The sequence below is a fragment of the Heterocephalus glaber genome, unplaced genomic scaffold (assembly GCF_053883595.1).
Source record: "Heterocephalus glaber isolate CG9 unplaced genomic scaffold, H.glaber_assembly_v1.0 deba00001556, whole genome shotgun sequence".
NCBI lineage: Eukaryota > Metazoa > Chordata > Mammalia > Rodentia > Bathyergidae > Heterocephalus > Heterocephalus glaber.
The window spans coordinates 3,877,694-3,949,782 of record NW_028258347.1 but is presented as its reverse complement, the minus strand read 5'-3'; the positions used below and the strand labels follow the sequence as shown (position 1 = coordinate 3,949,782).

The following is a 72,089-nucleotide window of genomic DNA, read 5'->3' as shown; positions in this document are numbered from 1 at the left end:
CACTAGCAACTCATCTTTTACTTAATCTTATGAAATAGTGGTTGAAAACTTAGGCCTGAGGTTAAACTGGTCAGAATTGGAGTCTGACTGTTGTAAACCCTCTGGAAGTAGCCTCCCCACTTAACTGCTGTCTAGCTAGAGTGAGTCAGACTTTTCTAAACCTTAGCTTATTCTTTCTTCTGTACAAAGGGGATAAAATTGTCCACTTCATAGGGTTTTGGGTGACCTTAAGGAAAATAGTCCATATTTAATACCTGGCATCTAATAGTTCAGATATCAAAACTCCCAAATAGCTATGGGAGATATTTGATTGTAGCTTAAGTTACAATCAAATACAGTAAATACTTGGTTCCAGCTTTTGCCAGTTTGTATGACTTAAGACTGCTTCAAATGAACTTAAGGAAAACACTTCATTAATCATAATTCAGAATATAGAAAGCCAGTTTTCCCAGCACCATTTATTAAAGAGGCTGTCCTTCCTCCAGTGAGGGTGTCTGGCTCCTTTGTCGAAGATGAGATGGCTGAGTGTGTCTGGCGTTGTTTCTGCATCTTCTAGTCTGTTCCACTGGTCCTCGGGTCTGTTTTTCTGCTAGTGCCATGCTGTTTTTATCACAGTGGCTCCGTAGAAGGACAGGATGGCACGGATCTCAGGGAGACTGGAAGAGGAGCTTCCGGAGCTACAGAATTCTGCCTTTTGTCCCTCTCTGCTCCCTGTCTCTTCTCTTTCTCTGGATCACATGGCAGCAGTGGTGGCCATTAACATCTCCCAGAGGTTATACAGTTCGCTTTCCTGTTTATGTGCCAAACCCAGCCCCCGGAGAGAGGCTTCACTGGTCCCCTGTGGGGCTCAAGAGCCACCGCTGCCTAGCACCTGAGACCAGTCATGCTGGTGGAAGGGGCCACAGAGGTTAGGAAGGAACAGCTCGGCTTCCTGGAAAGGGGTTTCCAGGTGGCCAGGAAAACCACCAGCCCTCCCTCCCCCCCGAGCCTCCTCCATCAGACCTGCGCACTCGGAATGGGGAGCCTCCCTCTCCTCCAGCAGTTCCTGCACATTCTGCATCATTGCCACCTCCATTCTTCTCCGGGCCCCTGGCCCTCGGCAGTTGTAGCCTCTGCACCTTCTCAGAGGTGCTCACCCAATCTCCATGCCTTTTCCTCTCCTCGTCCAGATGGATTATAAAATCTGAGCACTTCAAAGTGAGTTTAGAAAACAGGACACACACACTTCAAAGATGTGAAAATTAAAGTCCAGATAGGTGAAGTCCTCAGCTAGTATCACACAGCAGATTAACAACCCAGGACCCAAAGCCCAGTCTTAGTACCAGTGGACAAGTCCTCTTGGTTTTGAGGTAAGCTGGATATCACTCAGCTGGTCCCTCTCATAACCCGCCACATTCAGGTTGTTTGGGGTCTGGTGCGGCCTCCTCGACCCCTCTTAATGGCAAGTGTTGGTAGGGTCCTGCTTCAGGGAAGCCAAGTGCTTTGGTGCATACTGGTTTGTCTGTTTTTAAAATAATGAGGCAGCTGAAAGTCCTCAGATATGTGTTCAGTGAATGCAAAATGAGACACAAAGTGAAACATCATGCTGTTTTCTTCTTATAAGACACCATTTTTCTAAACTAGTGGGAAAATTCTCTTCCAAACATTTACCCTAAACATTTGTTGAGTGATATCTGATAATTTATAGTACATGGCATTACCAAGGCTTTCATAATGCAAAGTATGTTTAAACTAAAGCATCACATCAGCATAATGTAAATAATTAACATATGTAAACATTCATATTCTCGCTTTAAATACAGAGACTATAAGAATCTATCATTGGGAAGAAAAAGTAGGCATGGCACAGTATTTAATTTTTAGGAGTTATTAAAAAAGAAATATATATATATATATATATGGCTTGAATTAATACATATATGTTCACTAATTCTGATAGCATTTTATCACCAGAATATTGCACATGGGGCCATTTATACTTCAGGAAATAATTACACAACTTGTATTAATCAAATAATGCTAAAGGGGTTTTGATAGATGGCCCCTTCACTTCACAGAGGCAAATGAAAGGTAATTACTTAGTAAGCCTTTTATTACCAAAAGGAAAGAGCCAGGCACTTAGTAACAAACCAGGAATTTCACAGGAGCTTATCAGTGAGCGTCCAAGGTCACTTGCACAAGTGACAGCTGTAAATCCTGTATGAAGCGGCCCAGAATTCCACCAAGGCTGTGTTAAGAAGTACATTCACGCAATATTTATACTTCAAGCCACCTGCATCCAAACTTGTGTACCTACGTACCCAAAAGATTGACAAATAAAAGAAGCGAAAGCAAATCATCCTGCCTACGCTTCTCTTCATTTCTGAAGGTTTCTGGGGTGGGAGGGGAATTGGAGGGGACACAAGTATCCAGAGTGGAGTCAGAAGCTGCATACTGGACTTGGTGGCTTAGCAGCCCAGAAATCCTTAAGCCATAGCTGTAGGGCCCCTCGGGGGTTTGAGAGACAGGACCTGCTTTTGAGGTGGGAAGAGTAGGATTCCATCTGGCAAGCTGCTTCCCCTGCATGCCCTCGACCTGTCTAAACACCCCCCAGGGATCCATTTCATCCACAAAGCACTCCCAACAGCTCCTGCCATTGGAGGCCCTGCTATTTTTAGACAGCAGTCCTAAAATGAGGAACCCATATAAACCCCCATCTTTAGGACCAAAATGGTTGGTGTTGTATGGGTCATAGCTTTTCCTTGACCTGTAGCTTTCATTCAGGCTCTACAAATGATCCAAGTCTATTTCGATGCAGACCATATTATCATCTCATAGAAGAGCATTTTTCCCTTTAGCCTTCTAGAATGTATTTCATATGCTCCAGACTTCGACTTACTGCGTCTCATAAATTTCAGTATTTATTACTATCTTAAACGTCTGGAGAACATTTTGACTGAAGAATCCAACTAAACAATTATTTTTCATAAGCGTTAAGACTTCTATTTTTGCAAATGTGTGTGTGCATGTGTGTGGATTTCTAGTTCCCTAAAACGCATGAGCAGAACCCAAGCACTGTCAGCAGTTGTCTGAGGCACTGAAAGGTGTGCTTGTCTGCAAAACATAGAGAGGAGGGCCGCAGCCACTAATTTACAAGAAGCACACAATTTCCCTTATTTAGTGGCTCCCTGGCCTGGGTCGGATAACTTCCAGACACTCATCACCGACACAGATGGATCAGGAGTGGTGGCAGCAAGATTATTCAATTTCAGTGTTCCATAATTCTTCTCCTTTTTTTATCCAACTACCCAGAAGCAAAAAAAAAAAGAAAGAAAAGGAAAAAATATACTTCACTTTTGTGTCCTTCTCAGCCCTTGAAGTTGTGCTATATTAGAAATTGTATTGCATTTCCTTTTTATACTTCAACAGGAAATGCAACACAATTACTCAAAACATTCACATAATCAGAAACACTAAAATTTGAACATATCTGTGCTGGAGTTTTTCTTTTTTCTTTTTCTTTTTTTTTTTCTTTGGTACCAGGGATCGAACTCAGGTCCTTGCGCTTGCGAGGCAGGTGGCAGAATCACTGAGCTAAATCCCTGGCCATAGAGTTTTTCCATTTCCTCAGCTCTGTTCTCTCTTGTGCTGTTCTCCTAGGTTTGCCTTTGGGGTCCAAGCAGGCATGGCTGCAGGTTACTAGACCTAGACCCGCGGCGGCTCCGCTCCTTCAGCCTAAGCGACAGGTTCCCAGCTGAGCAGCTCTGTGAGCAGTGATAAAGATGTGGTGGGGTTTCCTGGGAATGTTGCGAGACTTTCCTCTCCTGCTGGCTTCTCACCAGGAGTGTGTGAGGAGATTCGGCCACTTTCCACAGCGGAGAGTCCTGGAGTCACTGGGTCACATGGTTGATCCTTTGCAGAATCTCAAATCAGGAACAAAAAGAGCCGATAGAGGGAGGGAAACTGAGCCCTGATAACATCTGAGTCAACAGTGCATACATGTGAGCTGGTCTTTGTTTTGAATTTTCTGATCTGATGAGAAATGTGTTTGTCCTATGAAGCCTCTTAGGTTGTCTGCCATTTACAATCCACGCTGACTGATACACTATGCTTAGCTACAGTTGGGTCCTACAGTACCGGCTAAAGTGTTTTCCAAATATACAACTTCCAGGAAATTCCTTATCAAAATAAATTTTCACATTCAAGAATATTTAGGGGGTGCTGAGTACCACACGGTCATACCTCGGTAGCCATCCTCAACTTGTTTAGAACTCAAGACTAAGGTCAAAACCAAAAGCACCAAATGCATTTTCCCCCATGAAAATGAAGTAATTAGACATAATTCATGAAAATTCCCAGAGCTCTCACATTTTGCTGGGCCAATATAAGCCATTTAGGCTCAGCAGCATCAACCTTAATCTCTTTGCAGCCCATGAATAGCACTGAAAAGCACAAAAGCACAAGGCAGCAGCTGAGAACACGCAGGTCCAGCCACCCTGAGATGCCCAGGTGCGGGCGCCAGAGCCCTCCTCATGGATGGCAGCGAACAGCAAATGGAGCGAATCAGATTGAGAAGCTTCCACTCAGCAAAGAAAATGACCCACAGAGTGAGGAATGGGGAAACATTTGCCAGCTATGTTTCAGACAGGGCTGACATCTAAAATATATAACGAACTCAAGATGATTAGACCTCCCCAAATAAAAGACCCAATAAAACATCAGCGACTCAAATGAAGACACCTTTCAGAAGAAGTGCAAATGGCCAATAAATACATTTTTTAAAAGTTCACTAAGATTTCATGTTATCCCTGAAAGAATGGCCATCATCAAGAAATCAAATAATAACAACTGCTGGTGAGGCTGCCAGTACATTGTTGGTGGGAATGTACATTAGTACAACCACTATGGAAATCAGTGTGGAGAGTACTCAAAAACTAAAATTAGAAATTCCTTCCTACCTAGGTATTTTCCTTCTAGGTATCTTTCTGAGTTAAAGTTATATTATAGTGATCCATGCACACCCATGTTTATAGCTGCACAATTCACACTAGCTAAGTCACGGAAATGGCCTATATGTCCATCAACAGATGAATAGATAAATGTGATATTTATTCACAATGGAGTACTACTCTGCCACAAAGAAGGATAAACTTGAGTAATTTGTAGGAAAAGAAATGCACCTTGAGACCATAATGTTGAATGAAATAAATCAGACCCACGAGCTTAAAGAGTCACGTTTTCTTTTCTATGAGAAGCCCAAAGTATAAATAATTTAAAGAGTAAAATCAAGACTGTAATAGGAAACAGGGAGGTGGATCTGTTGCAAATGGGAAGAGGACCTAGAAGTGGAGGGGCTGAGGACAGAGGGAAGGAAAATAAACGAAGGGAAGAGGTGTGAGGTCCGCGCACGAACTCCCTAGATGAAGGTCATCATGTGCTGCAAACATGGACGAAAACATAAAATAAAAACAATGTACTTTATGCTCCCTCCAAAGGGCAACAAGCAGTAGGTGCAAGGAGTCCTGAAGCTGAGAAGTGCCGAGGTAGGGCTGGACCCTAATGCTGATCTTCAGAAGAAAGTGGTGTTTAGGGTTGTGGTGATGTCTCGTGCAGACACTGCCCTCACAGCAGAGTCCTCCTTCCTTCGCAAGGCTCTGAGCGAGCGAGCACAGGCCCTCCTCACTGCTTCGCTTAGGGCCGGGGATTGAGCTCAGTGGCTCCGTCACCTGCCTCATGGCTTCACTTCCGCGTGGGCCGCCCTGGCTCTCCTCTTCCCAGCACCCGCGTGTTCTCAGCCTTGCGGCCTGGGACAACCCTTTCTCTGGGCTGACCCCTCTTCTCGCTCCACCTCGCCCTCGCTCTTCTGCATGCTCTCTGGAGCTGTGAGGCACCTTTGCTCATTACAGATTCTCAGTCAAGAACCCTGCTCACATTTGTTCAAGTCGAAATTTCCCGTTACCAAGTAAGTGTTGTGAGGATGACACCTGCTAACGCTCCCCTCACTGCCCCCAGTGGCCCACTCCCAGGGGCACCTCTGCTGCTGCAGGTCATCTGTAGTCTAGCATCTCTGCCCTAAAAGCCTGCACTCTGTCTTTGTGAGTGCTGGATGAAGCTCCTCCTCAGAGTTCAGATGAGACAAGGCAGCAGTGAAACTGAGGACACCATCCCGATCACTTCAGGGCAACATTGACAGGGCATGTTGTTACTGTCCTTACCGTGCTACTCAGGGAGGAGGTTAAAGTGTGTATCTTAAAGACCGGTGGGCAGATTTGCATACACTAGTTTCTAAAAAACTGGACAAAGAAAGTACTGAATCACTGTTCATTAAAGACTGTGGTTCTGACTTTTAATCTTTAAGCATCCCTTAAATTTGATAATGATAATCAAATACATAGTGATGGGAATTACATAGGACCCCGGGGCAGCTTCTAAAGTTCATATAAAATAAGCTAAAAGCCCAATAAATGGTGATGATTGCAGTCATGTCTCCATTTACATTTGAAATGTGTGTTTTACCCATACTGAAAATTCCACACAAATAAATGTCTTTTTCAAAGAGTCTCCAAAAACTTAAACCTGACCCTCGTGTACTTTTCCTCCAGGATTTTGAGCTTAACTTTCTAACCAAGCTCTGCCAACAGCAGATGAGGTGAATCCAGGAATATTTCAAAGGACCACACATCAACAATTACATTTCCAAGCGCAGGTTCTAACTCCAGGGCAGAAGGGAGTGCAAAAGCATCAAGCATGTCCCTACGCCGAGCAGGTGCAGAGGGGCTCTTATCTCCCAAGTAGCTGGAAGTCTGTCCCAAGTGCAGGATTATTCCAAAAGGCCCAAGCTCCTCCTCACTAACCACACATGAGAGTGACCTGCTCCGGAAAGTGCTGGGAAAATCTCACCAGCTGCACGTGACACTTCCCTTCTCTCTCCCGGTCCAGATCCACTTTCCAAACTTCAATTGAAACCTGTGCGTTTCAGATAAAACTCCCCAAGGAGTGGCACAGTTTCCCACTTGGCTTTGCCCAACACCACCCATGATGACTTCTGTGATGACCGTGAAAGACAGACCTCACACAGTCTTAGAGTACGGTAAGAGAGCGAGGGCCTGTCTGGTGCAATACTACTCAGGCATCCTGCAGAGGACAACCTGCCTTGCTGTGCCAAACCTGTCCAGCTAGCAGAGACTTGGCCCTGGTAACCTTCTCTAATTAACTTCAAAGTTTTCAAGCCCTTCTTGGACTTGAGGGCCCTCTAGTTTCATTTATCAGAAAGAGCCCCACAAAACCCCAGCCAAGGAGCAATAGAGTAGGATGAGGGGCCAGAGAGGTGTCGGTGTGGGAAAGAGCACCCAGAGGGCCAATGGGAAGGGTGGGGGGAGGGGAACCCCCAAGGAGCAGGCCTCTGGGACAGAGAAGAGGAGATCTTGAGTGAGTAGAAATTGGCTCCTAGGAATGGAAGGTGGGAGGTCTCCTGCGGAAAAGATGTTCTCCCATTCCATGGGGACTTGTGCAGTTGTTTAGCCTGAAGTAAGTACTTCCAGTGGTGGATTAGATGCCTCATCCTTCCAAAATTAAGATCAGATTAAGGAGATTTTCTAACAAGGTTAAAAATAAACATTGCATACTGTGTTGTGGCTTGTATCTAGATGCGCCCCCAAACCCTCATGCAGTAATAGGTGGAGCTTTTCAGAGGTGGCTGGATTTACTGTGTGTGAATGTGGATTAAGGGTGTGGCTAATGGAAGCCCCACTCTGGGGTAGGGGGCACCAGTCACTAGGCTTGTCACCTGGATGAAATATAAAGGGACAGAAAGAAGGCAGGCTTGCTGCTGCTGCTGCTTGCTGCCTCGCTGGCTCCTGCCTGCTTGCCATGGACTGTTTCTCCTCTGCGGTGCCCCTCTGCCATGCCACCCTGCCTCAGAGCCAGCTGACTGTAGACTGAAACCTCTACAGATTGTGAGCTAAATAAACCCCTCCTCCTTTAACTTGCGAATGTTGGGTATTTTGGCTCAGCAATGGAAAAACTAAGACATTGAGGTAGAAGAGAAGAAATAAAGATAGGTAGAAAGGAGACAAGGAGACTTTAATTTTAAAATTGTATCTTTAAGGAAATTGCAGCTTCAAGACCCAAAGTCACCCAAAGTAATAATGCCTTTTTCACCCCAAACCTATTTTTCCCTTTTAAGCTTCACACTATTAAATATTTAAGAGTCTTGAAGATATAATGTCTGTAAGTCAAGCCTGTGCTTTGCTTCTAGTATTGTACAGATTTACAAATTTCAAACTTTAAACCCAGGCCCCCAGACCATGGAGCCCTTCAGCCCTGAGCACCCACATGCCTTTCTAAGTGTGCATTTCTTTGATTCAGCATGATACATCCTGCCTTTCCTGGATGGGTTGGTTACAGGCCAGAACTTTCTCTCACCTATTCTGGTGATGTACAGTCCAGCAGATTCAGGAATAAAGGTTTTCTTCTGTTGATTGAATGAATGGTTATTTTAAAGGGTATAAAATGTAAATCACCTTCTATAATATGCAGTATGCAGATACCAAGTACGGTGGAGTGGTACCTCGGTTCACAGACACTTTTGTTTATGAAAAATTTGGCTCATAAAAGCATTTGGCAAAGTTTGTTTTTGTTTGCAAACTCTACATCAGGTGACAAACATGACTGCAGCTATCTTTCCTGCACAAACACAAATGTGGCCATCTTTTCCAGAACTGTGGAACAAATTAAGCTTGTGACCCCAGGTACCACTGTACAGATACAACTCCAGCTATAAAAAGCTTAGTGAATGGCAGATTTCTCTTAGAAGAGACCGAGATTCTGTACACAGGCGCACACTCTACTGCCAACGCTGACAGAGCCTCCACAGTAGTCTCCTATTGCCTCTTGGTCCAGAGAGAGTTGTGACCATTAAGACAGGGAGTGCTACTATTAATCTTTCATTGTAACATGGGAACAAAGAGCAAAATATTTGTACTTCTGCACATTCAAGCCTGGGTTCTGTGGTGTTAAAGACTTCACTGTCTTACCCGGGGTTGGGCCATGTCACCACCACTGCTTCTTAGCCCAAGTTGGTACCACTGAACCTGGCTCGCCTAGATGAGGATATGGATGAATTAACACTAACAGAGCTTCACATTAGGGTTAATTAAATGTAGAAATAAAAATGGGCCCAGTGTAAGACAGACCAAATTTCTTCAGTAAAATCTTTATTCAATTAAATTTTTAAATATATAAAAAGAGCTAGAAAGCAAAATCACCAAAGTCCTAACAATACTGGGGAAAGGATAAGAAATGCCAGTAAGCGCGCGCACACACACACACACACACACACACACATTAAATGAAGGCAACAAAGGACACAAATGCAAAAAAAAGCAGGCGTGGAGAAATTCAAATTTCAAGATCTGAAACCACAATCAGCTAGAAAATATACAAATGAAAACTAGGAAATTAAGAAAACAAGAATAATGGTTTGCTTCTTAAATATGAGAAGAAACCAATAATAAATAGAAGAACAACAAGCCTGATGTTATGTGAAGTAGAGGAGAGAGATTTAGGTCAGCTAAATAAATGGCTTATGGTTCAGTAGAGAAACCAGAAACAATACCAATCTTTGTATTTAAATGAAAAGCAAATTGCAGTTAAAAAAAATCAGTGTTACATTTCTAAAAGGAGTAAGTGCACTTATAAAACACCTAGTTTCTGCTGTCCCGGGTGCTCTTGTTTAAACCAGCAGCCAGGGCTGCAGCTGGACCCTGCAGCTGCTGTGATTGCTTTAGTGGGGACACCAGGAGCCCTCTCCAAGGGGAAACGGCAGGCACAGCAGGACCACAGCCGCAGGAAGAAGGGCAGCCTTAAAGGTGGGCAGTGACCCCATGCCAGCCACCTGCCTCTCCTCCCGGACATCTGCCACCCGACAAGTGCCCACAAACAGCCCTGGGCTGAGGCCGCCTGCCGCTGGCCTCCTGTCCCCACCCCTGCCTGTCCTCGCCCCTGCCCGTCCTCCCCATGCACGAGTCTTGGATGCAGGAAAAGGAACCCAGGCATATAAAAACAGTTAACAAAACAACAACTAAAGGAGTTTCATCCCCAAATCCTTCTAAGATCTCTTTGCTTTGCTACCAGCATAACAGAGAAGGGTAAATAAAATATCACCTCTCCCTCCAGGAAAGAAAATGTCACCTGCCTCAGGACAGGACCAGGGATGCCTTGGTGGTATGAAGGAGACACCCACACAGCCCCCGGGATGGCAGGACACGCTGAAAAAGCTGGGTTTCCAGTGAAGCTGGGGAGAAAGGATTTGTCACCAAATGGCTGCTCCACTTGGAGATTGAAAGGCCCGTGAATCAAAGCTGTGAACCGACATTGTGCAATGGTCAAAACCAGTCGTGTGGCTCCTAATTACACAGAGATTCTCCATGGCTCATAACAAACGCTCTGCCTGGAACCAGGTTTCCTCTTGAACGGAAACTCGATTAATTGAATGTCTGGATGGAATCTTCGTCCTACATTGGAGAATGGATTCAAGAGGTCTGCTCTAATTCCACACGGAGGGACCCTCATCCCTATGTTCCAGGCCCCGTCACTGCAGATTCTCCTCACCACCTGTCTCTGATGCAGCAGTCATCAGCCCACGAAGCAAGGCGCCTGTGCACACGTTACACGCCCAGCCGTGACGGGCTGACACACTCTACACCTGAGAGCTCTCATCTGTGCGGGACACGGGTGAGCTTGGGGCCTGGGCTCACAGCAGGAGGAATCTCCATAATGGCATTGTGGACAGAAGTTCACCTTGCAGTACACCGTTCTAGACCAGAGAGCACCATGGAAAGCACACATTCCCTCATTAACTCCCACAGGAACAGCCTACGACTTACCCAAACCCACTACCTGACCACAGGTACTCTGACAGAAGCTGAGAAGTTTCATCAGTCTGCTGGGTTGTTTTCTTACCCCTCACCCGGCAGCACACACTCACGGGGTGCCCACTTTGTGTCAGCGTTGGTCTCAGAGCTGCAGACATGGTGGTGAACAAAAGCAACCAACCCCTGCCTGGCCCTGACACCAGGAGGGCAGCAGCGGGTAGCCCTGCACTGTGAAAGGCAAGGGAGGTCCAGTGAGATGAGAAAGGCAGTACTAATTCACAGGAGTTTAAAGTCCAGGGCATCTCTGAGGAAGTGGCCCGGAGCGCACAGGATGGAAGGAGGCTCAGGTAGCACCGTTCCGGGACCAGGCGACGGCACACAGCCCTCTGAGCCGGGAAGCCAGTGTGTCCGGGCCAGCGAGACTGGAGACCTGGCACAGAGGGGAGAGGGAGGGGCTCAGGCACCGGGACGTAGGCAGGAGCCAGGGCAGGCCTTGGTAAGTACCATGAAAATACCCAGGTTAAAAGAAGACGAGGAAGATAGCCAGGTGAGAGGCTGGGATTTTTCATGTAATAAGAACTGCAGGGCTCAGGTGCCAACTCAGGACTGGTAGATAACTGTGGCAGTAAGAATGGGGATGCGGAAGGCTTGTACCCACCTGGCGACCCCAGGAAGAGCCAGCGATGCCATGAGCGAGGGAGCGGAAGCGCTGACAGACGTGGGGTCACCAGGCAGGCCTCGGGAGACACCTGGGCACCGCTGCTCCACCCTGCTCAGGGCTCCTCCAACCAATGGCTGCGTCTCTCAGCTCTTGGGAGACAGAAGGGGACAGTAAAGGAAACAGGAGCTTCCAAGCTGGCTCAGCGGAGAATTTGGAAACAGCCCACTGGGCTTGATACCGGACCTAACATGAGAAGGTGAAAATAATCAGTTCAGTCGAGACTTGCATTTCTGATAGTGAACACTAGGCATTCGCAGCCAGCACTCGTAGCGGAGCAAGCCTGGAGACACTGGCAGTGACGGGACCTTCCCCAAGGGTGACTTCCTCAGTGAATAAACTTTAAAAAATATGAAAACGACAGGAGAAAAGTCATACCTGCCTTCACTTCAGTTGTGGGTAAACGGAAAACAAATTGTTGTGAAAATAAAGATTTTCACTGGGGAAATCCCAGCCACAGTCGGGTTCTCACGCAGCTTGGTTTGGGAATTGACATCAACACGTGAGTGAGACAGCAAGCCCACAGCAGCGGTGTCTGGAGGAACGCGCTAAAGCCAGATCTCACAGGGTCTACAGACAGAATTGCACAGAACATACTAGTTCAAAACAAAATCACCAAACGCATGAAGAAAACAGGCCACAAATAGCACGGGCACGGCCTCGGGTCAGCGTGGGCAGGCCCTGAGGGCTCACCCAGTGTAACAGTTCTGCAGGTTAGAGCGGATACAGTGAGCTCCAGAGAGGACGGAGAATAAGGCACACTGGAGAGCACGTGGACTCAGCACTTACCAACACGCAGGGCTAGGAAGGCCAGTGTATCAGTCAGCTTTGTGTTGTTTACCGGAGTCCCTATGGTAGTTAACTTACACCAAATGAAGGTTTATTCAGGTCCTGGAGATGTTGCTCCAGGCCATTGATTGGGGTCCCTGAGGAGGGCATCCATGGTGACAGTGAGCCCCCATCACAGAAGGAGACCGAGACCTGAGGCCCCCGACCCCTTTCCAGGGTGAATCCCAAAGACCCTGCCTCTTACAGGTGCACAGCACCTCCCAACACACCCTGCTGTGAGCGGGTACTCAGCACCTGGACTGGGGGTCTTACCCAAAGTCACACCAGCTCTCATCTCATAGTGGTACAATGGCATGCACAGAGATGTAACAAAGCTGACAGAAAAGAACACTGAACAGTGTTAGATAACATGGAAAACAGCTAAAATAAAGTTCTAGATTTGAAAACTACAGAATTACCATAAAATACATAGAATTGTGAATAACCTTGCAACAATTTAAATATCCTTATCAGTGTTTTAATATTTTTCCAGATACTATGTCGTAGCCTTAATATTTTGGGTTTGTATCATTACCCAAAATATTGGATTTTTATAGACAGAGAAAGATCACATTTTATACAACAAAAGTTTAAAAATGGATAAAGATTAGAAAGAAGCAAATACTATTTTCAGGTTATTTTTAGGTTCAGTGATTATCTACCTTGAAAACACAAAATTCCAAATGGACAGATTATTTATTAATAGAATGAATGGAAATTTTAAGCAAGATTGACATATAATTATACAGAAGGCTTCACTGTATTTCTTTATATCAAAGACAAAGTGCTAGACAAGACATTTTCAAAACTATTTGCAAAAGCAATTGAAAGCTAAAAGCACCTAGAAATAAATATATCAAGTGAGTGCAACACTATTTAGGAGGAATTTATCAGATCTTTGAAAGAGATTTTACTGGAGGTCCAGATAATGGCAACCTATGCAGCATGGTCATAGGACGAGACATAATAGCTTAGAGATCAGCTGCAGGTCTGTTTAAATTAATCTATAAATTCGTGTAAAATCCAGTGAAAATGCCACAGGATTGTTTTTATCAATGTTCAGTTTATAAAGAAATTCAAATGGACCAAGATAAAGCAACCCTAGATGATTATCCAGAGGACACGAGAACTTAAAGCTACAATGAACAAGACAATGTGGTAGTGGAAGAGCTCTTATAGTTAAACCAAGTCAGGAAAAAAACAAAAAATCTATGGAAAAATTATTCAATGCAGAGATGCATTGTAGAAAAAGGGGGAATTGAATGGCTGTGATTCCAAACATAGTAAGAAAACTAGAGTCTCTTCATGGGGAAAAGTGGAAGTGGTTTTCTAACTCATGATACAAACAAAAACAATTCCAAATGGATTAAGGACTTGCATCTGAAAGATAAAAACTTAGCACTGTTTGAAAAATATATAGGAGAACAATTTTATAAGCCTTTGGTTAGAAAGAATTGTAGTAAGACCAAATATGTAAACTGAAAAATATTTGTACAAGTTTAAAAGAAAAAGACAACTCCAAAGAAAAATAAGCAAGGCTGGGGACAGTCATTTCCCTTGAAAGGAATTCAAGTGGCATATGTAAATATGAAAAAACAGTAAATTTTGCTAACAGTTAAATAATCACACTAACCTGATTTACAAAAATTTTAAATGTTACTCCAGGTGCTAATGAAGAATTCTCATTCACTACCGCCAGGGATATACAAGTCAAGTTCTTTGGAAATGATGGGCCTCACCTAGTAATGTTGAAATAAAATTGTATCAATTCTGTAACAAACTGCTTTTCTCCTAACGTAATTGCACAGAACAGGAATGCTCACAAAAGCATTGCTGATATTATTTAAAATTCTGCTCCCAAGCCAAAAGTCCACAGACAGGAGATCCGATGTTTAAAGAGATGATTATGCTCTGAAACATTGTAGCTCAGTACAACAAACGGAGGGGTGTACACATGAGTGTGCGTGGTTGAGTCTCGGAAGAATGACTACACCGTACGGAGTATAAAGTACGAGGAAACTAGGTAGAACTAAATGCCATATTCTTTTGGGATGTGCATGCATGCGGGAAAGTGATAAGCAAGGCAAGCGAAAGATCATCGCCAAATGTGGGATGAGGTTAGCAGCTCTGGTGGAGGAAGGCAGAGCTGGAGGAGAGGAGGGATCGGACGTCAGCTGGCTGGTGAGCTCACTGACACTGGTCTTATTGTTCTCATCCGTACACAAAGGTACCTCACATTCATTTTGGATGTACGACATATTATTTTTGATTGGGGTCCATGTATTCAATGCACTGCGTATTTTGTCAATTTTTAAATGTAAGGGCTGAAAATCCACCATACCCTCTCTCACCTGTGAAGCAGAGTAGCTCACATCTCAGGGTCCTTGCACAGCAGCAAGAGACGCATCCTTCTTTTTTGTCTTAGTGGCACTGTTGGAGAGCCCGATCGCAGGAGATTTAGAACAAACAAGGGGACAAGAATGTGTAACGCAAGGCTGAGAAGAAGAACCACTCAGCCCTCCTGCAGAAGGGGAAGCCACAACTCCCTGAGCACGTGGGAAATGTGTGAGATACTCAGGTCTCAGTGGTATCGAGGGAAAAGCACAACAGCACGCAGTCATTTTGTCTGTCTGCAGAGGCCTGAAGAAGTGTAAGGGGGAAATGTACAGTGAAATTCAGACTAAGCATAAATACCTGCACGTTGAGTAATGCTGACTATTCCAGGTTTTCTGGATCCCTGGGTCCGTCCTTTAAAATAAACTCCCCGAGGCAGCCTGCCCTGGAAAGCATGGAAGTCTGAGCAGGTCACTTGCAAGTCTGATGTTCTTGTGTGGACCTAAACTTAGCAGTGCAGGCCTTGCTTCTTAAGCATGTCTTGAAATCATTCACACATTCTAGGAGAAGCTAACCTTCTTCCAGGAAGCCTCTTAACCTCAGAAGGGAAAGCCTTTCTCTGGCTCCTACAACATCTACAAACGAGGCCAGTATTTTATGCCTTCCTTAAGAGATGTTAGTAAATGATTGCTGAGACATGTCAAAAAAATTGTATGGCGTTTCCGTCTAAAGGACAAGTAAGGTACTGCTGTGTTTGTTGTTTTTTCCCTTCTCATGAACTCTTCAACATTTCTTATGGGTATCATTCCAAAAATTATAACTGAGGAAGAAATATGTGTTGTCTCCCAAAGGGCAGTTGAACTTTGTTCAGAATGCTTAAGAAAACATCCGGTGGGATGCTTGCTGATGGAGCCATATCAGCTCATCTTCGAGATTTCCCTTCGAGAACAGTGTAACGGCTATGAATGCAAATGCCAGGAATATTTCTGCATCTCTCAGATCGCTTCTGCTGGTGGCCACAGAGCATTTCCAACCAGCTCCTGCTGCTGTTTATTCAAGAGCACGCCGGAAGCGAAAGGATAACATAAAATTCTAAGAGTCGGGGTTAGGCACAGGAACTAGAATTTTTCAGCAAATGAGAAATATATGTGTGTGTCCAATACTCCTCCATATAGAAACGTTTAAGTGTCAACAGCTAGCGAGTGGAAATGCAGAGGAAGGTTTTCATAGACAGGAGCCGAGCATGGAAGAGGTTGTTCTGCACCAGAGGAGATGAGGTCAGCCCCTCCCGCAGCGCTGTGCTTGTTCGCTCCCGGCCTCCTCAGCAGTAGCTGCAGCAAGAGGGGGAGGCCTCTTTCTCACAGAGGCAGGAGCAGGGACAGAGGTTGTCAGTGTGTGCCTACAAAGCGAAGAACTGAAAGGAGATGACTCAGTTCTGTTTTCGGATCTCTTAATCAAATTGTATGCCAGAAGTTTCATGCTTTCGGGCATTCTAAAACCAGCCTTGTTTTGTTTTTCTTCATTGAATTCATTTCAACAAATACTGCTTGAGAGCCCATTATGAGCAAGTCTTCAGTGGGCGATTAATCCAAACTTACAACAGAACCAGACCTAAATATGGATCTGAAAAATTACATATAAATCGGAAAAAATGAAATTATTCATTTATTCACAGGAACGTTACACACCCATCTCGTGGTTGGCGCTGGCCTGTGCACCTCTGATACCTGGGAACCCACGCAGAGCTCGCAGTCTAGGGAGAGTAACACTCACGTGGTCACTCACGTGGTCGCACAGACTATGAGCTGCACTGGCGAACTGCATGAGTACTCAGCCAGGCCTGCAGCAGAGTGTGCAGCAGGTGGGTGTGCACCTGGTCAGGTGTCAGAGCAGCGTCCAGGGAAGGAGGCTCCGGCCCAGGGTGAAGAGGTGTTAGCTCGGCAAGCAGCTGCAGGTAAGGGGAGTGTGAAGACAGTCCTGGGCACTGCCACTTTTTCCTATTTCGCAAGCAGGAAAGACTAAGCTTCCAGAGAGTTCTATACATATTGGCTGGAATGTGTCCGCGTGAGCTGAGGTGACTGGTGCAGACTGAGGAAGACTGAGGCGCAAACCTACTCCTCACCCAGGCTGGGGCAGCCACCAGGGAGGCGGAGGACAGGACTCTGTGTCCGGCCAGCCGCCCTCCAATCCCAGACGTCCGGACTCCTGCCCATTCTGTGGTCCTAAAGGTCAGACACGTCATCCGGCTCGCACAAATCCGTAACTGCTGGGCGCTTGCTGTCTAGGCCGCTCGGATGGATTCTGGGACCGTGCTGACCAGCCTCCCGCGGGGCCCAGCCTACCGCTTGCTGCTCCCCGCCCTCAGCCTCTCCAGCCCCGCATCATCGCATCATCCGAGCCAAGCCTAGCGCCGCTGCCTGCGCACTCCGGACCTCACGCTCTGCCCCGCCCCTCAAGAGCTCCTCCTCCCCCTTGTTCCAGTTGCTCCTTGCAGCTGCTCTTAGGCTCTCATCAGTTTCTCAGTCCTTCGTCCCGCTCCTGTGCTGTGGCTTCCTAGTGTCTGGCATGTCTGGAGCAATGAAGAACCGACTAGCTCCCGCCTTGCCTTGTTAAAGTGCAAAGGAGGAAGGGCAGTGCGAAGGAGGGTAGAAGCCAGGAGGCGCAACCCGGGGGCTCGTCGGGAGCGACCCCTCGCCCTTCCCGGTCCCCTGGTGGAGCCCTAGTCCCACGATTCACTGGGGATGGACGAGAGGCCCAAACTGGGCCAACTGATGTCCTTGCCTAGATTTCTTCTCTGGCTTTACCTGAAATCATAAGATGAAAGGAAAACGGAGGCGGAGAAGTTTGCCACAGGGAGGAGATGCTCAGAGGCAGAGGTGACCTCCAGGTCTCTGGCCAGAGCTTCCGGGCCACAGATGGAGTCCACCCATCTGCTCTGTTTCTGCTTCTTGGGGTTCAGTGCAGGGCTGAGTGGTCTGTGAGAGCAAAGTCAGCACCTCTGTCAGGGTAAATGAAGGTCTGTTCTCACGACTCAGGAGGAAGAGCAGTGGCCAGCACGGATCCGCTGGACAAGTGAATGCACGCAACAGCAGTGACGGAATGTGTTCCCAAGACAGACCAGAACTGCGGGAATAACTCCAACCTGGACATAGAGCTCCTGCCTGAGGGGTGTGAAGTTCGGCCTTGAGCCAGAAACCACCGCTGAGGGAGTGGGGAGTGTGCCTGACAGAGAAGGCTGAGCTAGAGCCCAGCCCTGCCACTATGCGCTGCTGGAAATGCCTTGAAGAGAAAGCCAGGTTTCCAAACGTACCCAGCCTTAGAAGTTGAACATTAATTCAGACCCCTAGTAACAACAGAGTTATTTCGTAGTAAGATTTGTTTCTGCCCTCAACTGTAACAGAACGTGAGGCTTGACAGACAGCGAGGCGTGCGTGGAGCAGAAAGCCACGCCTATGGATCTCTTCACCGAGCTCAGGACGTACACTGCGGATCCCACGCTGCTGTCACTGCAGGACTCACTCTGCGTCTCAGTGGGCTGCTAAACCTCTTTCAGGGGAGCTGCCTGAGCTCCCCGACACAGCTTCCAGGAGCCTGTAATTGTGCACATTGTCATCTCAGTTTCAGCACACTTTGGCTGTAAGCTCTGGGCTGGCAGGGAGTGCCTGTCAGCACGGCACTCTGTCTGGGCTTGGAAACTCCTTCCGCACAGGCCAGAGCGGGGTGCAGAGGGGTGTCGGGGGGCACAGCAGGCCACCTACCCAAGCCAGGGGCACAGACCTTCCCACGGATGAGCAGATGTGCCCACGCCTCCCTGCCACGCTTCCTCAAGACCGATTACTCCATTGCTGAGACAAAATACCCGACACCCAAAGTCAGAGGGGGATGGGTTTATTGGGCTCACAGCTCGCAGAGGTTCAGTCCGTAATCGGCTGGCTCCAAGGCGGGGCGGCAGAGGGGCAGCAGTCCATGGTGGAGGAGGAAGGCAGCAAACGCAGCAAGAGACCTTAACAGCATCTTTCTGCCCTCTTTGTCTTATCCCTCTTTGTCCACTTGGCGGGCATCACACACGCCCTCAATCCTAGTCCCCTGGGGCCCAGCCCCACCAGGAATCTATCACATGCTCTAGATTCAGCCAGCTCCATAAAGCATGAGGCTTTGGGGCCACAGCTAAGCACCCTGCATTGCACAGTATTCTCTCTGCAGTGTTTTCATGAGTTCTTTTACTAATGAGACATTCTGTTGGCTGTTACACAGCACTGGTAACCTTTTTGCTTGATGATACAGACTTCCGATGCCCCTGGGTCCTGTGGCCGCTGTGGAAGCTGGCAGTGCGGAGGCAGCAGGATGGTGACCTGCTGGGTCCACAGCTCCCTCTGCCCAGGCCACTGCCCTGCACACTCCAGGGCCAATCCTGGGGTCTCCAGCGTGCCTGGGGCGAGGGAGAGGCGGCTCTGCTCACCTCCATTCCTTCTGAATGGAACGGAAGGGAGCGAAGTGAGTCTAACCCCTGAGTACTTTCTGAGTAGTGGTATCGCCACAAATCTGTTTGAAATGTTGATTCTTAGTTCTAATTGGGTACTGGATAGCAGTAATTTAGTCAATACAAATTCTGGACAAATACTGTGATGGTGAGGACGCAAAGCAACTGGAACTCTCAAGTATTGATAGTAGAAATATAAAATGGCACAGTAACTTAGGGAACAGTTTTGTAATCTTTAACACATTCACGACACAGCCACACTTCAGCTCCTTTCTGGGCTTCCTCCCTTCCCCAGGCGGGCACTGCCCTTTTCTCTTCCTGTAGAGACATTTCCCCCCAGGCAATCTGCCCTGTCTCCACAAACGTGATTAGATAGTTGTGGATGTGCTGTGTGTGTGTTCTTTGAAATTGCTCTAGTTGCTTGTGGATGTGATTTTTAGACAGAGAAAATTCATGGCAATAAAAGGACCATCTGAACAATATTTGCTTGGTTTCTATTTCTTTCAATGTATTGTAAAAACAAAAGTGAGATTCTATTCAAAGATGAGAAATAAGAGTCAGTCACAGTCTTTACTGGAGAATTGTACTCAGGAATCTGGGTGTGCTTCCATGAAGAATCTAAGCAAACTTCTCCTCTATGTGACTGGAGTCACCTCAAAGGCTCCACATCAGTCAGTGCACAGCCTGAATCGCACATGCATAAGGCACATAAATAGAAAAAAATACAAATCCTTGGATAAAATTATGCTGGGCTCCAACAAACAGAGAATAAGCTTGTGTTAACTGCTGACCCACTTTATCTTTATCTTTATCATCTTTATCTTATCTACTCCTGACCTGCTTTATCGAAATCACATGTATTCCAAGGGGCTAAAATTGGTCCTTGAGAAGTGAAAACTGTTAGCTTTGGAATGGTTTGTAGTTGCACATAAACAGACATATGTTACTTCTTTGATATTCAGATTTCACAGGGAAAGGAAGAAGCAACTAAGGGAAAGACAAAGGTAAGGCTGAGAAGCAATAATGTACACTGAAATTTATGATGAGTTGGTGAAACTATTAAAATTTATTTCTCCACCCATCATCACCCCTGTTCTGCAGTTTGGCTTTCATACACAGAACATTAAAGAGTTGTGGCATTTCTATGGCCAGGCGATATGTGCTGTTTCTCAGTTGGAAGAAGACTGCGGATATGAAATTCAAAATGACATTTCCCAATGATCCATTTGATTGAACGCAACTTGACCTCTGTGTTGGCCTAAGAAAACACCCAATGGTTAGGCTGTGTTCCTGCAGAATTTGCGAGCACTTGTAATTGGTAAGAACCATAATTTCCATGTCTCCCCGACTTCCAAACCCAAGTCCAGCACCGGCCTTTTCTGAACCCTGAACAGAGCGCAGGCTCGGGGTGGGCAGCAGGGGCCTGCTCGGGTGTGCACAGACCCTGCTTCACTGTACTGTTGCTCCCCATGTGGCCCCTTTCCCGGTGAGACGCTGGTCAGGAGGGCAGTGGGCCCATCCCCAGCTCCAGGCCCTGCTGGATCCAGGTGCCAGCCAGCGCTGGATGCTCTGGGTGGGAAGTTCAGAACAGTTTTTCCCTCTTCCTCACCTCGCTCCTCTTCCTGCCTCCATGTCCAGCAATGACACCAGGATGCACCGGCTGCGAGCTAGAACCCTGGATGCGGAGCCTGCCCTTCCCGCTCTCTGCACCCTGCTGATGCCTTTTCCGCCTCACTCCCATTTCTCCCATTGCTCCTGCTAGTCCAGTGGGGCAGAGACGGTTCTGGGAGCAGAGCGGGCCTGGCCCGGAGGTGTGCGTGCTGCAGGCTCGGGCAGCGGGAGGCCTGGGCTCACTGCACAGGCTCAGCGGGAGGGCAGGGCTGGGCTGCTCCTCACAATAAGCAGTTGTTAAATGTAAGCCCCACCTGCTGCTAATCTGTTCCTGAGACTTCTCCGTAGAACGCCAAATGCTACATACACAAATTATATAATAAGCTCTCCTCATTATGCTCTTGCCTCTCTTTTTACGCAAAGTAGTTTCAAGCTCAATACATTTTCTTTTTCCTATTTTTAAACAGTTACACATTGTCATTCTCTAGTGAGTGTACTCCCCCATCAGGTACTTTTTAATGGCTCCCTTCCCTTCTGCAGAATTTACACGAACTGTTTTCATTGTTCAGTATGACACTTTTCAAATTTTAATACATAGAGCAACTATGCGTGCAAACTTCACACCCGTCTCCGATTCCCTCCCACCCCAAATTCCAGGAAGTCGCTCTGCTGAGCTGTGGGTGGAGAGCACTTCTGAGGCGTGCTCAGGGCGTGCGGCGTGCGGGCTCCCCGCCAGCAGGGGGCGTCAGTTCAGACTCGCAGCACGCTCAGCCACGTTAGGTCACAGCGGGAGGCGGACGCGGGCTTCAGGGCCTTTGCACCGGCACCGAGCAGCCTGCTGTGCGACGGGGAGGAGAGCTCTTAGCAGGCCCGGGTAGCACACGCCTGTGATCCCAGCACCCTGGGAGGCTGAGGCAGCAGGATGGAAAGTTCAAGCCCAGCCCAGGCAACTCAGTGACTTGGTGGGACTCTGTCTGGCAATCAAAAATAAACAAGGGCTGGGGATGCAGTCAGTGTGGAACTGTGACGGTCCTGGATTCAGTCCGCCCCCCAAGCTAGCCTTGATTTGGCCTCAAACCTCAGAGCCTCCGCGCCTGCCTGACCCTGCTCCACACCGCTCTCCTCTCCCAGAGAGCCTGGCGCTGTCAAAGGCCTCTGTTGAACCCCAGAGGACAGTGCGAGCCCGGGGGAAAGGAAGGAGCAGCACAAGCCCTGACGTCAGGAAATCCGCAGCGTGATCCCGAGGACAGCTTCCCGGGCCGAGCGTCTCCGCAGTTGTCTGCATCACATTATCAGCCCACACCTTGGGTCCATTTGGGGTCGAATATTCACTGTGTCAGCGCTCCTGCCTCGGTGGTGCCGGGAGAGCTGCAGCTCAGACTTCCTCCCAGGTGCTGAGCGCTTCTGCAGGCGACTGAGGTGACATGGGTGACGGCAGCCATCAGTGCTTCCGTGCCCACCAGGGCAGGGCTGGCTCAGGATGCCCATTCTGACGGACGGCAATGCCCATGGCCTCTTCCTGCTGCTGAGAGGATTTCCCCACCGAGCCGCCCTCCTAGGGAGTTAGCGCCGCCCTGACTGAAGCCCTGGGGCCTGGCTCCACCCGGACCCGAGCACCAGGTCCTGCACCGTGCAGTCTGCAGTCAGAACCCATAAAGTTTTACAGTCAGGAAAGAAGCCTTCAAAGAGTTGCCTCGCTTCAAAGGGTCAGTTTTCCTAATGACGCCGACAATTTAAGGCAGTGAAAGGTATTCAGTGGGAGGGGCCGGTGGTTATCTCCGGGCTGTGGCTCTGGACACGCTGGGGTCGCACCTGTGCTCGGCGTCTGCATGGGCTCCACCTCTACACGGGTCCACGCTGCAGACCCAGCTCCAAGAAGCTGAGCCAAGGCTGAGCTAGGGTCGCCTAAAGTGGGTAATCAGAGCCCAGAGCCCAGAAACCCAGGGCTTTTTGCCCTAGAGCCGAGTATGTGCATCCGACAGATCAGAGGAATTTAAAATTGACAAGGTTTACACTGAAAGTGTTCAATGAGAAGCACTCGAGGAATTCAGCCTCCTCTGTGATAGGGTTTCCTATGATGTGACTCTTCTAAAATTCTGTGTACAGCATCCAGCATGCAGATTACATAAATCTGCCCGCAACTGCTCCTTTTTACCAGGCTGCGGACATACCTGTTACAGACACTGCTATGCACACTCACCAGCTGCTTGTAGAAAACTAGTTGTTTCAAACTAGAAGAAAGAAATGAAATAAGAAAACCAGAAATCATGATGGGCTAATATTATGACCGGGGCTCTTAGCTCAGTGGTGGAGAACATGTGTAGCACACTTAAGGCACAACACAAAAAGAAAGGAAGAAAAGAAGGAAGGAGAGAAGGGAGGAAGGAAGGTGGAAGACAGGGAGGGAGGGAGGGAGGGAGGCCGGTTTCGAAGGACAGCCCCTGGCTCCTGGCCTCCCTCGGCGGGCAAAGCCCTAGCTCCAGCTGGCAGTGGCTCTTCCGTTCACTTTGCCACAGCCTTTTGCTTTTCAAAAATTAGAGGCACATTGTGGGAAACATCTTCCTAGTGCAAAGAGTCATGAGTTTCCATTCTTTAAAAAATCTCCACATTTTGTAAGGGCTTCATACGATAAAACAAACAAAACATATTTTTATCTGGGAGGCTCCTTGTAAACGGAGTACCTGTGCCATTGTCCCGCAGCCTGAATTTCCCCACCGCTTCCTCCTGCCTTGTGAGAATTGTCGTCTCCCACAAAAAAGGCTTTAAATCACCCAGACTTTATTAGCAGCTTCTTTTCTCCACTGGCAGGGACCACCGCCTGTGCCCGTGTGCTCGCAGTGAGCCCTACTGCGTCCTGGACAGCGAGGCCCAGTGAAAGCCCCGCACACCCTGACCTCAGATTAGCAACGTGGCAAAGGGTGGAGGCAGCCAGGAGAGACAGTGCGGGGCTGGGGTACCCCACTCTCAGGGTCTGAGGCCCACAGCGAGGCGGAGGGTGTGTTTTCTTAGAAAACACTTTTGTTTAATAGTTTCTTGAAGGTTTCATGACAGATATGACTGCTCACAAAGCAGATTAAGAGGTGATAAATGAGTAAAGGCAAAGATAACAGCTAGCAGAGCAGGGCACTAAATTTATCATCAGTAGTGAGTGCAGCTCCTGAACCAAGTGCTGGTGCTGTCACATGCAGGCGCTGCGCTGCAGTTTCCCGTGAGCCTCGCCGAAGCCGTCACAGATCTTCCCAGGGACCCCATGCACTTTCCTGCAGGTTGCTGAGAGTGAGTCCCGCAAGGAGTGTTGAAGCAACAATGCGGACTTCTTGCCTGCAGCAAAGTCCTTGTCCAACGGAGAGAGGAGAGAGGGAGGACTCGCTGCTCACTCAGAAAGCAGGAAAGGCCAGTGCACAGAGGGCGGGCTTTGGGTCCTCACCCTGAGCAAGAGCAGGGAGCTGCTGAGGACTTGGGACCCGACGCCCGCCGAGGGCTGTCCCTGCCGGGCAAGCTACAGAGCCAGGCAGCCGGGCCACTGGGTGCCCTGGAAGCTGTCGGACTGCACGCTGTGCTTTGCTGCAGGCTGAACGGGCATCTGCCGTCCAGCAAGAGCCGGATCGTTAGGAACACGTGCCGCTAGAGGGGAGAATGGGCTTGGCCCATGCACTGGTGAATCCGGCGTCCAGGCCGCCTGCGAGAAGGCTGGACTCTGGCGTCAGCGCCAGCCTGAGCTCCGCCAGCCCCACGACTGCTGGGCACTGCTGGATCGTGCAGCGGTCAGGGCTGCCCTGGAGTCCCAGCAGGAGGAGGCCCAGGAATGCCAGCGGCCCGGGCTGGGAGCCTGGCCCTGTAACTGCCTCAGGACCAGGCTGAGTGCAGCCCCTGTTGCTCCAGGCTGCCTGTCACCCTCTCCTCGCTGCCCTGCTGGCCGCGTCCCTCTCCGCTCTGCCCTCTCCACTCTCTCCCTCCCTTCCTTTTTCCTCCTCGGGGGTCCGGAGTCACCAAGCAGTTGTGAGCTTTGAAAGCCATGGCCGGCAGCAGTGCGGCAGCCTGGCCGAGCCTCCCCAGGGTCAGCAGGAGCTGGGGTCCCTGCGGGGTGGACGCCGCATGGTGTCCACCTGCCCAGCCGTGGGAACTTGTGTCTTTCACACGAAGCCAGCGTCCAGCATGTGCACGGCACTTCTCCCCCCTGACGCTCATTCTTGGAAATCTCGGGTTCACTGGGCATCACTCACGCCCATGGCATTCGCCAGCACGAGGGCGGGTGAGCGGGAAAGGGACAGGAAGGTCGCAGGCACAGCCCAGGCTCCAGGGCTCGAAGTCCATGCAGCTGTGGGCAGGGACTGGCCCCACTAACAGAAAGTGCGGCCTCTCCCCCGTCCACTCCAAGTCCCTGTGGTGGACCTGTGAGCGTTTGACGCTGTGGATCCGGCCGCTGAGGGCCCTCGGACGTAAAGCCCAAGAGGCCACCTGGAAGAGCTCTTGGAGGACACTTGAGACGGACCTGCCCCATCCAGTGGGTGCTGCGGGGTGGTGGGAGGAAATGTAAACGCGCCCCGCACCTAGGCCCGAGGGACAGCAGCCCATCCGCGGCAGGGGCAGTGGTGACACTGCAGGCGGAGCGCAGGGAGCGGAGTCGCAGTCATCCCGGGAAGCAGAGTGCACGGGGGGCGGCTGCACTGCTGCCACTCGCTCTGGAGGCAGCCGGGCGGCTTCTCACCCAACTCAAGTCACCTTCTGGAAGCTGAGCGACTCTGAGTGCAGCGCAGCCCTTACATCCTGCACAGCTCGGCTGCAGATGCTGATAGCAGCTTGCGTCTTAGGTGACAAACCCCGGAGACACCAGGCTGTCTCAGCAGGGAGGGCGCCCACGGAGGAGTCCTGCTCAGCGTGAAGGACAGAGGTGCCCAGGCGAGAAAGACAGCGAGGAAGCCTAAGGTACACCGCCCCAGGAGAGGAGCCCACCTGAAAAGGCGGCTCAGCCCACAGCGGTCCAGGTGCGGCCTGTGGAGCAGCCCAGCGGTGTAGGCCAAGAGCGGGGTTTGGGGCCGGGCGGGGCGACCGCAGCAGAGGGCGCTGAGGCCGTGGAGATGTCCTGCGTGTCTCTGTGGTGAGTGCAACACACATGACATCCGCAGGCCGGGACATCGAGGGTGGCTGCACGTGAGGGGCAGAAGGGTGAGGAAGTCTCGGCGCCTTCTCCCAGCTTCGCCAGGCCCTACAGCTGCTGTTCACACACGCGCACACAGGCACGCACGCGTGCACAGAGACACACACAGGCACACAGGCACGTGCACGCACACACACACACACGCACACACGCACACGTGCGGTCGCAGAGCCGAGGACCCCGGGCGCCTGCCCTGCCACATCTCGGCGAGGTCTGCACAGCCACTGGGCACAGCGATGCGATGCCTGGAGCTCGGGGCCTGGGCAGGCTGCAGCTGGGTTCCCAGGGGGCGCGGAACCCGGAAGCAGTGTCTGTGGCCTTGTCCTTGCTGGAGCGGTGGGCAGAGATGAACGACTGGCAGATCAGGGAGCCGGCTCCGCACGAGGGTCCTGGGCTCCTCAGGAAAGCAGCGCGAGGGGAAGCCAAGCGCGACACTGACCCAGGACGCTGCGCTGGGAGCTTTCTATACCTCAAAACCCTCGGAAGCAGACGGTGTTCCTGCTTCCCTAATCCTTTAAAAGAACTAAAGCTGAGATACATGAGGTAAATGATGTCTCTGTGGTAGCGGCACCTTTCAGCACAGTGATCAGCGCCGTCAGGAGGGCCGCAGACCTGCTCTTTCGGCCGTGTTTGCAGGACGCGTCCACGTTCCTTGCCGTCGGTCCGCACGCAGCGCGCCTCCGGCCTTTCCCTTAGTGCCCACCCTCTGCCCCTCCTGACTCTCGGTCCTGTTCCGCATCCCAAAAGCTCCATCGTCATCATCCCCCAAGGTTTTCCCCTTTCTTTCCTCCTCTCTGTCCTGTCCCTCCGTCTCTGTGGAACATTCCGGAAAGCAGTCTCTCCCGACGGTGCACGGTATCCCAGCGCAGATGTGTTTTAATGATAGGAACAATGACGCGTTTGTCAAAGGAAAGAAAAGAACGTGCTTTGATGTAAGCACCAAGGAAATCTTTATATTTTTACTGCTTTTTTTTTAGGTAGTGGAGTACATTCTATGACATGAAATTTATTTGGCCAACAGAAAATGATTTTTAGTATATATATATATATGTATATAATTTTCACATTCCTTTAATCAAATTAAGTATTGAACACAAGTTTATTTATATGACTTTATTACGATTAATAATGTCAATGATCTTTAAGTCACATGTATAAATACGAGTGTACAACTATTACAGTGCTTTCACGAGTGTGAATTCAAACATCAGGGAGTCTTGCAGGTACATGTAATAGGTGCATGGAATCATGTTTCTAATTATGTTCGGTACTTTCTGCCACAGTTAGCACACATCTGACAGCTCGGGCATCCTCACTGTTTTTGAGACGGGCAGGCCCAGACAGCTAAAGACAAATCCTTCCATCTCCGTTGCTCTTGTTCCCAAATACCTCACCTCCGGTGCTCCACTAGCCGCTTTCCTCTGTGTTAGCAGAATGTGTCTCTGCCTCAGACCTTCCTCCAACACCGTATCAGAACCCAGGAGCCCTCCTGTGGGACTCTTGCTGTCATCTGTTTCCATCCGTGACAGAGCCAGCCATGAGCCAGCTTTGTCAGGTCCAAGACTGTCTCTCTGGGATTTTGCTTTTGGTTATTTTGACATGTTAATATGAAATTAAGCCCAAATATAACTGATTCTTATGAAACGCATCAAAGAATTTTCATAGAGAAACATACAGCTCTCAACTTTGAGGGGTTAGATTTTGAAACATCCTGAGATGACCATTTAAATGATGACTCAACAGATAAATGTAATTCTTTTTTAATCTATTTAATAAATAATTCCTGCACACCTCAGTGAGCACTACTCCAGCAGGGAAAGCAAGACCTGGGGCCCTGAGAACCCATGTATGAGTACTACTGTGGTCGCTGCACTCCTAAGAATGAGTTCATCTCACTCAGAGAGGAGCAAACTGAGTCAGAGAGGGGTTGATGGGCTTTCGGCGCAAGAGTGGTGGTTAGGGCCTCGATGTTGTAATAGCCTATTCTAAGGTCAGGTCATTGTTTTAGGCCAGAATTCCAAAGACTAAAATATGCAATGTGGGCCCCAAAGAACCCTGAAACCATATGCATTTAAATGGAAGCCCAAGAATTAAATTACATCACATAAAAAAGGATAAGGCAAAAACATCTCTGGATCACCTTCAGGAGACGGATGTGATCGATCTTCGGAGAAGAGATTAACTTGGTTTAAAGTTGCCAAACAGGAGCTGAGTGTGGAGCCTGTAGCTCGGTGGTAGAGCCCTTACTTAGCATGCTCGAGGCCCTGGGTTCCATACCCAGGACTGATGGAGCCCACCCTGAGCGAGCTGCAAACTCCTAAACTGGCTTTTCATATTAAAAGTCCACATCCTCCTGTTAGCCCACATGGCTGCCTGAAGATCAGCAGTCAGTGTGGGAAAGGAACTCCCCACACCACTGGTCCCAGCAGAGGCCTCAGGGATCCCTGACACTGTGAGGCCTGGATGGCAGGACAGTAATGCGGCTGAGGGCAGCACGACTCGTACAGAAAACCTCTATAGAGGCAGAAATTAATCTATGGGAAAGCAGATTTGCCATTAATCAGCGATCTGCTCCTGCTAGGACGTCTCGTTCCCTGGTGGCTGGGACCCTGCCCATGTCAGTGCTGTCCTCGCCACTGCTCCCTGTGCCGCCCCTTACTCCTTTAAGAAGCTGTGTGCTCAATAAACAGTGGGGAGCTCCAGGAGGCAGCGTCTTAGCCCGGAAAGAGCTCTGACCTTCCTGGGCCCCCTCATGCGATAAAGATCTCGTCTTGTCTTTTGTCATCCTGCCGCCATATCCTTGGTCAGGTGGATGGATGTCTGATCAGCCTCTAATATGAGATCACATAAATAATAATAAATAATTGGAAAGAACACAAACTGGAAAGAGGGATAAAAATTACAATAAAGTGAGAAGGCAGATGTTATAGAAGAAATAATAAGTATGTTTCCTTTAAGAGATAAGAATGGTGAAGGAAAAATGTGAAGAATAGTGGCAGATGAATTACAAAAGTCATTTTGTGGTTGGCTATATAAAGCTTTGGAGAACTAATAATAATTTGAACACAACTACTCTGTAGAAGAAAAGAAATTCCGTGTGCTGCAAAGAAGAAAGTATACTCGGTAGTGGAGGGGTGAAATACTCCTAGATATCCATTAGGTCTCTGTGGCCGAGGGTCTGGTGCAGCTCTGACATTTCCTCATTGATTTTTTGTTTAGTTGATCCACCTCTTCGTGAACATGGGGTATTGAGATCATCCACTATGATGGCACTAGTGTTTATTTGATATTTTAGGTTTAGCAGTATTCATTTCATGTAGCTAGGTGCTCCAGTATTCATTGCATAAATGCTTCAAGCGTTATCTCTTCTTGTTGGATTGTTCCTTTAACTGGTTTGTAGTGGCCTTCTTTGTCTCTTATGATCAATTTTAGCTTGAAGTTTACATTGTCTGAGATTATAATTGCTACATCTGGTTATTTTGAAGCTCCTGCTGCATGAAATATTGTTTTCCATCTTTTGATTTTTGTCTTTGAATGTCTCTGGATTAGATGAAGTTCTTGAGTGCAACAGACGGTTGGATTCTGTTTTCTGACCCAGTCTGCCTGCCTGTGTCTTGTGACTGGAGAACTGAGGCCACTGACATTGAGAGATATTACCAAGATGTGTCAATTAATTACCTTCATTTTGCTCTTTCCCTGTGACACATAGGAAAATATGTTCAGTATCTCTGGTCATGAGAGAAATGCAAATTAAAACAAAGGTAAGAAAGAATGACAATCACCGAGAGCCAAGGACTGACAGATGCTAGTGTGGCTGAGGTGAAAAGGAACCCTTCTGCATTAGAACCTGGTGCAGCCATCATGGAAATCACTATGGAGATTTCTCAAAGAATTAATTTAGAAATTCCATTTGACCCAGCTATTCCCCTTCTGGATATCTTCCCCAAAGAACTAAAGACATCATATTACAGTGATAGGTGCATACCAATTATTTATAGCAGCAGAGTTCATAGTAGTTAAATCTTGGAAGCAGTCTGTAGGCCCATCAACAGACAAATGGATAAAGAAAATGTGTTATCTATAAATAATGGAATACTACTCAGCTATAAAGAAGGATAAATTCAAGACATTTGTAGAAAAATAGAGGCACTGGAAAAATATAATGCTGAGTGAAATAAATCAGACACACAAGGTTAAATGCCACATGGTATCCTCATTTGAATGTCAAGGTACAAACAAAGAAACATAAAAGATGGATAGAAGGAAATAAGGCAATAGATCTCTTAAGAAAGGGAAGGGGTCCAGGAGGCTCAGGGAGAGGGGAGAGGGGAAAGGAAACGGAAGTAAGATGTAAGACATGCCATACATAGGTACCACGTACTCAGGATGACTGTAAGCATTATATGTCATAAACATGGGCTAGGAATAGCAATAAGAGTAAGAACGGCGAAAGGGGTGTTAGAAACAAAGGGGAGGATGTGGGTGGGAAGGGTATGGGGTTAAAAAAAGAAGCAATCTGTGTTATGTACACGCACCTGCTCCCCCAGACGAATACAAACTTCACGCATCGAAAACATGTACTAACAAAGTTTTAAAAAGAAGAAAAGGAAACCAGTGAAGATTTCCAAATAAGATATGAGAACAAGATTGACTTTCTTCTGGAGCAGGTGTGCAATACATACTGAAAAGGAAAGAAAACCCAAAGCAGCAGGGCAGTTAGGAAGCTGGTGACATCTCTGATGGGTCCAGACACGGTGGCAACAGTGTTGCCACCAGTCAGGGGACTCCGGAGAGTCCAGGTGGGCACCGCCCCCGTGACAGCACGCGACCATTCTTGAAGGCGTGAAGCATCTTACTAGCTTATGTTTGATTTTTAATTGTCACACATATTAATTGCTCATTTCACAACATGTAATGCCCTAATCCATTATGCCCTAGGAAATTATGGACAGGTATCTTTTAAAAATCTTCATTACAATGCAAATTTTCTCATTTTTTGAAGGGAGGGTACTAGAAGTAAATATCAGGTGCTAATATTACTTTTGACCCCAAAAATGTATATCACCAAACTTTAAAAATAAAAATTTAATGAACATTTATTATTATTTTTCCACTGTCACAGATATCTAATTTTCTAACATACTACCTTATTTTTAATACTAATAAAATATCAACTAACTACATCGGGGCTTTTGAGTAAAGCAACAAATGGGTTATTTGACTTTCAATGCTAAATTCTTGGTCAGCATTTACTTTATTACCACAAGAGGAACATTAATTTTTGAATGTAGTGATAATTTGCCTTATCAAGATAATCCCCAATACGTAACTGACACTGAAAAGAGAGGCTCGTGACTCTGTAGTGTGAGGCTCATAATCCCACTCCTAAATGAGTTTCACGCTCTTATGTATGAGCTTAGCACTGTGACACTCATATTTTAAATAAGAGCTGCAATTTAAACTTCTCTCATCTAAATGTGACGTTGAGGCACGTGATCAGAAACAGGCATGCGTCTGCTTCCCTGAAATCTCCTGTGTGAGTGATAAGATGTGTGTCCGCTATGAAACTTAGCCAAATTTCTGGGTAATGTTAAAGCTCAAATTATGTAGCGCTACTTCATTAGATAAGCACATTCTTAGAAGCGAGGCCTCCCAAGCCAGCATTTGTAATAAAGAAAAAAGGACGTTTGGTAGTAATTCCCTCATTATTACTGTTGGCAGAATATTCAATTTTTGTTTGAGCTTGTCTTTTTTGAAATATATAAAGGGTGATTGAAAAATATGGTCCATGTTAAATTTGAAAAATATATGACAGTAAAAGACACATTGCCACTAGTCAAATTTCCCCCTTGCTTCAGAGACACAGTCCCACTGTTCTTGCCACTTTCTGAAGCAGTTCTGGAAGTCCTCTTTCCTGAGTGTCTTTATGAAGTGCGACCACACATCCAATGAGTGCTGCTGCCCAGTGCCATCCAACCCAAAGGCAGCTCCTAGAAACATTACTGTGTATCTTCATTCACCCTGTTCACTAGATCTGGCACCCAAAAGTCAAAGTGACCATGAAAGGTCAATGTTTTGAATCCATTCAAGACATTGAGGCACCCGTGGTAGCCCAGCTAAAGACCCAGGCAAGAGGACTCCAGGACTGGAGAAGGCTGGGTTGAGTGTGTCCAACATGAGGGGAGATCTTGAGGGGATTCATGTCAACGTATCTTCCTGGGATACATTTTTCAAATCTAAGGGCACTACTCTTTTTATCATACCATACATATAGTCATTTAGTCTCCCTCATCCAAAATATCTATAATCTGAGTAGAATTAAAAAACTAAAAAACTTAGGTCATGTCTTTTATTATCATTTTTGTTCTGAATAACAATGGACAGTAATACAGTAATAAAGTGATAATAATGATCATCCAATAACTAAGATAGATAGATGATAGATAGATGTGTTGATGATACATAGGTGACAGAGAGATGGACAGAAGGTCAGAAGTGCTTGAACAAAGGGGTCAGTGTTGTAGTGGCAGGTGAGTAGACAGGGAAAGGTGAAACAGCCCACAGTCAGATTCCTGGAGTCTCACATTTCGGCTAGGGACCGGGAGGGATTCTGCCCTATTTGTAAACCCGAGAGAAAGCCATTTCCAAAAGATGCAACATGACCTCATACAAGTGCTTTTTAGCTCCTTTCTACTGATGATTGTTAGAAGCAGTTTCTGCATGATATCATTTTTTCCTAAAATTACCTACAGTGTTTGCCATGCAGATACGTATCTTTATGATATTCTGTTCTAAAATGCAGTCACTGCTGGTGCAGCTGTTACCACAGATAAAAGAAATCTCCCACACAAGACTGCGCTGCCCTCAGATGCACACTGTCGGATGTGTTCCCGGTCCCTGAGGGGACACTCTGGGCTTGACTCCACCAAAGGCTCGCAGTCACCGAGACAGCGGCCTGATCTCTGCGAGAGGCCGATCCTGTCCACGGAGCCTCCTCCCGTCTCAGACCAAGGGAGGGACTGTCACTCGCCACGCAGGGCCACACGCCTTTGAGAATATGGGACTGGAGCAGATTTTCTCGGGGTATCAAAACGTAAAGGCCACAAAGTCTGGGGTCTGATAACAAGATTCCATTTCAGATCGGAAATCCCTGGATCTCTGAACGATGCTTTGAAAAAACACTACGTGTTTGTGTCCAATTTGAATTTGTGGTTCTAGTATTTCTGAGTGACCCCTGGTTTATCTGGGACACTTCAAAGTTGGTGGTCTCTCTGCGTAGACCTCCCCTCTGCGTGTGTTCATGTTTTCAAGAAGAGCTGAGTTTTCCTCCTAAAGTGAGTCGTTTCTGAGCCGGTTCTAAGGACTGCCATCTGGGTGAAGATGTATGGTCTCTCTTCAGGAAACACAGTGGACCCTTGACTTACAAACTCAATTGGTTCCTGAGGGCTGGTTGTAACTCAAGTTGGCCATAAGTCAATACAGCTAAGGTCTGGATGTTTACCTGGGTACACACTATAGATAACAAGAGGTGGATGAATCTTCCATTGACCTAATTAACCCAAGTTGTTTGTATGTCAGGCCGGTCATAACTTGAGGTCCACTGTACAAGATTATTCTTAACAATCATAAACAACCCAAGAACATTAATATTTTCAGTAGTATTCTCTGCTGCAGCTGTCACTTCCTGTCACCAAAATGCAGTTAATTCCTTCAAATATGTGTTTGAATGATTCTCAAAATAAGTGAAGGTAATTTCTTCCCTTTGGTTTTCATCCCCCAGTCCACCATCTCTAGTCCTCAGACAAACTTCACCTGAGGGCTTCTCCAATGGGTAAGAAACAAGGGAAGACCAAGGGAGGATCGTCAGGGACTGAAGAAGACTAAGGAGATAGGACCACCGCCTGCAATGTCCTGCCTGGGTGTGGCCACCAGAACAGCAAGAAATCATTGAGGAAAAAGATAATAAAATCCATATATGGTAAGTAGCGTTGCACTGATATCAGTATCTCAGTGTTGACCATGTTACTATGCAAGATAAAGATGTTAACCATAGGGGAATAGAGAACTCCCTGTACCTTCCTGTGATTCTCCTGGAAACTAAAATTACTTCAAAATAAAACTATTTTTCAAGTTGGAAGGAATTGTAAGTGAAGATGTGCTCAGCACCTATTCTGTGGCAGGTAGAGCTCCTTCATCCAGCTGTTTACTCCCAGATCCGTGTCCCAGGGGAGGGAGGGACTCTGCCTGTTCTGCCCGCACCGTGGCCCTAAGTCCCGGGCATCGTGTATGACCAGGTGGGGTTACGGAAACTTGAATTAAAGACGAAAACGAAACACCGCTTAATACATTTGGCTTCTCTGTATATCTTTGCAGTAAAACGTGATGGCCATAGCAGCAGCAGCAAACCTCGTGTCTCCAGGGTGTCTTCACACTCTCCGCATTTTACTGAAGCTGTGAAATTCCCCAAAGCCACTTTTCATCTCCTAGCTCTGAGCTGGGATGACTTAACAGACAAGGAATCACCCCGCACCTTGTCTCGGGGTTCTCTCATCACGCGGTCAGATGCTTTCTGAGATATCCTGGATCCCTCCGGGGGAGCAGGGCCAGGGCAGCCAGCACGTTGCAGAGGGGTCTGGAACTCGTTCCTGGTCACGGGGAGCTTGTTAAAGGATGCGCTCTGTAGCCGAGGGAGGACTGTGAGTTCACACTCCGCAGGAAGCTGACAGGGCGCCGCTCACAAGGCTTTATCTTCAAACAGGTTTGCAGAGGAAGGGAAAATGGGAGGCAGATTGCAAACACCTCTGGCGAGAATGCTTCAAATGGGAGAGGGTTTCACCCTGCTGTCAGAGGGCCTCATTCCTGACACCTGCCTCTGTCAGAGTCACCCTTGGGCAGAAAAAGGGCAGGAGATGGCTTTTCAGTCCCAGAAAGGCCGAGCATGGGTGAAGGGCGCCATCCCCGTCATCTGACACCACGAGAAAAACTTGCTGCTCCATATTCAAAGTGCACACGCATACTCAAAGTGTCCGGAGCTGGGACACCTGTGATGCAACTGCGGGGCCGTGGGATTTGCCAAAATAAAGAACGGTTTCTCTTCTGCTTCTTAATCTCTCGGAGTACGGGTAATTCTTATTGAAAACCAAAGAGAACTCACAAATAAAACTTTCACAGAACCCTCACATCTGCTTCCACACTGCCTTGGAGAAAGGTCATCCTTGCGGAATCTGCTGAGGACAGACAGGTTCAAGTCCAGCCCACCCTCTACGCCTGGAGCACATCTTCCAGAGCTTGGAGAACCTCATCAGTCAACTCCAGAGGAGGGGCTGGCTTCTGCCCAAGCATACACAGGACCTGCTTTACGCTGCCTTGAGTTATTAATTTGTTAATGAGAATCTAGGCTAAGTTTAAAGAAACAAATGTACTGTGTGCAGTCTGAAGAGTCTGACCTTTGTTCCCATGAACCGTAAGGATGCAGAGAGTGTGAAGGCAGCAAGCGTGAGGAGGTGGAGTCGAACCTGGAAGGCACGATGCCCGTCCTCCGTCTCCATACCTACTGCCGCAAAGACAGATCCTGCCCGAAAGTTCCTCAGACACACAGCCCACTCCCTGTTGAGATCACCCCAGTGGAGGCGGCATTTTCCTCCTTGCTTACACCCGTGCAGGGTGTGCTGCTAAAACAGCTTTCCAGCAACACAGAAGACCAAACAACAAAACATTTATTTGTGGCATTTGACAATTTCCAATATGCAAATAGTCCCACCAGGGCCAGTTTCAAGCTGCCAGCTGTTTCCTTAGCAGTGCACAAAATGGCTGCATAGTTAGCAGTTGCTCTCCATACCAGCTTGGACTGGCTCAAACGCACCCCTTCCTGGATGCAGTGTCAAACACAACCTGCTTCCTGTAATTTGGCTAAAATATCTTCATTAGCTCCCATTTTCCTTAGCACAAAGTGCTAATCCCTCACTGAGTGCCCTGCAGAGTCTGAGCCATGCCCACCTCTCCACTCCGTTCTGGGCCTTGGTTTTAATCACACTCCTGCCGTGTTGGTTTGTCATGGCTGTTTTCCATTTCCTTCAGCCCACTGCGATATCTTTTTGTAGAGCCATCAAGCATACTATTTATTGCTGTGTCTTGATAACTTTTATTTCTTTGGGTCTCAACTTAAACATGCATCATCCAGGAAAGACACTGGGCATCCTGAACCTGGTACATACTTGCAGTGCACACTCACATGACTTTCCCCACTATTAGAAAAGTCCAAGAAGTCTATAGGATGACTTGCTTATTTCCCTTTTCGTTCCCAAACTATAAGCTCTCTGAAGACAGATGCCATGTCTCTGAGACCATCCAGGGCCAAGAAAGTGCATTAGTGCAAAGTCTGGTTAGTGGGTGAGAGGGGATTTTCCAGTGCACAAACCTGTGCCTTAGATACATTTGCATAATATAAATAAAATACATTCCGAGTTATAACTTTTGCCATTTGGGTTCAAATCAATTTCAGAAAGAAAGTTCTCCAAATTCCTGAAAGAAAGTGTGGTTTAAAAAGTAATATATTCTGCACACTAAGGTCTTAGGAAATCGAGAGTAGTGTAGCATTAGTCGTGACAGGGAAAGCCGCCCTTCGAGGCCTTTCTGAGTGCAACCCAGGAACACATTCTTTCCTGCTCCACAGCATGCACTTCTGAGTCTTGGTTCAGAGCCTGGACCCCTCGGGTGAATTTTTATAAACTTGTCAAGAACGATATGCAGGAGATCCCTGTGTTAAGGAGGACGTCAGACTAGATGATCTTCAAGTTTGCTTCCAATTTAAGTGTTCTACGAGTCCATGAAATGAGCACGGGGTGGTGGGAGTTCATAGCTGTCCTCTTCTGCTGCTACTTGCCATTCTGTCCTGAGCTCCGGCGGTCTTCTTAAAGTTGGGAGAAATTTTGCCCACAAATAGGGACTTTTACTGAGAAGCACCCAGAGAGAAGGACCAGGCTAGCATGGTGGGAAGTGTTGCAGAACAAACCCGAAACTTTTTGTCTAATGTTAGTGTTGGGGAAAACTCATCTTCAGAAACGTGCAGCAGTAAAAGCGCCTGCGAGCAAAACAGAAAATGCTTAAGACACTGCATGCGTATACTCCCAGGCTTTATAGACTCTGGGATGCGGTTTTCCACGTAAGCCAACCAAAAACATTGTAGCAATGTATAAAGAATGCCTTATAAATATTAAGATGTGTTTTTACCTCACTAAAATTATAACCCCGGAAAATAAGAAACAGCCCTTTATCCTTCCAGTCTCTCAGCACCCAAGCACCAGTGTGGGCATCTGGAATCGCCTCCCAGGTGGCACAGGTGGCATGGACATCAGAAGAGGACACGAGCATGTGACCTCATGCACTGCAAACAGGCAGCCATAAAAATGAAAATTAAAATAATAACAATTTAAGGAGAGATTGAAAAGCTGTGGGTCTTTTCAAGACAAATCCATGAGTGGGGGAAGGAGAAATGAAAGAGAGAAGAAAGACTGGAGAAGTAGGGAAATGGTTAAGGAAATACGAATATTGTGAATTAGTCACAGTCAAGCTAATCGGCATATTCACAACTCACATCATTACTTTTTTGTGTGTTTGTAAGAAGAGCACTTCGGATCCACCACCTGGGGAAATTTTAAGCATAGACTACAACATTTTAACTGCAGTCACAACCTACATTAGAGCTCCTTAAGATGTACAGTTTTACTTGTAACCCTTATTGCACTAAAATTGTGAGGAAAAACTTGAAGCTTAACCCACCGTGCGCCTCCCCTTTCCTGCGTGGCTCCTGGGATCCTCATCTGGGGCTCTCGTGGTGAGGACGATTCAGGGAGCTGTGGGGAACCCAGCAAGGCTCCCCCCATTCACACCCTGTCCCTGGGTGCTTCTGGTGCTGCTGTGGGTGTCCGGGGGGGAGACATAGCCACGTGACCTTTCTACCCCCGAGGTGCATTTAGCACAAAAAGAAGCCGCCTAGTGCCAAAGTTAATGTCCCCTTAACTGAAGCAGCTCTGGCCCCACTTTGTCATCCTCAGTTTAGCTCTTAGTACTAAGGACATAAACACTGAAAACACTACGTAGTTTTGGGTAGAGCCCTTCTGACATGTAAAAGTGCTGACTGAGCATTCTTTTTAAAATCATCTTGGGCAAAGTACTTTCTAGCAGCAAAAAAAAAAAAAAAAAAGTTTCCAGAATGCTTTTTACCGATAATGAATAGAAGCCCAACTTAAATAGATAAATAAAGGGCCAACCTACTTTCCAGTTCCCCTGCTGTCTCTTATAGACCAAAGCTATCTTTCAATAAATTTTTCCGACTCTTAAAAAAAAATAGACGAATAAAGTGAGGAAGCGTTGGACAAAGGTAGTCACTCGGGTTTGTGTTTAGGGATCCAGCTGATGCTAGATGGTTCTCTCTCCCCTGCCCCTCCCCTCCCCTTTCCTCCTCTTCCTACGCTTTTACTTTTTATGTAGTGGGCAAGACAGCTGAAGACACCTCTCTCCTGCGTCCTGCCACATCATGATCCCAGTGGAAGGAGATCGTTTCCTCTGTGATGAAGAGCTGGGAGAGCTTCAGGCTGCCATGCCCTACCCCGTCTATCCCTTAACTTTCCTTGTTAGCTAACAGAGGAAGACTCGGATTGTCTGGGTCTGGGGTTTGTGGCCCACCCTATTGCAGCAGAGTGCAGCAAGCGCGTTACCTCAGACACAGAACCATGCGGAAGGTGCTTCTCCTGCTGCCAAGTCCCTCCATAGCACCCGCCGCCAGCACCCAGGAGCACTCCATGGAGGGAGCAGGTTTAGAATAATAGTTCTAGGGAAATCTCAGTGTTCCCATCTCAGCAAAGGAAGGCTCCCAGGAGTCAGGAGGCACGCTGCAGCCAGGGTGGGCGCACAGGGCTGCCGGACGCCTGGCGAGGACAACGCTCCCCAGGGCAGTGCTACCAGCTCGGCTTCCTCTGTAATCTCTGGCACACCCCAAGAGCAGATATTGTTACCCCCCTCTGGAGCTTGAGAAAGTAAGTTACCCAAGCTCACAAACAGTTACGTAAGAATCAGGGTGTAATTTTGATCCCAAATCTAATTCTGAAATCATGTGCTCTTTAAAACATGGTAATGTTCTCATGTGGGAATTGGTGGTGTGCTCAGAGGTATTCATTGTCACCTTCCTTAAAAAAAAAGCTCCCTGCCAGAGACCAGCTTGGGGAAGAGGATTCCTTCCTGGGAAGGAGAGCTGTGCTCCTGGAGGGCAGGACGTCAGCAGCATGCAGAGCAGCCAGGAGGCCGGGAGACCTCGTGCTCCACTGGGATCACAGTGCTGAACATGATGATGTGAAGCATCTCCACTTCTGCATGGCCTTGCCAATCATTGCTTTTCTTGGATTTATATTAATTGGTTGTGTGGAAAGTCGCCCTGCGTTATAAACTTATGTAACGCTCACTATTGATTTTTTACTGTCCACTAAACATTAAAACATGAAACTGAGGACATAACCTTGGAGACCCCGGTGCTGCAGGCGCAAGCAGGAGGGTGCGTAGAGAAAGCCTGACCGGGTCCAACACAGGCCGCTGCAGGCCGCTGTCCTCACCTCCTGAGGCAGAGAGCGAAGGGAAAGTATGCAAGCCTGGCCCTCTTCCTCAGCACCTGGCCAGTGCGCGCCCCACAGTGGGGTTCAGTCCCAGGGAAAACCTCCAGATCATGTTCCCATTTCACTGCAAGGAAAGAAACTGATTTCTCCACAAGAAAACCTGGAACTTAAGCCTGGGAAAGTGAGCAGCTCAAATTGCACAGTCCTCGTTCCTCGGAACATCTGTCCTTAGCAGACTGAGGACACTAAGGCGAAGCCACTAAAAAGCGAAGGTCATCAGCTTCATGTGTCCACTTTTTTAAATACCTATAAAGATCCAGCATGTCCAAAAGGCGCGAGGCAGAGCTGTTTGATCCCACACACCTCACTGGTGCACAGGAATTATCCCCAGAAACCAGCAGAGCTGCAGTGCCTGCAGCAGGAAGCTAAGTCTCGGCATGACCGGGCTGGTTTCGCGTCCCAATCCCTGTGACTCTGATTCCCATCCGGGCAGCAGCTTCCTGCTTTAGGAGCTCAGGCCAGCTTGCTGCCTTTGGCTGCCACGCCCTTGCGTATACTCTTCCCTTTGGGAGGAAAATGTCTTTTCACACCATCAGAAGTAGCACAGTCTAATAATTTGACCCAAACAGCTCAGCAGCATCACTCAGTTACCGCAAACAAAACTGCCGAGAGCAAAGAACTCAACCCAGGTGTCTGCTCTCCCACAGTGCTTTGCTTCTGTTTTCTGGAGTGTTTTAATATTCCTCTGAACACCTGCAGCCCAGCTGCTGGGGAGGCTGATGTGGGAGCGTCCCTAGGCCCCAAAGTTTGAGACCAGCCTGGGGACACAGTGAGACCCTGTCTCAAAACAAAGTAATAACAATCCTTCTGATTCCAAGAAGCTCGTAAATTGAGGGTAAAGAAAAACTACATTAATGATAAAATAATAAAAATGATTTATAACATGCACACTAGGGTTTTGAATGCATTACTACATTAGTCCCGGTAACAGTGTCTATGAAGAAGATACAGTTTTACCAGTGAGGAAACTAAGGCACACAAGGAATCAGGAATTTGTCCAAGATAAACAATAAAACTGGAATGAAATCCACACAGTAGGGATTTAGAGTTTTTCCAACCTACCTGTGATGCCATACATTGCCTATTAATAGCAGCAGTTAAATGCAATTAATTAATTTAAGTTCAAGTGATGTTGAGTACTGAAGTCCTATATATTTCTCGGCACAGGCAAAGTATCTTTACAAAAGTATTCCATAACCTAATTTCACTGTGAATCAAGGTCTGTGCCTTGACCCTTACTCCTGGCCCATGAGTCCTGTGGAGCTGCTCCAGCTTCTCCCTCAGGCGCCTTGGGAAGTGGAGGTGCAGGGCCAGCTGTCACTTCCTTTGATGCTTGGGACTCCATGTCCGACTTTGTCCACTGATAATGTAAAGTGAACTTTGAAAATCTATTTTACCCGCTATGTGAGTGTATGTAAGGGTCAGAAGTGGCCCAGGTGAAACCATGAGCTAGCAGGATGTGCCGAGTGCGAACTGCTCCCTCTTTCTCTTGCTCCTTGTCAGGCCTTGCACACCACCCTGCTCCACGGCCACTGTCCACTGCACACAGGGTGGAGCCAGCCCTTCCTGGAGCTTAGCGGATGAAACCCCCTGCACAACCCAGTGCTGGGCCTCAAAGGCATCCCCTCCCCTGCCCTGCTCATCACCTTCAAATCCGAATCCGATCGCCTTTAGTTCTGGCCTGCTGACCTGTCCACCCCTACTGACCTGTCCACCTCGGATTGGTTCTAAGGACTCACTGTTCAAGTCGTTTCCTACAGCATTCCGGGGAAAGCTCCTTCCTGGCCCAGGGAGGGAATCACACTGGTGCCAGTCCAGCCCACCAGTACTTGGGAGAGTACTGAGTGATGGCACTAGGTGATCAGAGATGCTCAAATCCGGGACTTGACATGGTACAGAGGCTGCTGTGGAGTACAGCGCATGTCTGTTGGTGGCTGGGCACTGCCAGGAGCCTGGGCCCCAAAGCCACCTCATCTGCCAGTGCCCGTGGAACTGAGTTTCCTAGCGAGGCACCTCCCCAGGCTCCTGGAGGAGGCCAAGGTGCTGCCGCATGCCTCTCCAGCCCCACCATGTTTCCAGTGCTGCCAGTGAATGAGCGGCTCTCTGTCTGTGGGATTCTCTGCTCCAGGACCCGTGAAGGATGGCTCTGAAATAGGGCCACGCAGTCAGAACACACCCAGAAATAGAGAATCTGAGCAAGACTCTTAAACTGAGGCTAAAAGACAGAAACCAACATGAGATCAAAGCTACCAAAGGACCAATGCTGGGATCATGAATATGTCATATGTAGTTTTTAAATAATCCTTACCAACAGAATGTGCTTAAGGTAGACAAGATGTCCAAGAGGAGAGCTACTCTGCTACTGAAGTCAGACCTTGCTTGCAGAATTCCATACCCTTGGCTTTGATAAGTGAGCAAGAGATAAAAGCGCTGCTGGAAGTTGGGTGAGGTGGCTGAATACAAAACGTGTAGAAAGGGAGGAAGCTGGAAAAGAGACACAAAAGTAGAAGCCAAAATTGCATGCCCATCAGACGAAGGGAATTCGAGGTCAGTGCACAGGTGCTAGTGTGCCCGAGGGGCGCTTGTCTGTGTTAGGCGGGAGTTGTGTGGCCCACACCAGGTGGCTCAGCAAAGTGCACGGACTCTGCGCACTACCCCGGTGTAACAGCGGGACTCTGGTGCATACCGGGGAGTGACCAGTTATGTGTACATTTTTAAACATGGAGGATGAAAGGAAATAACCTCGGAAGGCACATCTTCCCCTGCACACCCGAGAACACAGACAGCATGCTTAGTACGGGCTCAGTTCCTTTCGGGAAAACTTCATTGCACGTAGACAGGGCACGGGAATTGTCATTGGACCATGACTGTCCTCTTGCAGCTCTTGAAATGTGACTTTTCCTTGCTCCTTCCCTTCCTTTTCCCCTCATTGCATTTTTCTTCCCTCTCTTCCACTTTCACCTTTGTTCAACAAATAGTTATGTCAGGAACTTGCTAGACACGTCCTAAGTTTAAATGCTGCTTTCCCCACAGTGGTCACCCAGCCCACCTCCCAAAAAGCCATGCAGATGCCGGGATCTGCAGACAGAAGCCAGCCTGTGTGTAAGTTAGCCCTTCGCTCGCTGTGTCTTCACTTAGAGCCCAGGAATGAAGTTACATACTGACCTTGTAGGTGTGCAGTAAGTATTAAGGATCAGTATTAAGCGGCATGATTCATGCAGAGAGTTTACTGTTATTCCTGACGTGTAGAAATGGCTCTTAGCTTTCATTCTCAGGACTCATGGCTAATGACCTACTCCAAAGGCTGTGTCCTCACCTTCCTCTAGTGTTCTCCTGTGTGCATGTGGCTGGCACAGCACAATGTCCATACCAGAAAGGGCCGCTTCCCAGTGGAGGAGTGTGACCAGCACACCACTCTCCGCTGTTCGTGTCAGGCTCTGCCTGTGCTTGAGCAACGTTGAGCTCACCAAGGTCGGGCCTTCCTGGGCCTCACCCACCCCAGGGCTGAAGGGGAGCTGGACAGACTGGGACCGCTGGGTGGACAGCACAGCTCCTGCAGTCCCACCGTGTGGGCACAGGCTTTGGGAGAATGCCGGCAGTGTAACTTCCCTCTCTTCCTCCATACCATTTAAGTCGGATAGGCATCCTGGGCCTGAAGTCACTGCCTACCAGAGCCTCCGACCAGCGACCCCACCGCAGTTGGACTGTGTTAGACTATTTTTCTATTAATTATGGACTGCACTACCCAATCTTCAAGGATCAGGAAATCTGTCTTTCTAGCATCTAAAATTAAATAGAAAACAGTCAAGAGTCACTCATTGAATTAATTAAAAATAGAAACAGCTGGAGGGAAAATTAAAATTAAAAAACACGTTCAAGAAAATTAAACCAACATGAAAACAGCGTTTCTCCTTAACACCCTCCCAGTGTCAAAGGCAGCACATAGCCCAGATGGAGGGTTACATTTTATCAGCTGACGCAACGCAGCTCTGGAAAGAATCCTCTTACCCATGGAGCAGCTGCCCTAACTTTCCCTCTGTGCATACTCCACAATCCCGGAGACATCAAATCATGAACAATGAATGCATGACATCTGGTGGTCCCGGATAATGTTACACTGCCTTGCCTGGGGTCCGGGCCACAGCCTGGCCCTCTTCGCATGCTGAAGCCCTGCACAAGGTTAACACAGGACCGTCTGGGGAGGGAGGGAGCTATTAATTTGCCAAAGATACAGTTGTGACAAAGTAGCAGCCCCATTCTTGCAGTCCTTTGATTTATATTGTCTTTAGAATTCATAATCACTCATCCAATTAAATGCTCTCGTCTGGGCCTCTGGCCAGTTCTGTGTCACAGGAGGTGATAAGACTATTAGCTCTAAGCCTTAAATGAATCAGCACTGGGCCCAAGGGAAGGGTGTTCCCCACATGAGCCACCTCCTTCTAATTCCACACCAGCACAACTGACGGGGAACACATCTTTATTACACTGCTGCCGTCATGGTCTGCAGAACAGAATGCGTTCTGTTATACAACTGTACAGATAGAGACCTCACTATACCGTTTCAACTACTGATAGATTAAATCTGGATTATTTATAAACCTATGCTAATGTTATTGGGCTTAATATAAACTCATGCAAATGTAGACATGTAGGGGTCGAAAGAATAAAGTGAAAATAATAGGGTTTTTTTAATGCTTCTGCTGCTGTTATTACAATTACATAGTGGTGACCAAAACCTTGACCTGATTGTTTTTTTAAAGACTGAGAAAAGAAAAAGGAAGATCAAACTGTTTTGTTATTATTAGCAAGTAGCAAGTGTGATTATCTTTACTTGTGACTGGAATAATTAATTTTATTCAAACTAATTTTGCATGTATCCTTCCGGCTTTTGTTGGAAAAAAAATCTAAACAAATGAAGACACATATCATACATCAGGGAAGCCAGGAGCAAGCAGAAAAATCAAATAGAAATTTAGGAAACACCATTAAGTGAGGGCAGCTTCTTTAGGATGCAAAAGAAACCTAAAGTGAACATCTGGGGCAGTTTGCATGAATGTGTGCATATACTACTTCGTAGGGCCAAGCTCTAGGCCTTCCTTTGAACTACAAATCCTCAAAAATAAGAACTGGTGAAAAAGGTCAGCAAAGTTAATCACCATGGAAATCTAGGCAGTTTTACACTCTTCACTTTCAAAGTTGACAAGTGTCACTGGGTAGAGGTCAGCACTGGTATTCAAATAAGAATGTATCTACATTCCTTACCACCAAAGCTAGGGAGCACTTTGGGAATATGTCATCTGGGGAAATGTCAACAGAGCCCCAGTCTTGTGGACATTCTCCTCCTGGTAATAAACGGGAAATTTCTCTCTGATACTGATACCAGTAAACACAACATTTACTAGTTTTTATATATGCATGTGAATTGCTGAAGTTAGAATTACCAGGATTCGCACAATGTGACTCAGAGAAAAGCCAGGAGACTCTGGACTGAACTGTCTCGCAGCTCATTGTGTGCAGGGATTTACAATGATTTGTGTGTGATTTTGCAACTACAGAGTTCGCCACAAACATTTGATTAGTCAAGGATAGGAGACAATATTTGTTCTTGTTGCCTGCTAGGGAACATGCTATCCATTCATGGATTAGTCAACTGTTCCAGGTGTGGGGGACACATGTTGGTTCCTAATTCTCTTTTTATTTATCAGGCTTATTACTGCATCTTGCTTCTTAAACTTTGAACTTAAAATCTTCCTCAACAATTACCTTCATTGCTTCCTGCTCCTTGTAAACACCTGTAGGTAGAACTGAAGTGGGCCAAATTTGCATTTGATTCTTAAGTGCCAGAATTGTGTCTTATTCAGAAAAATTTTACTAAAAGAATAAAAGTACCAGGTTAGATTTTTGCTTTGCATCGTTTTCATATGGTGCTGAGGCTTGAACCTGGGCCTTCTCACTGAGCTACATTCCCAGCCATTCATTTACTCATTCATTCACCACTCACGCTTGCATTTTTCAGACAGGTTCTCGCTAAGTTGCCCAGGCTGGGCTCAAACTTGTGATCCTCCAGGAGTGCTGGGGTCACAGCTTTGCCAAAGCACCCAAGTTAAAATGCAGCTTTTAAAGATAGCAGAATGAGAACCTCATGAAAATCAAACTTCACTTCCAATTTCACCTTAGAAATTCTGAAAATTCAGAAGTTAAAAGAAAATATGTCAACAATTTTTCACGTATGCATGTGTCTATTTTTAAATTGTGTGCACTGAAGTATATGGCGTGACCTTCGGACATACGCGGACACACTGAAATGATTGCCACCAGGTGAGAGTTATCTGATCCGCCCCCCGCCCCCCAGCACGGTCGCCCATGTGTCTGTCTGCAATCAACACACCAGCAGTTAAGCGCAGCGCATGTCCAGTGTGCGATGCCACACCGACCGTCATCCTGGAGGTGCAGCCTAAATCTCTAGTTACTCAGCTCACGGGTCTGCTGGTCTGCAGCCTTTACCAATATTTCTCCTGTCTCCTGTTCTTCTCACCCATAATGACCACCATTCTGCTGCCTGTTTCTGTGAATTCAAATTTCATTTTGGATTTTAGCCGTAAGTGCAATCATGCCCCCTTCTTCTTTCTGTGCCTAGCTTGCTTCACTGAGCATCGTGTCCTTCGGGATCATCATGTTATCCAAATGGCTGCGTTCCCCTCCTTGAGAAGGCTGAGCGGTTCTCCGTTATAACACACACATCCCACGGCACCACGTGGCACATTTAGATGAGTGTGTGTTTTGTACGCTGTGTTTTCCTGTCCACTCACCCCTCAGAGCTCACCTGGGTGGCCCCATTCTCTGGCCGTGGTGAGTAATGCTCCGACTGGAGGGACACACTTCTCCTTGCCTCTGACTTCACTTCCTGAGGATGCACCTTCAGAGGGATCTGCCCACATGTTCCTTCTACATTAAATGTTCTGTACCACCATGAGGATCTTCTATGCCGACTCCCACCGTGGCCAATTCTATCCCTGCCCACCGCATGAGATTCCCTTAGCCCACATCCTGGCCATGCCTGTTATCTCCGTCTGATGACAGCGCCCGGGCAGGGGAGGGATGGTAGCTTACAGGGGTTATGATCTGCATTTCCTTCATGATGAGTGCTGTTTCTTTGCTGTGCAAAGTATTTTTAGCTTGATGTAGTCTCAATTATTTATTTTTGCTTTTCCCCCAAACTTTCAGTGTCATATCCAAAATGTCTCTGCCAAGAGCAGCATCCAGGCGTCTCCCCCATGTCCTTCTGCAGGCATTCGGCCTCCCTTCTTGCCTGGGAGTGCGTGACCTGCTGCGTGACTCGTGTCTGAGACCAGACATCCTCCTGCCTCCATGCCTGTGGCTGAAGAAGGCATCCTGTCTGCACTGTGGATTCTTGGTGTCCTTGCTGAAAATCCCCAGACCACGTGTGCTTGGCTTCCTGGCTGAGTTTCCTGTTTCCTTCCATTATCACAGTGTCTGTTCAGATACAGTGTCATGCTGTTTTGATGCTGACAGCTCTGGAATGCAATCGGCAATCAGGAAGCAATGCCCTCGCTTCATTTGCTTTTCTCAGTGTCATTTTGACCGCTTGGGGTCTTTTGTGCTCCCATATGAATTTTAGGGTTGTGTTTCACAGTTCTGTGAAAACATCACTGGAATCTGATAGGGATTGAATAGAATTTAAACATCACTTTGGGCATTAGGGGCATTTTACCACTATTAACTTCTAATCCATGAGCATGGAATATTTTTCTATTTATTTGTGTTATCTTCCATTGCTTTCATCAATGTTTTATATTTATCCATGTATAGATCTTTCACTTGTGGTTAAATTTATTCCTAAGTATTTTATTCTTTTGATACAGTCATATCTAGTATTGTTTTATTGAAGAACACAGTTATTTTTAAAATGCACATACAAAAACTGTACCTCATTTTTAATTTTAGTAAATTATGGTTTTTTGAATTGTGCCCGGGCTGGGCGGAGCGATCCCTGCAGAGGGGAGTGCACGGACCATGGGAGGGAACGGATGGGAACTGGGAAACAGTGCTGTCCCCTGGGGTCTGAGCCTCTGGCGCCGTCACCGGGGCCACCTGTGGCTTGTCCTTCCATTTTTGAATCCATGTGACCTCAGGCAAGGTTTAATTCTTTCTTTGCCTCTGTTTTCCTTTTGTAAAGTGGACCGAGTACCGATTTCCTGGAGTATCTTACATGACAGTTCTCACAGGCATGTAACACAGGCTGATAACTGACGTTGGCCCAGCTTAGCTGTCATCATTGTGACAAAGCATTCTTCTGTGTTTCTTTTTTATTATTCACCCACGCTTGTGGCACTGTGGTTTGCCCTCCCTGTGTGGAGCTGGCGCGCACAGCACATCTCCATCCTTCTCATCCCGTCCTCCTCCTCCTCCCTACTCCATTTCTTGATCCCTTTCCCATTCGACAAAGACCCACCTCCCTACTTTCTATGATTCACCTTTTATTTGGCTCTTTATTTATATTTTAGCTTTCTCATACAACAGAAACCATGAGATATGTAAGCGTGTGTGTCTGATTTATTTCACTAAATATTATTGTCTCAAGGTGCAGCCCTTTTCCTCCAAATGACTCCAGTTTGCCCTTCTTTATGACAGAGTAGTGCTTCACCGTGGGTAGATGCCACATTTTCTTCATCTACTCATCTGCTGTTGGACATATAGGTTACTTTCAAGATTTAGTTATCATGAATTGCACTGCTATAAACATGAGTATGCATGGATCACTGTAATAAGATGTGTTTAACCCATTGGAGATGACACTTAGAAGGGAAAGAAGTAGGTCAAATGCTGCAAAAAAGTAAATAAAAGAATCAAAAAAGACCTTTAGATAATCATTATAAGTTTGGACAAAATGAAAATTTCACATTTAAAGGCAAAGAGTTCATGTTTTCTTTGAAATTTGGGGGAAAAGAATTTGTTTTGTGGACTAAGTAAATACATATGAATCCTTACTCTGGTGCTTGGCAAATAGATCAACAAATGCTACCTACAATCATCAATATTACTATTAGTAGTATTGCTTTTAGTATTGATCTATGCAGCCACAACTTAGAATAAAACTGCTGAGGACCTGGGCTTGAAAAAACATGCTGAGTTTTTGTTAAGGAAACTGCCAACTCCCCCTGCTGGCCTTTTGACAGGGACCAGTGGAAAATGTTTACCATGAATTGAGGTTTGCAGAGAAATGTCCAGATTTAAGTTCATTTATCAAATTGAAAAGTATTTGAAGATGTGTGTGTGTGTGTGTGTGTGTGTGTGTGTGTTCACATGTCAGGGGGTCACAATAGAATACAGATTCCAAAGGATGTGTAGTAAATGACAAAATATAGCCACAAGGAGAGGTTAAAATGAGTAAGCAAAAATAGAGCACTAATAAAGAATGGAAAATGAAATGAAGACATTTAGGGAGAGAGAGTAACAGGATTGTACAAAACTAAGTTAGCTCAAACTTCCAAATCTATCACAAATTACCTAGGGTCTGAAAAGCCCTGACCTTTCCAGGAACTGTCTGGGGTGGTCTCGGGCGACCGTGGGGGTCTGGGAAGGAAAGGGCGCCACCCGATGCCCGCGACGCTGATGCGCTTCCTGGCCACCTGCTAGGTCCAAGTCCCGGCTCAGCAGGTGTGTCGGGCAAGGGCCCGCATTATGCCCAGTGGAGGCAGCAGGTGCCCCACAGCGCCTTCGTGGCATTCCTAGCTCCTTTAAAAATTTCAGTCTTACACCATCTTCTCTTTTCTGTCCCCTCATCTGCCAGCTGTATGCAAAGCAGTCAGGGCAGCACTTGGCTCATGGGGATAACAGGACCATTTTTAGAAAGGGCTGAGGTCAGAAAACGATGGTGTGAAGCAGTCCTGCCTAATCTAACCCTCTTTTCACTGCAGCAAGAGCAAGAACAAGACTGAAACTCTCATGCTTAAACATTTGGATTTCGTGAAGGTCCATATCCTGAGAGGACGCCAATTAACCTTGGGTGTCACAGAGTGTGGGTAACTGATAGCCTGGAGCTCGGCTGCTGTGCAGTGGAAGAATGAAAGCCGACTGTAATACATTGAGAGCCGATGCTGAGGGCCACAACACAACTGTTTAAGAAATCCCCCGTGAGAGTGGGAGCGTGCACATCTGCGTACACCCACAGCACAGGAGCCATCTGTATAGCACACACTGTGGGGGACAGTGACGGAATCATGGTTTCCCAAAGAAGTCCGGCTTCCTCCCTGCAACCTGTGCATATGTGAAGTTACAGGACCGCTAACCAGCTGACTGGAAATGAGAATGTCATCCAGGTGGAGCCAATGTAAATGCAGGCTCCTCAGGGCCAAGGAAGGCTGAAGAGAAAGCACCCAGGAGATGGCAGCAAGAAAGGCCCAGCTGGCCAGGGTGGTCTCGTAGGTCAGAGGGGCCAATGAGCCCGGGCAGCCCAAGGGAGGCAGGCAGGAGGAAAGCAGTTCTCCCACAGCTTGCAGGAGAAATCAGCCCCACTGACACCCTGACTTTGGCCCCGTGAGACAGCTTTGGACTATGACCTTTGGAACTGTAAGTTAAAAACTCCATGTTGATTTAAACTCTAGGTTTGTGGCAATCTGTTAAAGAGCAATAGAATAGTTATACAGGGGGAAAGCTCATTGAAACAACCAGGACAGCATGTCAAACCCAAGCAGAAGTCAAAAAATATATGTTATAAGGAATGTGGTATTTGTAACTGTATTTGTCTGTCATCATACTTTGAAAGCAGATGCTTTATTAGGAAGAGCAACTATAGATTTGAAACCAGCTCTGTTAATGCACAATACAAAATTGGAAAGAGTAAAAGAACAATTAAAACTTTCCTTGGAAAACAAGAACAGCATAGGGCAAACTGGTGAATTGACAGTTGTGCTTTATGGACTGGTGATTGAGCAAGAAAATCTACCAAACTGCACCTCATCTCCGACCATAGAAACACAGAGAAATGGTGATGCCTTATATGAAAATGGAGAGCCTTCAGCAAGGACAACAGGTTGGCTGTTGAAGGTACTAATGGAGCAGATAACCATGTACCTACAAATACTATAGTCCAAAACGCATGCCATTCGTGTATAGTTAATGGAGACAGTGCACCTTCACCTCCGTCTCAGGTTGCTGCCAGACCCAAAAATACACCAGCTCCAAAATCACTCTCATCTGAGCCTACCAGTGACGCTGTTAATGGAGAATCATCCTCATCTGCACCAACTGATAATGCTTCCGCCATGGATATTCCTGTAGCATCTGAAGAAACCACTTTAACTTCAAATTGCCCTTGTGCTACATAGAAGATCCTCCCATTCAAGAGACAGTGGCTTCCTCAGAACACAGTGAAAGTGTTCCTTCCTCCAGTGCAGAACTGGAATCTGAAGCTAGGAGTATATTAGACCCTGGCTCCTCTAATTCTGGAAGTAACTCTGCTTTTGACAGAATTAGGCAGCCAGATGGGTGTATGGAACCTGTATGAAGGCAGTCAAGAAATACCAACACAGAATCTTTGCCATCAGGGTGGGAACAGAGAAAAAATCCTTATGGTAGAACCTATTATGCAGATCATAACACTCGAACTACCACATGGGAGAGACCAGAACCTTTACCTCCAGGCTGGGAAAGAAGAGTTGATGATCGTGGAAGGGTTTATTATGTGGATCATAACACCAGAACAACACCACGGCAGCGGCCTACCATGGAATCCATTCAAAATTTTAAATAGTGTCAGTCTTACCAGAACCAGCTACGGGGAGCTATGCAACAGTTCAGCCAGCCATACCTCTACCTGGCTTCAATGCTAGCTGCAGAAAATGACCTACATGGACCTTTGCCACCAGGCTGGGAAAAAAGAGTGGATTCAACAGACAGGGTGTACTTTGTGAATCATAACACAAAAACAACTCAATGGGAAGACCCGAGAACTCAGGGTTTGCAGAAAGAAGAACCCTTGCCAAAAGGCTGGGAAATTAGGTATGCTCGGGAAGGTGTTAGGTACTTTGTTGATCATAGCACAAGAACAACAACATTCAAAGATCCTCACAATGGGAAGTCATCTGCAACTAGGGGTGGTCTGCAGACTGCTTATGAGCGCAGCCTTAGGTGGAAACTTGCCCACTTCCGTTATCTGTGCCAGTTTAATGCATTACCCAGCCATGTAAAGATCAACGTGTCCCAGCAGACACTATCTGAAGATTCCTTTCAACAGATTATGGCATTAAAACCCTGTGATTTGAGGAGACAATTATATGTAATATTTAGAGGAGAAGAAGGACTTGATTATGGTGGCCTAGCAAGAGAATGGTTTTTCTTTCTTTCACATGAAGTTTTGAACCCAATGTATTGCTTATTTGAGTATCTGGGCAAAAACAGCTATTGTCTACAGATTAACCCAGCATCAACTATTAATCCAGACCATCTTTCATACTCCTGTTTTATTGGTAGCTTTATTGCAATGGCACTATTTCATGGAAAGTTTATTGATACTGGCTTCTCTTTACCATTCTACAAGCACATGCTAAGTAATAACCTTACTATTATGGATTTGGAATCCATTGGTACTGAATTTTATAACTCCCTTATCTGGATAAGAGATAACAACATTGAAGAATGTGGCATAGAAATGTATTTCTCTGTTGACATGGAGATTTGGGGCAAGGTTACTTCACATGACCTGAAGTTGGGAGGTTCTAACATCCTGGTCACTGAGGAGAATAAAGATGAATATATTGGTTTAATGGCAGAATGGCGTTTTTCTCGAGGAGTACAAGAACAGACCAAAGCTTTCCTTGATGGTTTTAATGAAGTTGTTCCACTTCAGTGGCTACGATACTTTGTTGAAAAAGAATTGAAGGTTATGCTGTATGGCATGCAGGAGGTTGACTTAGCAGATTGGCAAAGAAATACCATTTATCAACATTATACAAGAAACAGCAAACAAACAATTTGGTTTTGGCAGTTTGTGAAAGAGACAGACAATGAAGTGAGAATGCAACTATTGCAGTTTGTCACTGGAAACTGCTGCTTACCTCTGGGAGGATTTGCTGAGCTCATGGGAAGTAATGGACCTCAAAAATTTTGTATGGAAAAAGTTGGGAAAGATACCTGGTTACCAAGAAGCCATACATGTTTTAATTGCTTGGATCTACCACCACATAAGAGTTATGAACAACTAAAGGAAAACTTCTTTTTGCAATAGAAGAGACAGAGGGATTTGGATAAGAATGAATGTGGCTTCTTGTCTCGGAGGAGCGCTTGCATTTAAATACCCCAGCCAAGAAAAATTGTGCAGATAGTGCACATAAGCTGTTCATTTTGTGCAGTGAATTGTCTGAACCTCTCAAAGCATAAACATTTTCTATTCTTCCACAGAAATATGCAAAACAGTCCATTGTTTTCTACTTTATTTATTGTTCCCTTGAAATGATGACCAGGAAAAAGATCATCCTTAAATTTTGAAGCAAGAGACTTTAGTAAAAATAAGTATATATCTATATAAGCATATATGATAGTGGCTCTAGTTTTATAGAGCTCCAGGTGTATTAAACATGACAGCTGTTCATTCACAAAGATCTGAATTTGCTTTACCTTGTTTCTATGATCCAGGGGAAATGTGCAAACTGCTCCATGTTCTTCTCCCTTATGTAAGGGAGTTTCCAGAGGGTGTTTAGTTGCATGGGTATTCAGGAAGGTATTAAGGGCTTAGGCCAAATCTTGAGTGTATTAAAACAATGCTGCTGGATTTTCTGAAGACAGGTACTTGAACCTGTCATTTTGTTTTAAATAAATCCAATAGTGAAAAATTTCCCTCTTTGCTATATCAGTAATACAGTAAAAGTAGTGTGGGAAACTAACTTACATGGAAGTCATGTACTAGATCTAATAACATTTAGTTTGTTACGGAGGTTGGAAAGAATTCATTGGGCAGTGTAGAGGTTTGTTTACATGTTACTTTGGGATGATAGCTATTTGTGAAATTTAAAAGAATTCACTACTTCTGTTGGTTTTTTTTTTAAAAAAAAAACAGAAAATTATGGCCCCCCCACACTCAGTGAAACACTATGTAGTCATTACAACATTTCCCATGAGTTTTTGCAGCTGATTGATAAAATTCAAACTCCATGCAAAAATACTCGTGGAAAAATGAAATAAATCTATATAATAAAGCCTAATCTTACAAAACTTAAGGTTATAAAATTCTTCAAAACACCAATATATTAGATACAGCCTTTTAAATAGGCAGCCAAGAGCAGTAAATGTTACTTGCAAATCCAGGCTTCATGAACCATGTAAATGGAAACACCTCCAGCAGCCTCTGCCCTGGCCCTTGGCCCAGGGCGCCTGCCCACAGGGCTGTGGTCAGTGGGCACCCCGACCCAAATCCTGTGCTGCAGAGCAGCTGCCATGGCTCTCCGCGGAGGCTCCCGGTCAGCTTCCCTGCACCAGCAGCCCCTCCGCCCGCTTGCCTCTCCCTGTCCACACTGCCTCTGCCCAGCCCGGCCTCTACCCTGGCCTCAGGCCTGCTCTCTGCAGGGAGCTGCGGGCCTGGCCAGGGCACAGCTGTGGCTGGAGGAATGAACCTTTCTGGGTCACCGGTTACGGAAAGGGGTAGGAGTGGTAGGTTCATTTCTATGCTGCGCATAGAAAACCTTTCCCCCACTGATTATTACTGTAAGACCAAGGTGATTAAAAATAATAGACCTGAAGGCTTCATCCTTGTGTTTTTGCAAGGAGCCATGAGTAGTGGAAAAGCAGGAGATTGTGGAAACGGTTCCTTTGGTAAAAACCAATCAACAAAGTACTTGCATGCCCTGGTCAGCCAAGTTAGTGTTTCTAACAGCCTTTTGGAAATGTAATTCACATGCCACATGCAGCCGTGCGAGGTGTACTATTCAATAACTTCTGCAGGAACCCAGGTTACAGAAATCGGGAAAACTGGCGTTGAGACTCCACCGTGCCCTTCTGTCTGGTTGGCAGTGGAAGTAGGACTCTCTCTGTTCGCTTGTGGGAGCGGAATTTCCCCTCCCACCCCTTTTCGTAACTGGTGACCCAGAAAGGTTCATTCCTCCCGTGCAGCCATAACCACAGCAGTTTCAGAACATTCTCCTTACTCCTGAAGGAAGCCTCCCTGGCTTTCCTCCCCAGTCTCCCGCCACTGGCCGGGCGCTGGTAGTTTCCCCGCGGATTTGTCTCCTGCCTTGGCGTTTCACGTTTCTCGCACATGGAGTAAGGTGCATGCTTCTGACCAGCTTTGCCCAGGTTCTTGCACGCTCGAGGATGTACTACTAGCTGGTTCATGTCGTCTACCGCATCCCATCTGGTCTGCTCATCGAGTGAGGACACGTATGAGATTGCGTGTGCTGTACGTTTGCGTTCTTAGGTACATAGCTGGGTACAACTGCTGGATCATGGTAATTCTATGTCTGACCTTCCACAGACCTGCCAGGCTGTTTCTAGGGTGGCTGCACCATTTTAAATGTGCTTTCTAAACGGCGAGCTTGTTTAGCTAGTAAATTTTGTTTGTTCTATGCAAAAACAGTTCCCAAATATTCACTTATTTTTCAAATATTCATCATCAAATCGGTACAAGTGACATTCTCTGTGGGACAACTCCTGGCATGTCCCCAGCCTCCCTCCTTGTCATCCTGTCTCCTCTTCAGTCTCCTGTACTTTCAGGTAAGAAACTAAAACACTTTAGGAGAAACATCTGAGTGTGCTAAAAAAGCAGACAGTATTTGGCCCTGGTATTTCACCGGCGATCAGTTTTAACATCTTGACATATTTCTGCAGAATGCATGGAAAGTATCATGCCATCAAAATGCTAATCCAAATATCTGTTTCCCATTTCAAAAATATTTACGATCCATTTGGTTGTTGTTTTATTCATTTTTTCAATTAGGATTTTCTATAATCAAAGTTGAGTCTTCTATAAACAAAAAACAAATTTGGGAAATGCTTCAAATCAAGAAAAAAGAGGTTGGGGTAACCTGTGACTGTGGTTTTGAGACTTAAATGATGTTCTGAAAATGAAAGAGAAAGGGCCTCTGAGGTCGTGGTTCCCAGTTAATGAGACGTTAGCAATATTCTCAGATTTTAATATTTCCCAAAGAAAACCTTTTCTGAGCACCTGGCTTCGGGGTCTTCTGTGGCTGCTCTGCTGGCTCTGCAGGCTGCAAGCTAAGGGCTCAGGGAGGCCCAAGCCCTGCGCCGTGCAGTTTGGAGCCTCAGTCTGACGCACAGGGTGTTTGAAGAATGGAGCCCTCTGTGCAGCCAAAGCTCACGGCCCAGTACCCCGAGGGCCGAGCCTCTAACAGGCCTAACGACTGCTAAGTTTGGTGTCATTACTGCTGAGAAGGTGATCAAGAACTAATCGCAAATGCCAAACCCGTGCCAAATAATGGAAGTGGCAAGTGAGCAAGAGAAAAGGCCAAAGGGTTGCTTTTCCTTCACCCTACCTCGCACAGCCCCCGTTTTTGATGCCCTGAGGACCTGCTCTGGCTCTGGCTCCACAAACAGGGAGGAGTGAAGACACAAACCAAAGGAGGAAGTTGGAGTTTTCCTGGAGATGAGGAGGAGGAGAACAGCTGCTGAGTGGGGGTCCTGAGTGGGAGGCACATGGCCCTCTGGGCTCTGTGGAATTAACGTGACCGCTTGGGACTCAGGCTTTTAACCCAGTTTTTTGACATGCAGGGTTTACAGGAAACTGGGACTGCAGGAGGAACTGGTTAATCTGCCTTATGATTTCCTCAGAATTCAGGAGCTTGGGGAGTGGCTGCACCTCCCTGTCCTAGGAAACGGGCAACATCAAATATTCTCTCTGGAAATTTTTGCCAAAGTCCTAGTCACTGTCTGTCCTTAATTCTTATCATCCTGGCTGGTTGCCCATCTGTCGCAGGCCCTTCCACTGGCTGTGCCTTACTCACAAGCTAACTAAATAAACTCTTCTACACGTCCACACCCTCACTGAATCTTCCCTGAGATATTGTAGTGATTTTAGCAGCTGGTTCCTCTTCACCTCCCCGTTCCTTCACACTAATTATGCTACATCCACCTTCAGATAGCTTCCCACAAATAGTGCTTCCTTCAAAGTTGCTTCTCTTCTTCCTAGACACGCTCAGTTTTCAGGAGTCACATCAGAAGCAGTGGCCCCACACGGGCTTTTGGACATGCACCCTTTGCCACGCTTCTGTCCTGTTCCTACCTAGTGCTTAGGATCTTGTCTGCATTCTTTCTGCCTACACAGGTCAGATGTCTTTCTGTGGAGCCTCTGCTTGTCTACACCATCTAGTCTTACTTGTTCTCAGAACTCTGAAGATGCCTCTGTCTTAACGTTTATCACACACTATTAAAATCACAGTTTTCTCTCCTGTAGTAAGTCCTGAAGTGTGGGACCTATACTTGTTCATTTTTTCTCCTTGGGGCCAGGCACACTGTAGGTAGGTAGTCAGTAAATGTGTGGTGAATAAAGTAATCCATGGACCATGAACACAGTGGAGCACACAGGCAACTGGACAGAGAAGCTGGAGAGGTGGGGTGGGTATCAGCTCCCAAGCATTTGGGCTTAAGAACCCCTTAGAAAGTCAGGTAATGTCTCAGAACCCCTCCCTAGAAGAATGTGTAATGATTCCTTACTGTAGATCTGTGGACTGGGCCCTGGGTAATCTGTGCCATGGACTAAACCCTGGGTAATCCATGCCATGGACCGACTGCCTTGCTAATGAAGCTTACCACTCACAGGCTCTGCCTGTTTGAATAGCAAGCAGACAAGCCGCTCCTTTGTTTAGAAAATGACTCATCCTAACAAAGCAGACCACACTGACAAGAGAAATTCAAATGATTACTGTAGTATTTTAACGCTGCTGATGTTGACTAAACCCCCTAGTTCCTAAGTTGCGCGGTCAAGATAATAGCAGAGAAATTACACGTGGTCCTTGGTGTCCACAGACCCCACATCAGTGTCTTCAGCTAACCACGGGTCACTTATGTGAGAACAATGGCATGTGTACTGGACACATGCAGACTTCTCTCCTTGTCATTGTGCCCAAATAACACGGTGTAACAACTTGCTGCATAGCACATACATTGTATTGGGTATCATAAATAGTCCAATGATGGTTTAAAATGTAGGGAGGATGTGTGTAGGTTACAGGAAAACACTGCACCACTTTATTTAAGGTATGAGCATCTGCGGATTTCAGAGCCCCTCGGATACCAAAGGACAACAATATTTCCTTTTCCGGATTCATGGTAAGGCCTTTAAACCAGTTATTATCTTTTTTTTCACTTCAGAAACAATTTAAATTACAATATAGGGTGAGCCTGCCAATGATAAACTGCTTCCTAATCACATTACCCTATAATTCAATCAAGCTCAATCGCAAGTTTCCAGCTTCCAGAGTGTGGGTTCAAAGAGTGCGCTTACATATGTGGTCAGGAATGTTTCATAAAGTCAGCGGAATGACTGTCCTTTGAAACTTCCTGAAAGTTTAAAAGCTTCAGAAAATACTGTTCAGAGCTGTGCAGAATTTCCAAACATGCATGATGCAAAAGATGTCAAAATAGGAAGCAGAAGCACACAATACAATTTTACATGTAACAAACACATTTCAATATTCACGAGATTTTCAATATTCGCGAGACTTTTCTACTGAGTTTTACCCTCGGTATTTTTCTCAAGCTTTAAATAAAACTTGCCATGAATAACATTCTTTTCCATGTGAAATGTTAGTGAATAAACAGACTCCTTATGTGGTTTAAAATATATAGGTATTTTAAAACTAAAAATTGTCTAGTTATGCTTCTTTAAGAACTAAAAGTATAAGATAGATTTATGATATCAAATCTCAAAACCTCACTGGAAATGAGGTAAATAATGAATTTTGTTCTTCACATGTTGGGGAAGGAAGGTAACTTAGCCTCATGACTGTGTCTGAAATAAGCTGCCAAAGGCAGATTAGCAGGCGATAACATACAAATTTATTGAACATAAGTTTACATCATGAGAGCCTTCAGAAATGCAGATACAAAGAAACAAGGAGGCCAAGGTATTCTTGAGCCAGGTTTATGCACAGGCCATAGCTGTGGAGAAGTGAGATTAAACAAAGAGGGTGTGCGGTAAGGGTAGTGAACCAGGGGGATTCAGCAAGGCCGATTGTTCAGGTTCTTCCATGTCCTGGTATCTTCAGCAATGAGAAAAGTAACTAAGACAGAATTGGGTACCATAAAGTGGAGCAGTTGCTGTCACTGTACCTGACCATGTGGTTGAGGAGCCTTTGGGTCTGGCTTGTGGGGAGATTTTGGAAAGGTTCAGAGATGCCGGCTGAAAAACTAGAGCTGGAACACCTTAGGCTGTACTTGGGAGATTCTGGTCAGAGCTGAGAAGGCCAGAATGCTGAGAGCAATGCTGCGGGTGAAGACCAGGCCCAGGAGGTCTCAGCTGGGGAGAAGGACTCCACTGACTGTCGGACGCCAGACAATGTGTGTTCTCCCTTGGCAGAAAGTCTGTGGGCATTTTGCTCTTGTCCAGAGACTGCCTGAGACAGAGACTGAGAGAGCCCCAGAGCACGGTGTTCCAGAATGGTGGCAGCCTAGGGAAACTGTTCCTGGGGATTTGGTTCCTGGGCACCTGACCCCTACAGTCGAGAGAGAGGAAAGCCTGGCTTCTGCTCCAGCTGGCGGCAGAGCTTGGCACCATCCACATGCTGCTGGTTTTAGGCGCATGCAGAATGCAAGAGTGGTGGGTTCCAGAAGGCTTCCCTTCATACTTCAGGAGGCCTGGGAGGCCAGGCGGTGAGGGAAGCTGTGAGTATGAAGCCGAAAGTGCAGTGGAGACCTGAGAAATTTGAAGAAGCCAGGAAGGTGGACCATCCGAAGAAAACTGCAAGGAGGGAGCACAGCTGACCCCAGAGAGGAGCCACCCAAGGCCTTGGGAGTTCACAGCTTGCCAAGCCTGGCCGGGGTGCTGGAAGTGGACTGTGGGATTTGGTGTCTGCCCTGCTGGACTTCGGACTTGCTTTGGTCCCGTTCCTTTGCATCTCCCGCTTTGTAACCTTTGGGATGGAAATGTCTGTCGTGTACCACTGGGTGTCGGCAGTGTTTCATTTTCTTTTCTTTTATACGGGGGCTGGCAGCTAAGAGTTGGCCTCCCATCTCAGAGATTCTGGACTTGTACTTTTCAGCAACACTGAAACTGTTAGGACGGTGGCAACTCCTGCAGATGGACCAATGCCTTCTGCATAAAGGGAGGCACATGAGTCTTTGGAGGCCAGGGCAGAGCGTTAGGGCTGTGTCTAGCTGTCCCCCCACAGCCTCCTGTGGTCACAGGTGGCGCTGTCAAGACGGGGCTGAATCTAGAGTGTCTGCCACTGGGATTGATTGGTGGTTCAGTGCTAGGCTGAAGGGCACCAGGATTAAGGTGGTGAGAGCTGCCCACCCTGAGTAGTCTGACTAAGATAGAAGGGACAGAAAGACACTGTTAAGGCCCCTGGTTGCTTTTGCTGCTTTTGTGTGGCCATGATGAACTAGGCCCCCTCTGTCTGGGAGCCCCTGACTGTAGGCTGAAACCTCTACAAACTGGGCCAAATCGATCTTTCCTCCTTTAGCTTTGGGTGTCGGGTGTTTTGTCTCAGCAATGAGAAAAGTGAAACAGAGGGGACCTTTCTTTCCTCAGGTGCAGAGTGGGCACATCCTACAGGAGGATAACAGGACCCGTTTCAGAAGGAGGTCAAGAAATGCCAGGCTTTAACGCAGCTCCAAGGGAGAAAGGTAGGAGGCCAGAGAGATGGTCACGCTGTGGCAGCTCTTCTTTCCTTCTGGTTTGGCTCGTGCCTTCTGGGACCCTTCAGAGAGAAAGGATAACAGTGCAAAGTGAAAGACTACATCCGCGTTGTGTTTGTGGTTTTGATCCTAGTAAAACTAATGTAACGTCAGGTATAAATGTAACATGTGTGATAGAGTGCTGTACAGAATGAACAGTGCTGGAGGATGGGGAGAAAGGTCAAATCCCCTCCAATATTTTTACTGAAATGATTTTCTGTTGCTGTATTTAATATCTCAAGAGAAAATGGGCTCCAGAAAAAGCTCTCATTTTCTGTCCTTTGTGTTTAATGGGTACAAATTACAAGATGAGCTGTGTCTAAAAAATATCTTTGTAATTAGTAACTGAGAGTGTAGTTGCAACAAAGGAAGATATACTCTGGCCTGGTTGAACTTCAATTGGGATGGATTATGTAAATGAGGATAACACCTGAATAATTTTAATTGAATCAAATTATATGCAGCAAAATCGATGAGTGAACAGACATGTGATTGACTATAGCAATGTATGAAAAGACTAATAAAAATGCTTTTAGATAGTGCTTTTGAGTTGCTTCCAAGAAATTATGGACATTTCCACTTTGAAACTAATTGAATTACTGAGCTAATTTTAAAAACAAATTGTAGAAGCCTCCTATTATAATGGAATCAAGTTGGTACTAGAAATAATATATTACCTAAAATGTTACTATGTTGATAAAATCATTTAAAAACAGACAAAATTGCTGCCCACAGAGTTCAAATGTGTAGAGATATCATCAAGGAAACCAAGTCCCTTTTCGCTCAATATTGACAAGCAGTTTGTAATTGCATCTATTTACATTGTAAAACTGCTCCCCTACAACTATAGTTCTGTGATTTTTCTTTCTATGTTAACTTCCATGAAAGTTAAATAGATTTAGATAGGTTGCTTTTTTATTAAATAACATATTATAGTACTTCCTACTAATTTATTTCAATTCTATAAAAATAGAAAATTGAAGAATGAACTAAAATAACAATTAAAAGCCTTTTTCTGTTGCCATAATACCTCTTTCATTTGTTATTTGCGGGAGAAAATGCTGGAGAGATTGAAAGCCTAACTTACAGGTGGAAGACAGACTCAGATACAAGGGTAGGAAGGCATCGTGGATTCAGCTACTGCTTTTAATAAGAAAATATATAATTGATTATCCAAGTTGAAATGCTGAGTGAAATTGGAATGCTATACAGAGTTATGCTGGGACAATAGGTATAGATTAGGCCATTCTAGGCAAGCTGGATCATGTATTCACCCTTAATTATTAAGTATCTGTCAACATGCCAAGATGGGGATTTTCTAAAAGCTAAAGAACAGTAATAATTGCTGTCCCCAAAAGATTCCACAGTCTAGTAAGTGAAGTGAGTGAATCGGTCCTGCAAAACAAGAGCATAACCTCCCAGCACCCCCATTAACTTGGGGATCAGCACGCTTCCCCTGGGGTTTTCCTTGTCACCCTATCACCATTTGTAGGGCCCAGATTCCTTGCATTTAAGTAGGAGTCCACGAAGGCTCTTCTTACCAGAACTGCACACGCTCCAGAAATGCTTGAGCTAGTTTTGCAGGTTTGCTCATTCTATGAATATTCATGACATAAACCGCATTGATCTCGAACCTCTACCTTGGCATTCCCACATAAGTAATAATGTTTTCATTTATAATATGCTGAAAAAGGTCCTACATATTGTCAGCTTTACAGATATGGACCCATGCAACCTTATCAGTTTGATCTTATCATTGTGCCTAATTTATGCATGACCAAACTGAGTTTCAGAGGGGTTAATCCACTGTGGCATAACCTAGCTAGTAATCATGGAAACTGAGATTCAAACCCAAAAAAGTGTGGCTCCTTGTTCTCATAACCAGCACATTTTTCTGGCTTTGGCAGGATGCCACTTTGAGCTTGGAGTTGGCATCTATGCATTAATGATCGCTAGCATCAGTTTGACTGAAATGTACATGTCATTAATCTTTTATACAGCTAAATCTATTTTCTTAAAGTTGGTTATCTTCACAAATAGTATATATGTTTAAAAATGAAGGAACCCAAAAATGTACATTATCCTTTCACAAGATAAATATATACTAATGTTATTGGAGAAAGGCAGGGGTCCATATTTTAAGGGTCAGAGAGAAAATAGTGCTTTAAGCTCCAAAACCCACAGGAAATCCATAATCCTTTATCCAACAGAGCAATCAGTTGAGTGGCGCAGGTCCCCATCATTCTAAATAAACCTCCTGAAAGACCAAACGAAGATGACTGGGTCAATCAAATCTTCAGTCAGAAGGGTTTGCTTACCACACCAGGCACACACAGATGCCTGGCCTGTATCTCCATTGGAGTAAGTTAGCTTTATGTCAATTTTTCCACTCTAAATACTGTAGGTAATCATTGGAATAGTACTAGGTGTCGCAGGGACATGAAGAGCTTTCTCACGACCCACCTCTGCTTGGAGTAGAATTGCACTCTGTCCCAAGACTCAAAGTGGGATATGGTATTGTCAGCTATGTTTGCTAACAGAATTCATCAGAACCCTCTTGCTTCCAGCCTGAATTACTGAAAAGCATTCCTAATTGTATTTTTTCACTTTTCTGTTCTTGTTCATAGAGACAAAACCCTTAAGTGGCCTCTACCAGTTTCTGAGAGGGGCCAATACAGGGCAGTAAACTTAGAACAAAGACTGGTTCCAGCTGCTATTTGCTCCCATAACTTGATAGCTATTATTGACAGAAGTATTTGAGCTTTTATGGCCTGGTTTCCCAGTAGAATGATAATATCTAACTTACTTAATTTTAAATAATGGATGAATTTTTTTCTTTTCCGGTACCGGGGATCAAACTCAAGACCTTGCGCTTGCAAGGCAGGCACGACACCACTGAGCTACATCCCCAGCATGGATCAAAATTTAAATGGGACGAAGTATACAAATGTACTTTACAGGTTGGGAAGCTCTAAGTTATTGATGATGATATACAGGCAGTGAGGCAGCGTAAGCACATCCCACGGTGTAACCTGAAAGTTGTTAGAATTTTCCATCTCTGCCATTAGCATTTTCTTACTGCATTTGACTTCTAAGAGCAAACCTACTTGAATTCTCAGGCCAACACATTTTTCTTTCTGCGCCTACTTTCTGCTTGCCTATATGAAGAGCTGGCTGCTGTCCGTACTTACATTTTCTTTCAATAAAAAAATCATTTACGTTCTTTAATTTGTGTTGTTGGTGAGCATTTTTTTTAGATACTGAAATCCTTCATTATGTCAATAACTAATTGTATCTCCAGTTGATGCTTTATCCATATTATATCAAATTTCCTACAAGCACAACTACCTATGAACATTTTCCTGGGGCAGTGGAGGAAATATGACTTCTGAAATGGTCAAATGACCCTTGCAAATATCAAAATTTATTGACTTATGTTCACATGAGTTAAAAGCAGCTTCATCATAGATGACAGAAAGAGACAAATATTAATTCTTACACAACCTAACTGAAGAAATAAGAGAGAATATAAAACCATTCACTGACAAAAACATCAGTCCTGGCATGTAATGTTCAGTAATCTCTACTTCACTGAGCTATCTGTCTTGGTCACAATATAATCTGTTTCTCTATTAGGTGTTTCTTTTAAATTTTTTCTTTTGGAAATTAGGAGGGCTCATTTTTTCAGTGGTTGCCTTTGCATATGTGCTGCTGAAGCGGGCACCAGTGCTTGCCTTTGTATTTAAAGTTTGAGTCGTCTTGGACCCTTTTCCTTGTTACTTACCCTCTCACGTGGTCTTTTCATAAGAGGCCTCTTGGTTTTCACCTGCGCCTTCCCACAGGCGCAGCCCACTCACTCCTGTTGCCCTTTCTCCTCCTTGGTCGCAGGCTCTCTGTTTTCTGAGGAGACATAATTCACCGATGCCCCTCTTCCCTGCAGTCTCATTTGTGCTTTGTCACGAGCTTTCCAGTTCAATATGTTGCGCGCTCACCATATGTAAACAGGCGGCCCGGAATGAGCAGGGCGACTGCTTACGTAGTAGTGAGTGCCTCAACAGGGATTCTCCAAATACACTTCTCTGATTGTCTGCATGTTTAAAGCTGGTTTTCTGTGGCTCCAATAATTTAAGGACAGGTTATCTGAAAAACATCAGGACAGGTCCTGAATGTGTTGTCAAAGGTATTTCATTACCCAAATAAACCGTTATTTTGTACAAGTGACTATTGTAGATCCATGTGGTGGATAAAACTTGAAGCCAAATGATGTTAACTTTGGCTTAATTCTTGTTGGAGAGATATCCCGATGCACTGTCATCTCCACTGGTCCTGGGAAACTGCTGAAGATTACTGGAGTCCAACTTTTGCAAAAGGCAGCATTCAGCTGTCCCTCATCCTGGCCTCTCTGCAGCATGTGACACTGTTTGCTGATGTTTTCCATTGAAATTATTTTTCTGCTAAGCTTCTATGACAGCTACTTTACCTGTTTGCCAGCCAGCTACTTTTCTCATTTTAAGGCTATTTCCCCTACCAGTCCTTGAAGTGTTGAAGTACCCTAAGCTTAGTCCTTCCTTGTCAGTGCCTCTCAGTGTGGACTGTCTCTCCATTTCTGGTTGTACACAGGATAATTGGATTATATTTGGCAGACTTATGAGCTTGCTATTATCTTTATTTGGAGATTAGGGGTGGTTTAAGGAAATGTATTTTAGAGCAAGCTGGAAGAGCACCCCCTTTCGGGCCTTTAGGGTGGACTTTCACTTGACTGGCTTCGGGACCCACCCCAGGGATTGGTGGAACACACTGCTAGGTGTGTGTGGTGTGCCATGGAGGTGCAGCCTTGAGGTCTATGTCTGCTCCCTGGCCCCTACCACTCTGATGCCCTGCTGCTCTGCTTCCTGGCCACTGTGAACTCAACCACCGTGCGCTGCTGGGCACTTCTGCCATGAAGGCTCTGCCTTGGAGCCCACCAACCATGAACTGAACCCTTAGCCAGATTAAACCTCTTCCTCTTTAAATGTAGATATCAGATATTATGCAAGAGAACATGATATGTATGTCTCATATAAATCATTTATATTGTCTAATTCATATACTCATCTACAAAAATAGATTCAACCAAATAAATTACAAGGTTTCTACATACACTAAACATCTGTGGCTATTATACTTTTACTGTCTCTTTTGTATTTTAAGTAAACTGAAATTATATTTACATTATTCTAACACTGAAAACTAGATATTAGTAATAGGTTTTAGAACTTATATAAGCTATCGTTAAAGTTTCAAAAACAGTTACAGAAATATATTCTGCTCAAAGATAGTAAGCAAAATTTTGGAAAATAAACATCCCTCAGTCACTCCTAAAAATCAAATACAACAAACACAGACTGGGGTCATCATGTTAATACACACATCTGGGGTCCTCATGTTAATACACCTGCAAATACATTTTAGTTATGGAATGGAGAAGACTCAGTGATCTACTCAAAACATAAAGCAGATATGACAACAATTCTCCCAGAAAGGAGAACAACAGTGGAAGCAGAATGTTGCCAGACTCCTTGGCAGTGAGTGGATGAGGAGCATAGCCTTATAATTCACCAGTTGAAGTATTAAGTGATAACTAATTCTCAAGCAATCCTGCAGTTTCCAGTAGCTGAATGAGAGTTTCCAGAATCCTTAAGATTCACCATGCATTTTTCTGGTATATTCCACAGAACCTCAGCTCTGACTTGGATTCTTACATCCAAATTATTACAATGCTGAAAAATAGTCTTTTCCAAAGACATTAGAGAGGTTATTATTAAACTTAGTTTGATATTAAGTTGGTAAATGTGTCACTCTTGGGTTATTTATAAGACAGTACCGCCAAACTCCAAAATAAAGAGGGATTTAATGAAATTATAATACATCACATTACATAAGAAGAAACTCCACTTGAGTAAATGACCAAGCAAGAACATTTTAATGTAGGTTCTATTCAAATTACTCTGTCTGTAAATTTTACAGCAGAGGACCAGAAATGGCATTTCCCTGGAGAGACTGTCTCCACACATCTAGGCACATCATGACTTCTTTCACTACTTAATGAGGTGCTCTTTTCCTTCAAAAAGCTGTACAAGATTCAGATTCAGATCATTTTGGAACTTAGCCTTTAGAATTGAGCCAGATTTTGTAGGACTCCATTTCAAAAAGATGGAAATGAGCTTGATGGATAGGACTACTTTTCTCTAACTAGCCAGTAAGAAAATTTGTCCAGTAAGAAAATCTAAGAGCAAAGACATCTACAAGTCTCTCATGAGTGAGCTCCCTTAATTTTCTTCTCAGTGTCGAATTTTCTACCTTCACAAAGAAATAAGTATTCTTTTCCTGCCCAAAGCTAGTTCCTCTTTTTGTGACTTTCATCGTACCTACTCTCTGGGATCTGTGACTTCTCTTCAAGGCCACACTCTCTGCCTTCAGTTCCAATCTCTCCACTGAACTCCTCAGACTCTGGAACTGAACAACATAAACTTCTCTGTAAGGTACCCGGTCTTAGCTGCTCTGTTCTAACAGCACAAGCAGACGGAGACAGTGTTGTGGTCGATCTCTCTGGAACACCATTCCTCAGATGTCAGTGTCCATGACCAACACCTGATCTTGTTACAACACAAACTGATAGGGTCCTCACTGGAAAATTTCACACTAGGTCCTGAATTTGTGGTACGGGAGTGCTGAAATTCGCATTTTTATCTAATTCTCAAGTGAGGCTAATGCTGTGGTTCCGAAGGCAGCATTTTGCGAACCACTGGTGTAGAGAACTGCGCTGCTTCTTGAATATTTGGGAAGACTTATTTTCCACTTCTCAAAGGTTTTCAGGTAAAAACTGTCCTGTGTCCCAATCGTCTGCTGCCAAGGTTGTTCAGAGGTCACGTGTCTCTAGGACATCAAAGGCATGCCTTGTTTTATTGTACTTCATTTAACTGCACTGTAGATATATTTACAAAGGGAAGGTTTGTGGTGACTGAATTAAGTGGCTTGCCCATTGTTTTTCCAACAGCTTGCAGTCGGGTTATGTCTAGATGTCACATTTTAGTAATCCCTGTGATGTTTCAAAGGTTTTCAATAGTGTGTCCTTCATAATGATTTTTGATAAGTGATCTTTGATGTGACTGTTGTAGTTGTTTTGCAGCAACATGAACCACACGCACGTAAGAAGGGAAACTTAACTGATGCAGGAGGTGTGTTCTGCCTGCTCCTGGCCTCTTGCTATTCAGGAAGTGGTTCCCTAATGCACATCATACTGCAGTTAGGCTGTTAATAGCCTTACGGTGCCCTGGAGTGCTTACCAGAAGGAAGACTCCTGCAGCTCTCACTCTCATTCAAAAGCTAGAAGTGATTAGATTTAACAAGGAGGACGTGTATAAAGCCAAGATAAGCCTGAAGCTATGGCTCCTGAGTCATGCAATTAGCCAAGTTGTAAATGCAAAAGGAAAATTCTTAGAGAAAGTAGAAAGCGCTATTCCACAGAACATGCAAATAATAGGCGGAAGAGACTGAAGATAGGGAGAATGTTTTAGTGACCTGGATAAAAGATCAAACCAGCCACACTATTCACTTAAGTCAAAGCCTAATCCGAGCCAGGCCCCAGCTCTCTCCAGTTCTGTGCAGCCAGAGAAAGGCGAGGATGCTGCAGGAGGCTCTAAAGCTGGCAGAGGTGGGTGGATGAGGTTGAAGGAAAGAAGCCGTTGTCTCCGTAACAGCAAAGTAAAGGAGAAGCAGGAATTCCTGACAGGGAAACTGAAGCTGGCTATATGCAAGATCTAGCTGAGATAACAGGTGGAGGAGGCATCACTGAGCAGGCTGTCAGTGTAGACAAACAGCCTCCTGCTTGAGAAGATGCCAACTAGGACTCCACAGCTAGAGAGAAGTCAATGCCTGCTTCACAGGACAGGCTGGCTCTCATTGAGGCCTGATGTAGCTCGTGACTTCAGGGGGAGCCAGTCCCATTCACCTTTCTGAAACCCTAGGGCCCTTAGCCCTGAATTGACCCTGCTTGTGCTCTGTAAATGGAACAAGAGAGCAAATCTGTTTGCAAGACGGTTCACCGAAGATTTAAAACGCTGTTGAAACCTGCGGCTCAGAACAAAGACGCCTTTCAAAGTGTCATTGCTCACCGGGAATTCTGAGGGAGCTGTGGAGATTGCTGCTGTTTTCACGCTGCAAACACAGTATCCATTTGCAGCCCATGGACCTCGGAGTAATTTCAACATTCACGTCTTATTAACTGAGAAAAACACGTGTGAGGCTGGTGCTGCCACAGGGCTTCATCAGGATCTGAGCAAAGGAAATGGAAACTCTTGGGAAGGTTCACTAGTCTAGTAATCCATTGGGGATGTTTGTGATTCCTGGGAGAGCAGAATATCAACATCAACAGGAGTTTGGAAGCAGTTGATTTCCACCCTCATGGATTCAAGGGTTCAGGGCTTCAGTGGACATGAAGGAAAAAGCAAGAGAACTAGAATCAAAACAGAGGCTGGAGCCAGCACTGAAGTGCTGCAAGCTTGTAGTAAAATTTTAAGGGATAAGGAGTTTTTTCTTGTGGGTGAGCAAAGAAAATGGTTTTTAGAGAACAGTCTACTCCTGGTGAAGATGCTGTGAACATTGTTGAAATATAAGCCCCACAAACGGCTTAGAATATTTACATGATCTTAGGTGATAAGGCAGAGCAGGGTTTCAAAGGATTGCTTTCAATTTTCAAGGAAGTTATACTGTGGGTTAAACCCTGCCAAATACCATCACATGCTGCAGGAGGGCTCTCTTGTTAAAGGAGAAGTATTGGTCCCTTCAGCAGCCAGCGTTCTAGAAGACTGAGTGAGTGAGTATATGTCAGTGTGTGTGCGTGTGGGTGTTTGATGCTGGGCACATGGCAGGAACACAGCCATGTTAAGCATGTGCCCCTCACTAAGCCACAGCCCCTTCCAACCAGCACCCTCGCCAGTCTTGAATCACAGATCAGCAGCACGGAGGCTGGCTGCACCAGCAAAAGGAAGGGTCACCTGGTCGTTAGCACTTTTTAGCAATAAGGGCTTTTGAGGTCTACACATTCATTTTAAACATAATGCTGTTATACCCTTAATAGATCACAGTACACTGTTTCATAAATTTTATGGGCAGTGGAAGACCAAAGTGTTGCTTTTTTGGAAATTCATGTTATTGGAGGCATCTCAGACTGCTTCATTATCTCCAAGGCATGCCCACAGTGACCACCAGGAATAATAAATGCTAGTAAACAACATTTTCAAACAACTGTTTTGAGGGTAAACTAATTATAAGATATCAGATAGGTGGTATTATCCCCATTTCCCACGTTAGTAAGAAAGCCAAGATTCAAAGGTTTGCCTGACTTCAGTTAGGTTTTTCTCTGTCACTTCCATTGTTGGGAGATAATAAATATATAGAGCCTCGTGATGCATGGATCTGCAGCCTGTGGTGGAATTTAATTAAGGGCGGATGGACACATTTCCAGAAGATAATCTAGGGAGCAATTTCTCAGAAGTGATTATTTTGCCTCTTTGTCACCTCTCTTTAACATATACACTACCTTCTTTGTTCTAAAACTGTCTTCCCAATATATACTAAATTCTCGGTAGGGGCATGTATTGTTTATTTCACATGAAATAAATCTACAGTTGTAGACAACTTCACCTTTTATGTCATAATTTTCATTTTTCATGTTATATATTAATGAATTATTATAGCAATTTTTAATAAGTTTGTCCTTAAACCTTCAAAATATACAATGTCATTACAGTGTTAGAGTTTTCCAAATTTGTGTATGCACTTCACCAGTGAGTTTTGTTCCTCTGTATGCGTCCATGTTCCTCCTTAGCTTCTCTTCCATCTTAAGAAATGCCGGATAGACAGCATTTCCTGTAAGGCAGGCGGTCTGTGCATTATGCCCTCAGCTCTGCTCAGGGAAATCCTCCTCTTTCCTGAAGGTTCACTTGGCTGAGCACATTGCTCTCACTGAGTAGTATCTTCCTGTCACCACCCACACTGACAATATCATTCCACTCAGACCTGTCCTATAAGGTTTCTGCTGACAAATCTGTTTCCAGCCTTCTTGAAATCCTTTGTATATAATTTGATTTTTATTTTTCTTATTTTCAAGATCCTCTTGTAATTTTGGACAGTTTGATTATAACATATCCTAGTGTGGTCTTGTTTGGACTGAACCTGATTGGGGACTTCTGACTTTATCATATCTGGATATTTATTTCTTTACCCAGATTTGGATAGTTTTTGCTATTATTTTTTTAAATAAGTCTGCTAGCACATTTGTCTCTGTGTTTTTGAACTCTTGTAACTCAGTCATTTGTTCTTTTGATGCTCCCCCATGAATCTCATGAGCTTTAATTTAAATTCCTTTTCTTCTTTCTCCTCTGGTTTTCATGTAACTTGCATTTGAGTCCATAGATTCTTCTGGATCATCTAGTCTTGTTGATACTGTTGTATATTTATTTTATTCACTGTATTTTTCAATTTCTGAATTTCTTATTTTAAATTTGTCTTATTGATTCAAAGTACATCTGATCTCTCACACAATTAGTGTACCTCTATTCCTTTGCATCACCCATTAGCTTGTGCTCTTGGCAGTATTAAATCTCCCTGGCTTTCATGTTTCCTGCTGCCTCACTGTGCTGTTGGTATATTTTGTGAGCAGCCCCTTCTCACAGACATTGTTGATGTCACTGTGGAAAGAACTTTCTGTGTGGGAGGTGACAAACTGAGGTCAGGTGCTGGTTCAGGTGAAATGGTTTTGGCAACAGAGAGCTGCCAGCTGTGTTGTGACTGTGATGCTCTTTGAACTGAGGCCAGCGCTGATACAGACTGGGCAGGATACTCCAGGCCAAGGCTATGAACGTCCAAAACGGCACCAAGGGTTGCTGGAGTCTCCCATGGCTGTGGCTGCTGGGGGCCTCCCAGTCTCTGTGAGGAGGCCTTCCTCTGGAGAGGTGTGGATAAGGGGTCCGTTTCAGAGCTGGTTCTGGCTGTGGGCCTGCTGCAGGGTCATGCCCTGGAGTTGAGCCACTCCCAGGGTGCCTTCTTGGAGAGAAGGCAGGTCAGAAACACAGCAGGCATGGAGGGACTCAGTGCTGAGATCGGGGTGGAGTGGCAGCAATCCGCAGGCACAGGCACCCAGGGTTGTGTTAGTAACAGTGCAAGTGAGGATGGCTAAGAACAGAACAAAGGTGTTCAGAGTCAGAGCGGCACCTGCAGATGCTGGGCCACGCACAGCGACTGCGGACTGACTGTCTGCAGTGATGCTGGCCCCGGGCAGCCGAAGCGTCTGGAGTGTGGCACTTGCAGGCAGTCATGGCTGGGAGTCGGGGCCTGAGGAGCTGAGAGTGGTGACAACTCCTCGCCAGGAGCAAGGGCCACACGCCGGTGTGCGCCGCGGGCATCCCCCAGCCTCAGGGCTGCCGCTGTGGCCCCACGTGGCCAGTCCTGCAGCCTCTGCCCTCCCGGCCCTCAGCCGCCTCCTGGCGTCTCGCAGGAGCACCTCCCTCGCCACCCTGCAGTGTGGACGCTGCCACTGTTG

At 46.1% G+C, this 72,089-nt stretch overlaps 1 protein-coding gene across 1 annotated transcript; it reads left to right on the top strand.

Annotated features, from left to right (window-relative positions):
* Positions 1 to 26,223: 26,223 nt before the first annotated feature.
* On the top strand, positions 26,224 to 52,915 carry LOC101725411 (NEDD4-like E3 ubiquitin-protein ligase WWP1). Its single transcript, XM_087190832.1, is given in 8 exon segments — positions 26,224 to 26,525; positions 26,619 to 26,752; positions 45,999 to 46,093; positions 50,209 to 50,233; positions 50,415 to 50,693; positions 50,696 to 50,989; positions 50,992 to 52,869; positions 52,872 to 52,915. Coding segments are annotated over 8 exon segments (3,051 nt in total).
* The last annotated feature ends 19,174 nt before the right edge of the window (positions 52,916 to 72,089 follow it).